A 72,089-nucleotide genomic window follows, 5' to 3' on the forward strand; every position below is an offset into this window, starting at 1 on the left:
CGTGAACCAGGAACCAGATACCATCCCTTAATGTCCTTGAAAGGGACCTGTATGGAGGTCGTGGTTTGATGGTATGGGTTGTGGTTATGATTTGTGAACGTACACCCCTGCATGTCTTTGACAGAGGAACTGTAACAGGTAAGGTGTATCGGGACGTCATTTTGCACCAGTATGTCCGCCTTTTCAGCGCTTCAGTGGGTCCCACCTTCCTCCTGATGGATGGTAACGCACAGCCCCACCGGGCTGCCACCGTGGAGGAGGATCTTGAAATAGAAGATATCAGGCGAATGGAGTGGCCTACCCGTTCTCCAGACCTAAACCCCACCGAGCACGTCTGGAATGCTCTCGGTCGACGTATCGCTGCACGTCTTCACACCCCTAGGACACCTCAGGAGCTCCGACAGGCACTGGTGCAAGAATGAGAGGCTATACCCCAGCAGCTGCTCGACCACCAGATCCAGAGTATGCCAACCAGTTGTGCGGCCTCTGTACGTGTTCTCGGTGATCATATCCCATATTGATGTCGGGGTACATGAGCAGGAAACAGTGGCGTTTTGTAGCACATTTGTGTCGGGACGGTTTTCTCACCTTATCACCAATACTGTGGACTTACAGATACAGGGTGTTTCAAAAATGACCGGTATATTTGAAACGGCAATAAAAACTAAACGAGCAGCGATAGAAATACACCGTTTGTTGCAATATGTTTGGGACAACAGTACATTTTCAGGCGGACAAACTTTCGAAATTACAGTAGTTACAATTTTCAACAACAGATGGCGCTGCAAGTGATGTGGAAGATATAGAAGACAACGCAGTCTGTGGGTGCGCCATTCTGTACGTCGTCTTTCTGCTGTAAGCGTGTGCTGTTCACAACGTGCAAGTGTGCTGTAGACAACATGGTTTATTCCTTAGAACAGAGGATTTTTCTGGTGTTGGAATTCCACCGCCTAGAACACAGTGTTGTTGCAACAAGACGAAGTTTTCAACGGAGGTTTAATGTAACCAAAGGACCGAAAAGCGATACAATAAAGGATCTGTTTGAAAAATTTCAACGGACTGGGAACGTGACGGATGAACGTGCTGGAAAGGTAGGGCGACCGCGTACGGCAACCACAGAGGGCAACGCGCAGCTAGTGCAGCAGGTGATCCAACAGCGGCCTCGGGTTTCCGTTCGCCGTGTTGCAGCTGCGGTCCAAATGACGCCAACGTCCACGTATCGTCTCATGCGCCAGTGTTTACGCCTCTATCCATACAATATTCAAACGCGGCAACCCCTCAGCGCCGCTACCATTGCTGCACGAGAGACATTCGCTAACGATATAGTGCACAGGATTGATGACGGCGATATGCATGTGGGCAGCATTTCGTTTACTGACGAAGCTTATTTTTACCTGGACGGCTTCGTCAATAAACAGAACTGGCGCATATGGGGAACCGAAAAGCCCCATGTTGCAGTCCCATCGTCCCTGCATCCTCAAAAAGTACTGGTCTGGGCCGCCATTTCTCCCAAAGGAATCATTGGCCCATTTTTCAGATCCGAAACGATTACTGCATCACGCTATCTGGACATTCTTCGTGAATTTGTGGCGGCACAAACTGCCTTGGACGACACTGCGAACACCTCGTGGTTTATGCAAGATGGTGCCCGGCCACATCGCACGGCCGACGTCTTTAATTTCCTGAATGAATATTTCGATGATCGTGTGATTGCTTTGGGCTATCCGAAACATACAGGAGGCGGCGTGGATTGGCCTCCCTATTCGCCAGACATGAACCCGTGTGACTTCTTTCTGTGGGGACACTTGAAAGACCAGGTGTACCGCCAGAATCCAGAAACAATTGAACAGCTGAAGCAGTACATCTCATCTGCATGTGAAGCCATTCCGCCAGACACGTTGTCAAAGGTTTCGGGTAATTTCATTCAGAGACTACGCCATATTATTGCTACGCATGGTGGATATGTGGAAAATATCGTACTATAGAGTTTCCCAGACCGCAGCGCCATCTGTTGTTGAAAATTGTAACTACTGTAATTTCGAAAGTTTGTCTGCCTGAAAATGTACTGTTGTCCCAAGCATATTGCAACAAACGGTGTATTTCTATCGCTGCTCGTTTAGGTTTTATTGCCATTTCAAATATACCGGTCATTTTTGAAACACCCTGTATGTGTCGTGTGTGTTCCCTATGTGCCTATGCAATTAGCGACAGTTTTGTGTAGTGCCACGCTGTGTGGCACCACATTCAGCAATTATCCTTAATTTTCGAGCATGGGTGTATAAACTACTTCAGAGGCAGAGTACTTGGGTTAGGTGGACACGTGAGTCACTGTGAATCACTGCCTGTGATGTGCGCGCATGTAAACGGTGTGCTTTCTGCTTTGCACTCGCAGGCCGGAAACACGCTGATCATCGCGGCCGTGGTGACGACGCGCCGGCTGCGCACCGTCACCAACTGCTTCGTCATGTCGCTGGCCGTCGCTGACTGGCTCGTCGGCCTCTTCGTCATGCCGCTCGCCGTCGCTTACCACGTCATGGGTAAGCGCAGCCTCCAGCGTTCCCAGCGTAGTATTTATTTTTGTTGGCGTGTGCAGCTTACATGTATGAATTTCGTAACAGTACAAAATAAATGTAACTAAACGACAAAATCTACAAACTATTGCACATATATTTAATCCGTTCAAGGGCTGCCTCTGTCACTTCAAAGAATTAATCTAGATTTCCAAATGAGTGAGAGAGACATTAAACACTACAAAAATGCATCACTTTTTCGAAACCCCGTAATTGTCTCGATTGTGACGTAAGGGTCTGAAATTTGGATAAACACTACCTACCACCCTTCCTCTGTAACGTCGCAAAAGCATCGCTGCATGCGACGTCACCCTCTGGCGCGAACATGCTTCAGACACCAAGGCGTCGACACAATCGAAAAAGTAGGCCACAACTCAGAACCTCATGTGAGGTTTAGGGTGGGTTAACGATGTCAAATTGACACCAAATTTCACCACAATTCTAACCGACGTCATCGTGAATATTTCGCACAGTGGGACAATGGGAAGATCGTCTCACACCTTTTTACCCACATTTCACCCCTTCTTCACACGCCTTTGCGATAGAAGTCAGAACTGTGACACACAGCGTAGAAATTACGCTGTTATCTTATAGGTGGCCGAGGAAATCACCTCAGACACACCGACGCTCAGAATCGACTCGAAAAGGCTCCAGGAAGTAGCATTAATGGCGGGGCGTCAATGGAACCAGATGTTTATGCCCATCCATTTCACGGCCGGAAAAGACAGTCCGCAGTGCGATTTGTAGTCTGATACGCAAGGTGGAACCACTACGGACCATTCAAAACCACTCAATGGAAATTAAAGGTTATCCAAAGCAGCAAAGAGTGTTTTTACTTTTTCAGCCTTTCTGCTACCCACCCTCCTACGACGTGGCCACGCTGGGATGCAATACTGACATGTGAGTGAGTAGAACAGCAAAGGGTCGCTCTACGACATCCCAGTTTGGCAACACCCTCGGTGCCACCCAAGCACCTTTGTTGAAGTCATTAAACATGTGCCTGTCAGAGACTTCGATACCCTTTCAGCTGCGAGGTGTGCCTTGCTGCTGCTCTAGCACCTGAAGGTAGGCAACCTCACCTAAGGAGTGAAGAAGGGCTTGCACTAAAGCAGCTCTGACGCACGTCTTATCTGAATGGGTACCCGAAGGCATTTCTCCCCTTCGTCATCACTACTGAAGTTTTTGATAGGTACATTTTAACGCATACAAGAAAGATGCTTGGGTAGCACCGATGTGTTGCCGGACGCCACAGGAGGGTGCGAAACAGGAGTGTTGAAAAAGCACAAACACCGTTTGCTGATTCGGATCACATTCAGATTTCGCTTAACTCTTTTCATCGGTCCCCAGTGGTACCACGCTGTGTACCAGAGCAATAATTGAGGTTGTACTACACTCCAAATGAATCTGATCCCATCCAGTGGGCCAGTGGGGTTCCAGCCCCACCATGTCGGAAGAGTAGGGACATATCATCCGGGATCCGCGGCTAGGACGGGGGGGGGGGGGGGGGATGTCAGCATTGTCTAACGTTGTCAAGAACCTCGTCCTGTTGCTCATCACACAGCGAACTGTCGTTTTCGACAGCAAAATTTATGGACGTCAACGCGACGAGGGAATGCCTGGTTTCGTTTACGCCCTTTTTGGCATCTCCTGAGAGCTTTTTGAATTGATTCTGAGCGGTAGTTGTGTCTGAAATGTTTCCTTCGACACCCATAAGGAAACCGTGTGATCTCAAGGCGGGGTGTCGTTGTTCTAACATCCATCGTAGAGCTGTCACATGAAACAAACCTCCCATGTCCACCAAGGCGAGGGACACAAGTGTGGTTAAATTTGGTGCCAACGTGGCACCATTAACCCATCTTACACCACACACGCACTTCCAAGCTCTGATCATTTTTTTGCGTGTGTCGACACCTTCCTGCCTGAAACGTCACCGAACCTGAGGGCGACATCGTAGGGCGCCTCACTTTTGCACCATTACGGTGGAAGACTGCTGGCACATTTCAGGCTTATGGGTAGCAATGGGACACAATTGCGTGGTTTGGAGGAAGTGATACTTATGCATATATATATATATATATATATATATATATATATATATATACACTCCTGGAAATTGAAATAAGAACACCGTGAATTCATTGTCCCAGGAAGGGGAAACTTTATTGACACATTCCTGGGGTCAGATACATCACATGATCACACTGACAGAACCACAGGCACATAGACACAGGCAACAGAGCATGCACAATGTCGGCACTAGTACAGTGTATATCCACCTTTCGCAGCAATGCAGGCTGCTATTCTCCCATGGAGACGATCGTAGACATGCTGGATGTAGTCCTGTGGAACGGCTTGCCATGCCATTTCCACCTGGCGCCTCAGTTGGACCAGCGTTCGTGCTGGACGTGCAGACCGCGTGAGACGACGCTTCATCCAGTCCCAAACATGCTCAATGGGGGCAGATCCGGAGATCTTGCTGGCCAGGGTAGTTGACTTACACCTTCTAGAGCACGTTGGGTGGCACGGGATACATGTGGACGTACATTGTCCTGTTGGAACAGCAAGTTCCCTTGCCGGTCTAGGAATGGTAGAACGATGGGTTCGATGACGGTTTGGATGTACCGTGCACTATTCAGTGTCCCCTCGACGATCACCAGTGGTGTACGGCCAGTGTAGGAGATCGCTCCCCACACCATGATGCCGGGTGTTGGCCCTGTGTGCCTCGGTCGTATGCAGTCCTGATTGTGGCGCTCACCTGCACGGCGCAAAACACGCATACGACCATCATTGGCACCAAGGCAGAAGCGACTCTCATCGCTGAAGACGACACGTCTCCATTCGTCCCTCCATTCACGCCTGTCGCGACACCACTGGAGGCGGGCTGCACGATGTTGGGGCGTGAGCGGAAGACGGCCTAACGGTGTGCGGGACCGTAGCCCAGCTTCATGGAGACGGTTGCGAATGGTTCTCGCCGATACCCCAGGAGCAACAGTGTCCCTAATTTGCTGGGAAGTGGCGGTGCGGTCCCCTACGGCACTGCGTAGGATCCTACGGTATTGGCGTGCATCCGTGCGTCGCTGCGGTCCGGTCCCAGGTCGACGGGCACGTGCACCTTCCGCCGACCACTGGCGACAACATCGATGTACTGTGGAGACCTCACGCCCCACGTGTTGAGCAATTCGGCGGTACGTCCACCCGGCCTCCCGCATGCCCACTATACGCCCTCGCTCAAAGTCCGTCAACTGCACATACGGTTCACGTCCACGCTGTCGCGGCATGCTACCAGTGTTAAAGACTGCGATGGAGCTCCGTATGCCACGGCAAACTGGCTGACACTGACGGCGGCGGTGCACAAATGCTGCGCAGCTAGCGCCATTCGACGGCCAACACCGCGGTTCCTGGTGTGTCCGCTGTGCCGTGCGTGTGATCATTGCTTGTACAGCCCTCTCGCAGTGTCCGGAGCAAGTATGGTGGGTCTGACACACCGGTGTCAATGTGTTCTTTTTCCATTTCCAGGAGTGTATATATATATATATATATATATATATATATATATATATATATATATATATATATTTTATAAGAAGAAGAAGAGGAAAGGGTACATAATAAACAGATTAATAGAAATCAATTCTTTTCAATTGATGCCCAAATTCTAGATTCGTATATTTTGCCTCCTTTGACGCCATTTTAATGTGAACTTACTTCCTTGTAGTAGACATCCACACACTCCATTGAGGTGCTTCTTCTTCCGACACCGCAAAACGTATTCTTCGTGACCGTGTCTGTTATGGTAATGTAATTTTCATTTATCTGACTTCTTCACCTTTTTTGCAGGCAGCAGGTGGTGACATGTCCTTTTCGTGGTGCGCGGAAGAAAATAAAAAGGGCACAAATTTTACCACTGAGAAAAATTATTATTCAGATATCGTGAAAGGTACTACACGCATCTCATATCTAAATACGTCCTCTCTCCCCGAAAACTCAAGACATAGGGCGACAAAAAATTGAATAAGGTCTTTATCATTTGTTCTCGCCTTCCGGCGTAGCAAAATACATCTTTTGCGGGCGCTTACAGCGGTTATCCTTGGCTTTTCCTACGTACCAATACAAATGTATAAGGGTTTTATTAGGTAATTCGGTATATAAAGGAAGATGAATTTCTAATAGTGATGAGTGATCGGACCTGTATGAGAAGGAACAACGAGCAGAGTAACAAAGGTATGTTAACTCGACATTACGAATGAGAAAAAAATAAGATCCTGGAAATTATTAGTGAATATCTTCTAGTAACAGCAAATACATCAAAATCCAGAAGAGGTCCGGATATAATTACAAAAGACGAGTAAATACAGGAAGAAATAATGGTCAGACAAAGATTCCGAAATCAAATAAGACGAAATAGTTGAAGGTGCACCTAGTATATGTAGACACAGACAATGCTTAGAAAATGATGAAAAGTTTAAGGAAACGTCACGAAAATCTACATACGTCGAAGTGAGATGAGTATTGGGGGATGAGGTGCTTTCTAATGTCTCTAAGGTTCCGAATTTTTCAGTAGTGAATACCACAATGGGTACACTTCGCTCGAAACTTTAATCGTAGTATATGGACAGTTAAATCAACTAAAATGAAAACATCGTAACAGAATAAGTGCTTAAATTATCGACAAGGAAAGGAAACAGAAAATATCTTCAGGGCTAGAAAGCAATATACGACATTTAGAAACGAAATCAATAAAACGTGCAGGGGAACTGAGGTGAATTGTCTACATCAAAAATGTGAAGAAATCGAAAAAGAAATGGACATCGCAAGGACAGATTCAGCATATTGAACAGTCAAAATAAGCTTAAGTGAAATGGAAACCAAAGGTGTCAACATAAAAAGTCGATGAGGAATTCTATAATTAAAAGAAGAGGAGAAAGCGCATAGATTGAAGATGCCACTGAGCACTTCTACAAGGAGGGCGAGCTGCTTGGTGCAGTGACAAAAGAAGAAATGGTTGTCGATTCAGAAGATATATTGACGTCACCTGGTAATCAGAGTTGGTCAGTTGTGGTAATGTTTTATTTAAATGAGACGGGAAACATAGATAATACTCGTGTGGAATTTCTAAAAATTGTTGTAGTAATTGGCAACCAAACAATTGAAATTAGTTTATAGAATCTATGAGTCCCGACACATACCATTCGATGTTTGCAAGACTGTCTTCCACACAATCTTAAAGTGGCAAATGTATATAAGGGCCAGAATTATTGCAAAAGGACCTTGATATCTTCTTCATCTTAGCTGTAGAATAAAGTGCTAAAGAACGGAAGGGTAATTTGAGGATCTTTAGATAATCAATTAGGTCCTAATGTTACCCTTTATAATGGAAGCGAGACTTTAAAAATCTTGGATTTATTTATCTAAACTTAGTACACAGTACGCACATACATGCCAGAAAAGAGAGTTAGGAATGGGAGAACAGGGTGGTGGGGGAAGGACTTACGACAGGAAAGCAGTATTTCTCCTTTACTTTGGAATCTGCGTATCTATGGGGCAGTGATGGAAATAAAAGTAAGCTTCAGAAGTGGGATTATATTTCAGAGTGAATGGATGTTAGTGATAAGATCCGCTGATGACATTGTTATTCTGTGTTGCGTTGCTTTTGATGCTACCTACATTCGTCTGAACAATTATCTTTATCTTATTTCCTTTTCAGTTTACTTCCCTCTACTAATTTTAGTTTCAGCCTTTGCCTTTTCCTTCATAGATTTTCTAGCTTATGTATCTCACTCTTATTTGTAGTATTCCACGCTCCGTGTCGTACACTGTTTAACCTTAGTTGGTTTTCATTCATTTGATCACCATTCTGTTGGTAGACCATTCCCGGATCTGCGATCGAAGGACTAAAATATATATGTAGCTTTAACTAAATGTGAAAATGAGACATAACTGTGAGAAAAAGCGTACTAAATATATGTACTGGTGGTAGACTCGTTTCATTGTAGTCTTCCGAAGGAGTGCGCAGTAGATATTATACCAATTTCTGCGGCGGTAATGAAGTTGCTTCCTCTACAAGAGGACAGTGTAGAAATGTATCAGGAATGTTAGGCGCCAGCGTGGCCCCCTTCCTCAGCTATTTGGCGCTGATGTCCTGCGAAGCTATTGGAACAACGCGGATAGGGCGTCAGCTGCTATTGATCGCAATGGCATCTCACACCTCATAGTGTGGGCAGACACCCCATTACCTGCCGAGATGGGTCCAATACGGAAGGACCTCATTTACAAACAGCAGCTGCGCATGGAAACGAGGTCAGGCGGGTAAAGTGAGGCAACAGACGTAGACTGTTGTCTCTTAAGCTCATTGACTGTACAAAAAGGTGGCCAGTATGTCTGAATAGAAGACGATTATCAAAGGACATTCAGTGAACAAAATGCGAACTCAGCCAGTATCGGTTCCAATTAGCGACTGGATTCAGAACCTCCTTATAGACAGAAATCAAAACGTCCTTCTTAACGCAACAAAATTAGTGGAAGAAGGGGGTGTACTGGGCCGTTCCTGTTTACAGTTTATATCGGTGATGTAGTGGATAACGTTGGAAGCTCCATGGCGACATTCGCACACGATGTAGTTGTCTATAGGATGGTTGCAGCGTCAGACATACGTAGAGAAATCAAGAAAGAGCTGTAGAAATTCGACAATTTGTGCAGGGACTACAGTTTTCGCTAGACGTAGATAATGTAATGTATTGGGTATAAACAGACGAAGAGAGCTATTACCAAATGGTTCAAATGGCTCTGAGCACTATGGGACTTAACATTTATGGTCATCAGTCCCCTAGAACTTAGAACTACTTAAACCTAACTAACCTAAGGACAGCACACAACACCCAGCCATCACGAGGCAGAGAAAATCCCTGACCCCGCCGGGAATCGAACCCGGGAACCCGGGCGTGGGAAGCGAGAACGCTACCGCACGACCACGAGATGCGGGCGAGCTATTACCGTTCAGGGCAGTTATAATTAAACTTCCGCTATATGAGCCCATGTAAGTAGATGCAAAACAATTTACCGTACGGGTATTCAACTTGATGGGGATGTTGTCCGGACTGTGTGCTGCAAGATTTGAGTTATTAGTAATGTTAGTGTCATGATTTGCCGTTAGGCGGAGACGTAGGATTCAGACACAAACGTAAGTGTGCATTACAGTTGCAGACATTCATCATGGGTCTGGGACAGGACAGAACAGCTAAACTCGAAAGCTGTTTTATCAAAACAGCAGGAGGAGTGCTGCTGCTCTTCGCAAGTATCGACGAATTGCAGGATTACGGAGCGGTGCTCTTTCCACAACGGTGTTCAACATGATTCGGTGGCTAAGTAGTGCTATACTGCTGACGGCCAAATAAAATTTAAAAAAAAGAAAAAAAAACTGATTCCGAAGTTCGAAGTAAATGGCGATTTTGGGATTACTCCTGAGACAGGCAAAAGTCAATTGCGCCACAAATTGTTGAAGAAGTTACCGCTCCTAGGGCTGAGAAAGGTATGCCTCAATGTGCGGTCTTGAAGCAGTCCACGAAATGCGTCATGACAGCTGAATATTCCGTGACCCACCGTTGTATTACGCAACAGTACAACAATCTGCACTGCGGTTTCAGGCCGTCGTGGATGCAGATGTTCGTCACATTGAACAACGCCTGTAACCTGGGTAGGAAACATGGTAAGTGTGGGGTCCTGCCCACTCCTCCCTTATAGGGTACCTAAATGATGCTGCTTCCTCGCATAGCTATACAATAATTCAAGCAGATCACATTACTGGTTTTTGTTACTATAAAGTACAGGGTGTTTCAAAAATGACCGGTATATTTGAAACGGCAGTAAAAACTAAACGAGCAGCGATAGAAATACACCGTTTCTTGCAATATGCTTGGGACAACAGTACATTTTCAGGCGGACAAACTTTCGAAATTACAGTAGTTACAATTTTCAACAACAGATGGCGCTGCAAGTGATGTGAAAGATATAGAAGACAACGCAGTCTGTGGGTGCGCCATTCTGTACGTCGTCTTTCTGCTAAGCGTGTGCTGTTCACAACGTGCAAGTGTGCTGTAGACAACATGGTTTATTCCTTAGAACAGAGGATTTTTCTGGTGTTCGAATTCCACCGCCTAGAACACAGTGTTGTTGCAACAAGACGAAGTTTTCAACGGAGGTTCAATGTAATCAAAGCCCCGAAAAGCGATACAATAAAGGATCTGTTTGAAAAATTTCAACGGACTGGGAACGTGAACGGATGAACGTGCTGGAAAGGTAGGGCGACCGCGTACGGCAACCACAGAGGGCAACGCGCAGCTAGTGCAGCAGGTGATCCAACAGCGGCCTCGGGTTTCCGTTCGCCGTGTTTCAGCTGCGGTCCAAATGACGCCAACGTCCACGTATCGTCTCATGCGCCAGAGTTTACACCTCTATCCATACAAAATTCAAACGCGGCAACCCCTCAGCGCCGCTACCATTGCTGCACGAGAGACATTCGCTAACGATATAGTGCACAGGATTGATGACTGCGATATGCATGTGGGCAGCATTTGGTTTACTGACGAAGCTTATTTTTACCTGGACGGCTTCGTCAATAAACAGAACTGGCGCATATGGGGAACCGAAAAGCCCCATGTTGCAGTCCCATCGTCCCTGCATCCTCAAAAAGTACTGGTCTGGGCCGCCATTTCTTCCAAAGGAATCACTGGCCCATTTTTCAGATCCGAAACGATTACTGCATCACGCTGTCTGGACATTCTTCGTGAATTTGTGGCGGTACAAACTGCCTTAGACGACACTGCGAACACCTCGTGGTTTATGCAAGATGGTGCCCGGCCACATCGCACGGCCGACGTCCTTAATTTCCTGAATGAATATTTCGATGATCGTGTGATTGCTTTTGGGCTATCCGAAACATACAGGAGGCGGCGTGGATTGGCCTCCCTATTCGCCAGACATGAACCCGTGTGACTTCTTTCTGTGGGGACACTTGAAAGACCAGGTGTACCGCCAGAATCCAGAAACAATTGAACAGCTGAAGCAGTACGTCTCATCTGCATGTGAAGCCATTCCGCCAGACACGTTGTCAAAGGTTTCGGGTAATTTCATTCAGATACTACGCCATATTATTGCTAAGGGCGGTGGATATGTGGAAAATATCGTACTATAGAGTTTCCCAGACCGCAGCGCCATCTGTTGTTGAAAATTGTAACTACTGTAATTTCGAAAGTTTGTCTGCCTGAAAATGTACTGTTGTCCCAAGCATATTGCAACAAACGGTTTATTTCTATCGCTGCTCGTTTAGTTTTTATTGCCGTTTCAAATATACTGGTCATTTTTGAAACACCCTGTAGATAGACAGTACTTAACTTTGGTTTACAAGAACGTGTCGCAAACGATTGGCGACATGCAAACAGTCAGTGTCCTCTATATACAATGTCCATACAAGCAATGTATAAGGTTCACTAATAACAGCTCCACTAGTGTCCGTCTTCCACTGTCATGACTACTACTGTCCGGCCGAGCTGGCAGGAGCGAGGCTTACGTTCTCTTCGGCTAGAGGCCGCTCATGTCTTGTTGCGGTTCTAGTCAGTGGGCTATTGGCTGACGTCGTCTCTCAGCCTCCTCTGCTCTTGCGTTGTTCATCTTCGTGCCGGCGCTTAGTTTGTTTGGTTTGTGGGGCGCTTAACTGCGCGGTCATCAGCGGCTTTTCGTTAGTCCGGAGCCGTAAGCAACTAATAATTGTTAACTTCCTATGTGGGAATTAAAATGTGTTTCAATGAATTACTCGTTATTTCTCTTCCTCGAGTCCTTACAAACGTTTCTACAATATTTTATCGTCGTAACCGGCCCTCTAAAGTTGCGTGCGCTTAAAATCATCCTGCATATTAGGAAAGTCAGATGCCAGTCTGGGAGTAATTGGCAGAATCTTAAAGAAACATAACTCATCCACAAGAGAAGCGATTTACAGATCACTGCTTTGACTCAATCGATAGAGTATTTTATCAGCATTGGAAATTTACCAAGTAGATTTCTAGGAAACATACGAAATTATACCCTGTGCTCTACGGATAGCGTCTTTGGCAACTAATCAAAAAATCGTGTGTCCTATGTTCGATCACACCCACCGCTTAACTTCTGATCGAAACCATCGGCAGTGGTGCCAGAAGACTTGCCGTACACGTAGTCACTGTCGTTCTGCAAATGGCCTTTTCAAAGAAGGCGAACGAGAGGAAAGAGCTCGGGGGAACCTTCCTGCCCTTGGGATGGAAAAATCAGCAACGATCAACGGCATGAGTTTGCAGCAGGCAGTGGAAACCACAGCATTAAGCACACAAAATATGTGTGTTGTAACTGAAAAAATTTCATGACGCCCTCTCTATTGCCTTCTTCCTGATCTTCGAGAAAAGTCTGCCATGGGGGAAGTAGCAACAAGACAAAGACTGAATATCCGGGGAAATGATAATATACTACGAGTGGGATGTCTGAAATCTGAAAGTGACAGAGAAACTACAACATCTCAAAAAGGGAAATTCAGAGGCTTAACACGGATACTGGAAGTCAGTGATGCCAAATGGAAAGAAGATGAAGATTTCTGGTCAGACTAAAGCAGGTCCATTTCAGTACCAGTAGAAAAGGATGTCATGGAACGGAAAGTTAGTCACCGTAAACTGTTCAGGATGACGATTTTCATCATCTGAATTTACAGCATACTAATGGCAACAACAATTATTCAGGCACGTATGCCGATGTCACAGTCAGATGAAGAAAAAGAGAAAGTATATGAGCACTTTCCATGGGTTATATAGAATGTAAATGGGCTTGAAAATATTTTGATGATCGCGGACTGTAGAGGGGAAGGGAATACGAGACAGGGTTCCTAGAGACTATGAGCTCTGTCGTTGGAATGAAAGAGAAGAAAGATTAATTGAGATCTGTAATAAATTTCAGCTCCTAATAGAACCATCTCGATAGAAATAAGTATACAGCCTAAGGCCAAGAGAAGATTCCGAATGAATTACATTGTCGCGATATAGCGGTTCTGGAATTAAACAGTGGATTTTAAAGTCTACTCAATTACTGACACAAATTCAGATCACTTCAGATCACAATTTGTGTGTGTTTGTGTGCGTGTGTGTGTGTGTGTGTGTGTGTGTGTGTGTGTGTGTGTGTATGTGTGAGTGTGAATTCCTAAGGGACCAAACTGACGAGGTCATCGGTCCCTAGACTTACACACTTCTTAAACTAACTTATGCTAAGAACATACAGACACACACACCCACGCCCGAGAGAGGACTCGAAACTCCGGCGTTAGAGGCCGCACAGTCAGTGACATGGCGCCTCTAACCGCGGGGCAGATCACAATTTAGTGATGATGAAGAGCGGACTGAAGCTTAAGAAAATCATCCGAAGCATCAGTGTAAAGAAGTGAAACACAGAAGTACTTTACGGCCATAGGTGCTGCGTTAATTAATACAACAGTAGTTGGTACAGTTAAAGAAGAATGGACATCTCTCAAAAATGGCTCTGAGCACTATGGGACTTAACTTCTGAGGTCATGAGTCCCCTAGAACTTAGAACTACTTAAACCTAACTAACCTAAGGACATTACAAACACCCATGCCCGAGGCAGGATTCGAACCTGCGATCGTAGCAGTCGTGCGGTTCCAGACTGTAGCGTCTAGAACCGCTCGGCCATTCCGGCCAGCGGACATCTCTCTCTAAAGGACAATAATATGAGCTGAACAGACAAACGCAAAGGTAATTGTGAAGAAACCCGGATAACGAAAGAAATACTTCAATCAATGGACGAAAGAAGAAAGTGTGGTTTTCAGCATAAGACAGCCACTTTTCAAGAAAGGTAGATATACGATTCAGCAATGTAAGGCAATCGGGAATGAAATAAATAGGAAATTTGGGGGGGGGGGGGCGGGAAGGGGGAGATAAAAATGAGTGGTTTTGCCGATAGGAGACATTTATGCATTATTGCCAGGTCTATACCCCTGCCCCAACCCCACAGGCATCCTGCCCACCCCCCACCCTTAAGGCCAGTTGGCTTATATGGGAAATATTGCTTGTGTTGTGTTATTGGTTGGGGACACAAGGCCAGCCTGCATGGTTGCCACATCCACCTCCCCCACTCCACATACAAATGAAATAACTAAAATGTTTAACACTTTCAATACTTTATAGCATTAATTCAGTTTTAGTCACTGTATTTCCACTTTAATGATTTACCGTTTTATGCCTTTCAAAGTTGTACATATTCATTGGCCCATACTTTTAATATTCTTTTGGAAATCTTTTACGTAATTGATTTTCCGAAATTTTACTGCAAGATCCTCTTTCCCTAATCCCATAAAACCCTTACCAATTTCCCTCCTACACACGTCCATGCCTTCTTCCCCCCTGTCAAAGTCTGTCATTCCAGATATAATTCTATTATTTTGTGCAGTTTACGGTTTACACACCCATTGTTTTACACTATTAATATTTTAACAAGAAATTTTATTTAATTATCACTTTTATAATTTTAGCGTAACACCCCTCTTGTTAGACTCATGACAGACGTACCACTCTCACTCCTTGCTTCCTTTCCCCACCCCCAATAAACGTCGCTCCATTTTGTCCCTTCCCCCACCCCCTTCCCTTTTCCTCCTTCGCTCTTCTCTGTCTCCACCAGATACCAATTTGAAACACTAACTACACTTGCGAAACACATTACTCAGAGTACAGATTCTGACACAGACCAGACGGGTTGCTGACGCAACGACTTACGTAAATTCTACTTTTATGTAAAATTCTTATCTACGTATTGTAAAATATTAGCTGGTACTCATGTAGTTTACTTTCTTTTAGATACGAAGAAGATCGATAGAGAACGAACCCTGCCATGCAATTAAAATTGTGCAACTGAGCCTGAGGAATAAATAAGAATTATTTTAGAAGTGTGAGCTCCCATATTTCTGGCCAGACCTATGACGCCAAAATCCAAAATGATTGCCTTTATGACGTTAGGGTGCACACAAAACACATGAGGGCGCTCCCTCACCATTTGATGGTGATACAAGAGATATTCGTAGGTCCACCCAGCGAAATTAATGGTTGACAATTACGTTTGCACCGTACTGGGGAATTTTTATTACAAACATTGCATGATGCACCGCACCGCTTCGCCTTGCCACATGCGCTATTCAGCTTTCTCACTAAGGGATGTGGATGCGGTCGCGACAGGCCTGATAGATTTTTCAGCTGGCAACCACCGGCCGCAAAGCATCGCCGAACACGGTGACAAGTTTGCGTACCTGCAGCTCTGGATCGCTCCAACGGAATTCCTGTGGAGACATATGAAGCTGTGAGTGTACACATGTTCACTGTATATTTTTCGAATCATCAAAGTACGAATATAGAAATTTACTTCTCTCAGAGTCAATTCATTACATATACTGCCATCCTGTAACTAACGATTACTAACAAGGGAACCTCCCCATCGCACCCCCCTCAGATTTAGTTATAAGCTGGCACAGTGTATAGGCCTTGAAAACCTGAACACAGATCAATCGAGAAAACGGGAAGAAGTTGTGTGGAACTATGAAAAAAATAAGCAAAATATACAAACTGAGTAGTCCATGTGCAACATAGGCAACATCGAGGAGTGTGTAACCTCAGGAGTGCCGTGGTCCCGTGGTTAACGTGAGCACCTGCAGAACGAGAGGTCCTTGGTTTAAGTCTTCACTCGAGTGAAAATTTTACTTTCTTCATTTTCGCAGAGTTATGATCTGTCCGTTCGTTCATTGACGTCTCTGTTCACTGTAATAAGTCTAGTGTCTGTGTTTTGCGACGGCACCGAAAAACTGTGCGATTAGTAGACGAAAGGACGTGCCACTCCAATGGGATTATCACATTCACAAGAAAACCTAAATCGGGCAAGGTAGAAGAATCTTTTTACCCATTCGCCAAGTGTACAAGTTAGGTGTGTCGCCAACATATTCCTGTCATGTGACGCACATGCCGTCACCAGTGTCGTATAGAACATATCAGGCGTGTTTTCCTGTGGAGGGATCGGTTGACCTATAACCTTCCGATCAAATGTTTTCGGTTCCCATTGCAGAAGCACGTCCTTTCGACTACTAATCGCACGGTTTTGCGGTGCGGTCGCAAAACACAGACACTAAACTTATTATAGTGAACAGAGATGTCAATGAATGAACGGACAGATCATAACTCTGCGAAAATAAAGAAAGTAAATTTTTCATTCGAGGGAAGACTTGAACCAAGGAACTCTCATTCGACAGCTCCTCACGCTAACCACGGGACCACGGCGCTCCTTAACTGATAGCATCCTTGATGTTGCTAATCTTCCACATGGACTATTCAGTTTGTATATTTTGCTTATTTTTTTCATAGTTGCACAGAACTTCTTCCTGTTTTCTCGACTAATCTGTGTTCAGTTTCTCAAGGCCTATCCACTGTGCCAACTTATAACTAAATCTGAGGGGGGTGCGATGGGGAGGTTCCCTTGTAATGGAGATATTTTGGTACATGCAGAAATAAGTTTTGTTTTGAAATCAGTAAGTTTTGTGTGGAAATCATTCAACTTTTGTGCCAAAATCACTGATTTTTGTCCTGTTGGACACACGAATGCATTAAGAGAACATTAGTGTCAGTTATATACTTATTAATCACAAGAGCAGAGTTGTTTTACTAGGATGCCGGCAGCCTTAGCGCGTTGATGGAGCACATGCCAGACCAACGGTTGCTGACGCGTGCTCGCTTTGCAGTCTCGGAGTGGCAACGATCTCTCGTAGTAGACTGCTACGTTATCGGAAGACGACGACCACGGTAGCGCCAGCAACACAGCCAGCGCACTACGGTTGTTGACAACTCTGCTAACTGGTCTCCAGGGAGTTCTGATTGGCGTCGAAAATTAACGCCCTGGAGAGGCGCCTTCCCGTCTTGCTTGGAGTGCGTGCAGCTATATAGAGGAAGGCCTTGGCCTCCAGTTAGTGGCTGGTAGCCCCGGTGTCTGCTGCAGGAACCAGGGTGAGACGCAACAGTGGCTCATCCTCAAGATGATGGATGATGGTCTCTCATAGATACTCCTGGTCAGGCCATAGTACCCCATCAGTGTTAACTTGATAGCAGTGTTGCAGTTCACAGCAGCCAAGCCTCTCAAACAGGATTTAGTGCTCCAGGGGAATTTGATGGCGAATAGGCGAGTAAAGGGTCGTCTGACATAAGCCTCCCCTTTTGAAATGAAGCTGCAGCTGAGCAGAAATCCACCTGGGCAGGAGTAGTATTTATGCCGGGCACGCACTTTTGTTCTGGTAATATGAGGTAGCAATAACACCAAGCATCCTGGTTTTCCCGTTTGTCAGCTATCTTGGTAACCTCAAGGTTTCTCAATATTGCTTTTCAGACGGTCTTTTCTGCTGCGGCGGGAACTGAATATTTACTCTTACGATAGATCTGGCTTGACACTCTGCTCAATCTCCTTTGAAACGTTATCCATCTGATATATATATATATATATATATATATATATATATATATATATATATATGATCAATAATTACATGGCCGGTTGGGGTGGCCGAGCGATTCTAGGCGGTACAGTCTGGAACCGCGCGACCGTTACGGTCGCAGGTTCGAATCCTGCCTCGGGCATGGATGTGTGTGATGTCCTTAGGTTAGTTAAGTAGTTCTAGGTTCTAGGGGACTGATGACCTCAGAAGTTAAGTCCCATAGTGCTCAGAGCCATTTTTTTAAATAATTACATACTTTACAATGTAATCATCCTTCCACAATGACAGAGATGAATCACTTGACTATGGTTAATATTACAACATTGCAATCTGTATTCATTGCATGAGATTAATCCTCTTGAATTTCATTGAAGTGATTACTTACACGCTATCACAATCTTACATTTACCAGTTTGATTGTTAGTTGAAGAGAAGATCACCTATTAATCATTAGCTCCATTAACAAACCAGTCAACGGGTATTTTAAGGTGACTGTGAGCTGTATACAGATCTTGGTGTAAAGAAAAGCAGGTTTCATATATCGCCCTCACAACCTCTAAGGCACTGAAAGATGTAACATTTACAGTCGATGAGCTGTGACGTTGTCTATTACGATATTCCTGCACGTTATGGAGCATTTGCTCTGCTGTAATTCATCCTCCTTGTGTCGCTAAAAGTTCATCTAGCGAATATAATATCATCGCACTTAAGTTTTTATTCAGGAAGATTAGGTTTTGTGTTGGCAGCACCTCTAGCGGTTTCTCCGGTCAATGCTTGCGTCCATGTAACTGTAGTTGTAGTGGAGACCGTAGCTGGGAGAAGAAACGCCATGCTTGCCATGTCACCAGTTATAATATTTATCAATACTCCGCTGTTCTGCAATACCATTCTAATCATACCCTTAGGTTCCCTGTTTACGTAGAAAGTTATGACAACAATTACTGGTGAAGAATCGGAAATGAGGATGCGGGGTTAACTCTTCCAAAGACATTGGGCTGCTTCGGATTTTCCCAAAACAATAATTGTATTGCGGATGCCAGCACCCCAGTTTGAATCATTCTAGTCGGGCATATCGAAATAAATTCCCTCTGACATCCCTACAAGTCTTCCAGTGACATCTTAACGTAAGCATTCCCCAGATCCTAAATAAACAATTATTCCCTGTGTAGTGCCCCTATCCATTTCAATACAGTTTCGTATTTCACCGGGTAGGAGTGTTCTGTAAAGCACTGATATTGGGGGTTCATGCCCACTATTGGGAATCGAATTCGTACATGAAACATTGCTCCATCAGTACTCATTTGGGGTTGACACATGGTGGAACAATGGAAAGCTTCTCTCTGTAGGTTCAGCTACCTGTGGTAACTGAGTTGAGAATTATTTCCATGCTCTACGTAGCCTGTGGAGGCAACAAAGTAGAGCTTAATTGCCCGTGGACTGCATGAGATATTGCTTCTTGTAATGTAGCTAATCCCATTCTTGCCACCTTCAAAGTGTCTGTCAATGCTCGGAGTAATCTAGTACAGCCATCTTCCATTTAGTACATTCAGCCGATTTTGTATTACCTCTAAGTCGCTCTTTATAGTTCGCATCATATCTCCCGTACATTGTTATAGTTCGACGGTTAATTCCCGTACATCCTTGGTTTATTCAGCTCATTTCGATCTAACTTCGTCAACTGAATGGTATGCTACCCGACTGTGGTTCTGGTACCATCTGCTAGTATTGGGACAACACCAGTTCTAGGCCATTCTGCATTTTTTCCAGATGTATCCAAGATGGCAGCGACGATGTCATCCAAGATGGCGTCGTGTTGACTTGGCAACAGCGCATGACGTCATCCTAGATGGTGGCGATGTTGTCATTCAAAATGGAGGATTTTGGACCCCATCCCCCAGAAAAAATGATGGGAATTTCAAATTCCAACAGGATAATGCATCACACCCCAGTTATCTCTAGTAAGCAAAGAAAATCTCGGAAAGATGCCTCACCTGGCCCACCTCTACTAACTTAAGTCACCTGACAGCCACCTCTTCCTATGAACTGGTGCCAAGTTTGAAATTTGGCGATAAAGAAAGTTCACTTGCCTTTTCGCTACCACCCTATGAAAATTGATGCAAAGAAAACATGCTTCGACTAACCTCAGTCACCCAACCGTGACCTCTCCCAAGGGATTCGTGGGAAATTGAATCAGGCTGCACACGCTCTGACATGCCACACAGCATACAGACTACTCCTAAATAACCCATGTGTAATGCTCTACACACACGCCTGCTAATTGCAAACAGTCAAAATACCGCATTGCACAGCAAACAGACATGCAAACCACTCCTAAATAGTGCAATACATTTACATCCAGAGAGCCAAACAACTCCAAAATTGTGAAAATAATAATCCATCTGAAAAACTCTGCAAACATGCTTGCTAATTGTCAACTGCCGAAATCATGCACCAGTCTTTATTTAAACAATTAGAGACAGCACCACCATCCAGTATGTTCGCCAGGAGGTAAGCACTCCAACTAACCTAGTACACAGTACAGGCACCAGAGGGCGCTGTCGTCCAAGATGGCACCCATGACATCTGCTGATGATGCAGGTACGGTTATCCAAGATGGCTTCAAACAGTGTGTTCACCACGAGGTCTAGTACTCAGTACCACCAGCAGAGGGCGCTGTCGTCCTTTTCGTGACGTAATTCTGTACTGGAAATGAGCCTTTATTTTGCATGCAGTGTCTCCGCCACCAGATCTACTCCAACTGACCTGGTACACATAGCTGCCACCAGAAGGTGCAGTCATCCCATGTGTGATGTAATCCAAGATAGTAGTGGGGGGGGAGGGGATGGTGGGGAAAACCACTCTGCACACGAGCCTTTATTTTACAGATTCAGCACATCGGTAACTGAGAGGGTATGATAAGAGATTTTTTACGTGGAAAATTATGGGCGCTATAGATACTTAGTTTCGTTCCAGAAGCACATTCGTCAAGAGGAGACATTACCTGTACATCGATCGGTGTCAGACTGTAGCAGCAGTCGTAGCATTTAATTGTAGTTACACTGGTAAATATCTTTCAGGCTTCCAATATTCTTGTAAGTCTCGCATGTATATTGCTTTGCTAGAAGGTAATGCAATTGTTGTCTCCCACATTGTATTGTCTTTGATTGTATCCTTGATTGTTTGGCCTCAAAACATATGCCAGTGTGCTACTAGCTGTGGATGTGGACTTGCTACTTGACGAAAATTATTGTACACAGTCATTACTGTGATAAATTTTTACGTGCTATGGTGGGCGTAAGAGAGCAAATTGCTTTTGTTCAAATTATAGTACAACTTTCCTGCTGTCTATGCTAGTAAGTGATACACTATTTAACCTTATATTTCCCTTTAAACTGTGTAATCCCTAGTGATTTGAATTATTTATTTTAGACTAATCTTTATAATGGTCATTGACCAAAACTAGTAGATAATTGTGCTAAGTATCTTCAAACTGCTAAATTTCATTTTGTCGACCTTACTACCAATCATTAGGCTCCACTGATGAGCTGATAATACATGCAGACGACAGGTAAACAATGTGACACTTGTTAGAGGACGTACCTGGAGGGTTTCTGCCATCCAACAAGAGCATCTTTTTATGTTCCTTTTAGTCGTCTGTGTTCTGATTGATTTGATGCGACCCTCCACGAAAGTCTCTTCAGCACTCGCATGTTCATTTCAGACTAGCACTTGCAACCTACGTCCTTAGTTATTTGCTGGATGTATACAGATTTCTGTCTCCCCCCATAGTTTTTATTCTCTACACCTCTTTCTAGTACCTTACATGTTATACCCTTATGTCTTAACACATTTTCTATCATTCTGCCCCTGCTTTTAGTCAATGTTTTCCATATATACTTCTCTTCACCGATTCTGCAGATAACCTTCTCATTCTTTATGTTGTCAGTCCAACTAATTTTTCACAGCTCAAACAATTCTGTTTTCTTTTGTTCTTGTTTTCCCACTGCCCGTTATTCACTACCGTACAATTCTGTGCTGCTAGCGTACATTTTCAAAAATTTCATCCTCAAATTACAGCCGAAGTTTGATACCAGTAGACCTCTTTTTTCCAAGAATGCTATCTTTGTTTGTGCTTCTCTGCTTTTTATGAACTTCTTGCTTCATTCGTCATGGGTAAATTTTGCTTCCATGGCAACAGACTTACGATGTAGAGTTTCTCGCTAATCACATTTCTACTACTCACATCTCATTACCTTTGTCTTTCTCCGGTTTACTCCGTCCATATTCTGCACTCATTAGAATATTCATTCCATCCAAAAATCTTGTAATTCTTCTTCATATTCACTGACGATAGCAATCTAATCAGCGAACCCGAATTTCAACCTCTCTCTTCTTTCTTTTACTTCCGTCACTGCTCCTTCGATGTACAGACTGAACAGTAGTGGCGAAAGACTGCGTCCCACTCTTGCACCCTTTCTAATCTGGGCGCATCGTTCTTGGTCTTCTAGTCTTATTCTTTCCTCTTGTTTCCTGTACATACCATACACTACCCGTCTTTTCCTGTAGCTTGCCATATTTTTCTCAGAAGTACGAACATTTTTCAAGAGCATAGCAGGCTTATTATATTGAGGGTTCTCGAGGTTTCATCTTGCACTCGACTTCCGGTGCTCGAACCGCTCCCTCCCGCCGAGAGGTGGAAACGCACAGTGCCCTAAAAGAGGAGGAAATCCTGTAGTTATTTTAATATTCTTGTTCGTGGCGTAAGTGCACAGCGACGTGTCGGAATAACTGTAGGACTGTCCTGTTTATCTTGCTTAACTTTAGCCTTATGGGCCTTTTTCCCGTGCACTTCTCTCTGCCATCCCCTTCTGATGATGCTGCCAGAAGTGGAGGTAGTTCCTCTGGGATTCCTTTCAGAAAGGTTGGGCACGACTTAAACAACCGTGATGCGAGATGAAAGCTGTAACTTTACGATTACACGTGAAGTCCTTTCGATCATTTGAAAAGGTGACCATTTTGTTTTGTCACCGCGTTCATAATATGTGTTGTTTCTTCCGCTTTAAAGCTTTTGTGCGCATCTTTCTTATCTGGAAAATGTAATCTGACGATATATGCTCCAATGGTGAGGGTGAAGAGAAGCGGAGGGGGCAGATCAAAAGAAGAATGTAACTAGAGTCCTTTAAGCTTGCTTAAGCTTTCGGATTAGGTGCGTCTTCCGTTAATTAATTTCTTGAACAAATCACAGAGAGAGGGACGGTTTCCTCAGGAGTCAAACGCCTGTAGAATGAAAATGAATCAGAATATCACACATCTGGCCAATTAACGTACGAAACATGAAACATTTTAGCATAAACCACACTGAAGACACAAAGAAACTGGTGCACCTGTTTAATGTCGTTTAGAGCCGCCGCGTGCACGCAGAAGTGCCGCAATATGACGAGGCATTGAAACGATTAACGGCTGAAGTAGTGCTGGAGGGAACTAACACCACGAATCCTGCAGGCCTATCCATAAATCCGTAAGAGTACGAGGGGATGGAGATTTCTTCTGAACAGCTCGTTAGAAGGCATCCCAGATATGCTCAATAATGTTCATGTTGGGGGAGTCTGGTGGGCAGGAGAAGTGTTTAAACTCAGAAGAGTGTTCCTGGAGCCACTCTGTAGCAATTCTGGACGTGTCGGGTGTCGCATTGTAAAGCTAGAATTGCCCAAGTCCGTCGAAATGCACAATGGACATGAATGGACGCAGGTGATCTGACAGGATGCTTACGAACACTCAGTAGAACGAGCCGGGTGTATAACACAAGCAAATATTTAGGAATGCATAGCCTCGTACGTGTATGCTGCCGAACTCTTGCAACACCTGATCAAAGACTGACCGCAACTTTCTTCTGAGAATTCTTTGGACGACCGGTGGGAGCACACACTCTTTTAATTGTGTCCTGAAACGTAGATATTGACGTTGACTCAAATATGTTGTAGTGCAATAGTAGCCTGATTGTGACAAAATAACTATGTAAAGAGAACCTGTTGGATGCAACCTGTAATTTCGAACGTCACAGTATTTTACTTGAAACTTTTGCCACAATTACATTTTATAGAAAATTCTTCACAAAATAGGCACCTTTATTCACGCTAGCACAAAATATTTATGACCAGAATATAGTTTTCAGAAAAATGCAACATCCTTCAAGAACAAAAGTATCAATCACCGCGGAAAGCCAATTGTGTGATAAACTGAAATTAAGAATTATTTTGTCTCTGACTGAAATTTTAACTTAGTATTTATAACGCTTCTAGACTCATCTTCAAATATGCAGCAGTTACAGCAGATGCTGGATTAGTTTAATTCTCAACTGCACGAAGGTAAACGCTCCGAACATTCAACTAGGAAGAAATGTGTTATTATTATATATATCTGTTTGTAGTACATCACAGGAAGTGATAGTTTATGTTAACTCCGTTTATTTCCATTATCATTGCATATTAAATTAATAATACGGCTGTTTTCAACCTCGCCTTCAGAAAACTACAGCAGCTATATTTTCGTATAGCTATTTCTTTGTCTTCGATGATATCTTACGGTATATAAGTCATTTTTCACCGTAATTTACACTATGTGATCAAAAGTATCCTAACACCTCCAAAATAAAAGGTTTTTCGTAATAGGCGCATTGTGCTGCCACCTACTGCCAGGTAGTCCATATCAGCGACCTCAATAGTCGTTAGACATCGTGAAAGAGCAGAAGGGCGCTCTGCGGGCCTCACGGACTTCGAACGTGGTCAGGTGACTGGGTGTCACTTGTGTCGTACGTCTGTACGAGAGATTTCCACACTCCTAAACTTCCCTAGGTCCACTGTTTCCGATGTGATAGTGAACTGGAAACTTGAAGAGACGCTTACACGGCAAAAGCTTACTGGCCGACTTCGTCTGTTGACTGGTAGAGACCGCCGACAGTTGAAGACAGTCGTAATGTGTAATAGGCAGACATCTTTCCAGACCATTACACAGGAATTCGAAACTGCGTGAGGATCCACTGCAAGAACTATGACAGTTAGGCGGAAGGTGAGAAAACTTGGATTTCATGGACGAGCGGCTGCTTATAAGCACATCACGCCGGTAAATACTAAACGACGCCTTGCTTGGTGCACGGAGCGTAAATATTGGACTATTGAACAGTGGGAAAATGTTGTGTGGAGTAACGAATCACGGTACACAATGTGGAGATCCGATGGCAGGGTGTGATATGGCGAATGCCGGTGAAAGTCGTGTGCTAATGTGTTTAGTGTCAACAGTAAATTTCGGAGGCGGTCATGTAATGTTGTGGTCGTGTTTTTCATGGAGAGGTCTTACACATCTTGTTGTTTTTTCGTGGTATTATCACAACCCAGGAATACATTGATGTTTTAAGCACGTTCTTGCTTCCCACTGTTGAACAGCAATTCGGGGATGGCGATTGCATCTTTCAACACAATTGAGCACCTGTTCATAATGCACGGCCTGTGGCGGAGTGTATATACGACAATAACATCCCTGTAATGGACTGGCCAGCACAGAGTCCTGACTTGAATCCTACAGAACACCTTTGGGATGTTTTGGAACTCCGACTTCGTGCCAGGCCTCACCGACTGTCATCGATACCTCTCCTCAGTGCAGCACGCCATGAAGAATGGGCTGCCATTCTCCAAGGAACCTTCCAGCACCTGACTGAACTTATGCCTGCGTTAGTGGAAGCTGCTTTCAGCCTAAGGGTGAGCCAACACTATACCAGTATTGCCGATGGAGGTCGCCACGAACTTGTAGGTCATTTTCAGCCAGGTGTCCGGATACTTTTGATCATAGAGTGTGTCTGTCTTGGCTTTTCTTGACTGTCGGGACCTTCACCGATTTAACGAATCCCGTCAAGAGTTCACTTACACCTTCAATTTCAGTATTGTACTGGCCAACACCGTGGTTTGGTAGTAGGTGATGCTTCTATAGATTTCGCTGGCTCCATTAACTTTTTCTTGCGTGGGGAGGCACAATAAGGTGGCACTTTACTTTCTTGGAGACATCTGAGAAACTGCTTTAATGAATATGGAGGGGCGTGTATAGGCAGACTCGTTGAAGTACGAGTATCTCCAAGGCGCAGCGCAGCGGCCGGACCCACATGCTGCCAACTTGTTTCGACTACGCTGCAGAAGTTTTCACCTCCTCTACACAGCACCGATCTTTCGGCATGCGATTTCCATATCTTTGAAGTCCTGTCAAAGGGCATTCGTGGCTATTTGCTTCGAACGAAGAGGTACATGCCTTACAACAATGACGCTTCTGTAGGCAACCGCAAACATTTTTCCGTGAAGCCATTGACCATCTCGTCATTCAGTGGGATAATTGTATTAATAGTTGTGGAGATTACTTTTAAATAAGAAAGTGTTTATTTACTTTTAAGGGTTCCTCACATCAGTCAGTAAAAACGGAACCCTTACAGAACCAGTTTGCTGTCAGTTAGTCTCTCTGTCTGTCTGACTATTAAAAACCCATTTTCTCGATAACTGATAGACCTAACAAGTTTAAATTTAGGTCACATGCAAGAATCTATGGTCCCTTGGCGGCGTAAAAAATGAAGCTTCTGATACAGTGCAATTAATAGATATGGCCATTTATGTCACACATTCCACAACCTCATTCATCGAAAACATATAGAATACTTCCCGTTGGTAAAGAATCATGAAATTTGACAAGAAGAATGTTATCACAGTACAACTAAAGGTAAACTCAAAAAACTGTTAATTTGTAATTATATCACACGAAAAAAATTTTCTGTCACTTTTTATCTGACTGTCTGTCCGTTCGTCTGTTAAGACCTATTTTTTCTCAGGAACGGGTAGACATATCATGTTAAAAGTTATGTCGTATGCTAAGGCTTGTAGTCCTTTGGAGGTGTATGAAACTGAAGCTTCTAAGTCAATGCAGTCAAAATATACGGCAATTTATACCATATATTCTGATAATCGCAATACCCCGAATCATAAAATTAGACAAGAAGCATGATTTCACTGTACAAGCAAAGACAAATATCCGAAAATTGTTAATTTGTAATTATATCACACAAAAAATACTTTTTGTCATTCTCGAAGTTCTAGGATTTCCCTGAGCGCTATCTTGGCAGTATCGTTATCGATCACAGGCAAAAATCATAGGCTTTGTCGATTTCCTATATAAATAATTAATATTATTATTAAAGAATCAAGTCTTCCAAGATCGATAGTGATTCCACATCTAATAGTGTGTGAGTCCGCCGCTCGTGGTCTCGTGGTAGCGTTCTCGTTCCCGAGCACGCGGTCCCGGGTTCGATTCCCTGCGGGGTCGGGGATTTTCACCTGCCTCGAGATGACTGGGTGTTTGTGTTGTCCTCATCATTTCATCATCAACCAGAAAAGTGGCGAATTTGGACTGAGCAAAGATTGGGTAATTGTACGGGCGCTGATAACCACGCAGTTGAGCGCCCCACAAACCAAACATCATCATCATCATCTAATAGTGTTACAAGATCCGATGATCACAGCTCAGATCTGTCGTAACCGGTAATAGTAATAAAAATAAATATATGGAATAAAAACACCCACCAGCTGCCGAAGGTAATAGTCAAAAGCTCTTGACCTAGGTTTGAACCCATGTAATTGGACCCTCTTCAGAAGACTTGTTACGTTTTACTTTCTGTGCCAATAAGCGTAGTCATGATTAAAATTGACAATCGTAAAAGCAGCCGTCTGGCTTCATCAGCATGTATAACGTATTAACACTTCTGAAGGAGGCCTGCCGGCCGCTGTCGCAGAGCGTTTCTAGGCTCTTCAGTCTGTAACCGCGCGACCGCTACGGTCGCAGGTTCGAATCCTGCCTCGGTCATGGATGTGTGTGATGTCCTTAGGTTAGTTAGGGTTAAGTAGTTCTAAGTTCTAGGTGACTGACGACCTAAGATGTTAAGTCCCATAGAGCTCAGAGCCATTTGCACCATTTGAAGGAGGCCCGTTTGCATGAGTTGAATTATAGGTAAAGAACTTTTGACTGCTACCTTCCGCAGCTAGTGGCTGGTTTTATTCGATATATCACATCCACATACTTGCTGCTACAGCATGCTAAAGATCGCAATAAGAAGAATTTCTGGTGACCTCGGCAAACTTGATTATTCGAGGATAATATAACTTTCAGATCACCCTCGACGACTGACTCAATGTCAAATAGAATACATAATTAACTTGGTTAAGTGTGTATTTCACGTTACCTTAGAGTCAGCAGAAGGGCTATTGGTTGCTGCTTGACACAACTTGTTCTCGTTAATACTACATTATTCCGAATCTAGTTATATGGACTTTCATCCCCTTCGTGATGGGAAAAGTTTCGATTTGCTTTTCGCTCACGTACTTGCGTGTTGTTCTGATTTTTTACTATCTTAGGATAAACAGTACATAAGCATAATGATGAATATTTTCTCTGTCCTAAGTCTCCCATGATATGTTTTGTGCTTCCGCTCATATACTTAATACTAAAATTTTCCTATGCAGATTTACATCGTCACTTCTGTGCTCAGGTCTCAGATTGGCGGAATAGGGAGTGTGATTATGATGTAGAGAACAAACAAAGGAAAGTAGTAGTCACAGTTAAACGCTAGATCCTGTGTAACAGAATGATAGTGTCTGGTAAGCAGCTAGAAGTGACTGTTCAAGTCTGTTATGAAAAAAACTGTTTTATACGGAGCAGAAGAGTGAATAAAAACAAAGAAAATAAAAGACTCTTTGAAAATGAAAATTATTAAGTGGGGAAGATATCGAAGAACCACAGCAATGGCGAGATTAATGGAAGTTAATTGAAGAGGGTATCTAGCAAACGAGGAAATAAATACAACATAGTACAGTGAACAGGAAGGAAATAAGTGGAATGTTATTGCTATTTAAAACGTTCGAAGGCAACAGAAAACCTCAGAAAGGTTGGGAGTTGAGAGTTATAGGGCAGCTAAAATCAGGTTGTCTTAGGAAGAATTGATATGCTGGAATTACAGGCGCCTTGCATAAAAGACAACACCTGGTATCTGTAGAGATAAAGAGTCAAGAAGACTTGGTGGTTGTAGGCGGCCAATAATGATGTAAAACACCACTGCGTATACAGGTTGTCCCAGAAGGAATGTTTGGTATCCAGGAATATTACAGTAATGCTCACTCGAAGCAAAAATTTCTCGAAAACATGGGCTCTAAAATGCATACCGTAAGAGCTGCGAGAACTTCTTCATCTTCGATACTGTCGAAACAAATCTCTTCCACTGCAAGCTACTTTGCTTTCCGTATATTGAGAGTTGGTAAGGACCAAAACAAGAAAAATATGTCGAGTAAACATGGGCTCTAAATACACACTTTAAGAGCAATGAGCACTTGTCCGTCTTCGCTACTGCGAAACACATCTCTTCTCCTGAAAAGCAGCTCATAGCTCTTAAGATATGCATTTACAGCCAATGTTTACTAAACTCTTTTCTGTTAGGATGAGCGTTCCTTTCACATTCCTGAATATTGACCATTCCTCCTGGGACACCATTTATAAATAGTACGGTTGTTCACTTTCCATACATGTTTCTGACTTACTTCCTTATATTTTGCACTAAGTAACATGCAAGCTCAAGATGGCGTGAACGTCTACATTTTTATCCGCAGATCGAAATTAGGATAACTTTCAGCTGTAACTATTAAGTATACTGCACGCAGTGCTCGCGGAAATTGTTTAATGGCTGTACTTGATACTAGAATTTTCCTATTCAGATGTACGTCCTCACTTACGTACTCAGCTGTCATATTGGCGGATCGGGGAGTGTGGTCAAGATGTAGAGAACAAACAAAGGAAAGCAGACGTTATAAGCCCACAAATGCTTTTTGGCTGAGTCAGAGAATGCTAGGATTAATTGTTTCCATGAAGTTTCTATTAGAGAAAAGACAGTTATACTTAATAGTCTGATCATGCAAGAGTGACACACCTCGCGCAGCTACACTATTCGAACTTCCGCTCAGTCTTTTGTTTGGGCTTTCCCTCAGTAATTCCAAAATCGTCATGGAGGGGGAACTTTTTCTTTTTGGGACGACGTCTGCGTTATGTGCTTTTAAGCTGAGAAAATAGCAAAGTCTGCACGTCGTTCACGACAGTCCCAGGATTGTTTACTGAAGAGAGTGGCATCCTCTCATATGAATTTTCTCCCAGAACTACAGCAGGAACCAGAAGATTGGCGCAGTTACTTATGTGTGGACATAGAAACGTACTATAAACTGTTAACTCTTTCAACCCCAGAAAGGGGAAAGAAGATAGTGAAATGAGGGCCGCTATAAGACCACACGACAGACTCAACGCTACGTTAAGATTTTTAGCGACTCGCAGGAGCCATAAGGATCTTAAATTTACAATTATTAATTCGAAACAACGTTTGAGCCACATCATACGCAAAACCTGTGAGGCTATATACAACGTTCTGAAAAAGTAATATTTAAAGGAGTGTAAACAGAACCTACAAATTTTTCACGTTTTAAAAGAAAAGGGTATAATTAAAATTCGCGATTAGACAAAAATATTATCATACATCTTGCAATTTTAAGTAAAAGTTTTAAGTGAACATTAATTGCTTGAAAAATTAAACCAACTAAGGTAATAAAATATGCAGAAAATATTTTGTAGATAGATTAGTGTCTACATAATTTCAGGTATTATTCCAGAAATTGACAATGCACTTAGAAATCTCTTGTAAGCTCGATGAATTATCTAGATTTATTATATTGGTATTTGAAATAGCAATATGCTTATCTGAAGGACTGCGTTGTGTATAACCCACTGTTCTGATGGGAAGATTTGCCTGATTATTACAAGGAAGCTCTGTTACATTAAACTGTGTCACCCAGAAGAAGTAGCTTAGTTAAAAATTGCAAAGTATTTTGTTAAAGGTTCCAGATGAGCTTCGAAAATTCCATCATTGATGGGCAAACATATTTATATTGCCTTAAGATCATGTAATTTTGCGAGGTGCCGGGGTGGAGAAGAGTTTGTACCTCTTTAATTCAGACGAATTTTCGATGAGAACGAGACATACACTCGACCCCCTCCTTATCTACCACCTAATTATTATGCGCTCAACGGTAACGGAAGAAAATGATGGTGGATCCTGCTAGTAGGTAAAAAAGGAGTGCACACTCACAATAATTTAATAAAATCGTAATCTGCTCAGAAAAAAAGAGAACTTTATCATAATAAACAACAGAAAATAGGATTCTGCATATATCTACGAAATGATATGCGGATTAAATATTACAATTAGATTTATTATACATCAGAACATAAATGCACATGATTGTCGACACATACAGTAGGTTAAAGGATAGGGTACACTGAACTATTATGAGAACAAGAGTTGGGTCGAGAACAAGGGGTCCTACTGGCTGTGATGCAATAGATTGACGATCATGATTGGAAGTTCTAATGAATCAAATATTACTCTCCTAACTATATACACTCCTGGAAATTGAAATAAGAACACCGTGAATTCATTGTCCCAGGAAGGGGAAACTTTATTGACACATTCCTGGGGTCAGATACATCACATGATCACACTGACAGAACCACAGGCACATAGACACAGGCAAAAGAGCATGCACAATGTCGGCACTAGTACAGTGTATATCCACCTTTCGCAGCAATGCAGGCTGCTATTCTCCCATGGAGACGATCGTAGAGATGCTGGATGTAGTCCTGTGGAACGGCTTGCCATGCCATTTCCACCTGGCGCCTCAGTTGGAGCAGCGTTCGTGCTGGACGTGCAGACCGCGTGTGACGACGCTTCATCCAGTCCCAAACATGCTCAATGGGAGACAGATCCGGAGATCTTGCTGGCCAGGGTAGTTGACTTACACCTTCTAGAGCACGATGGGTGGCACGGGATACATGCGGACGTGCATTGTCCTGTTGGAACAGCAAGTTCCCTTGCCGGTCCAGGAATGGTAGAACGATGGGTTCGATGACGGTTTGGATGTACCGTGCACTATTCAGTGTCCCCTCGACGATCACCAGTGGTGTACGGCCAGTGTAGGAGATCGCTCCCCACACCATGACGCCGAGTGTTGGCCCTGTGTGCCTCGGTCGTATGCAGTCCTGATTGTGGCGCTCACCTGCACGGCGCCAAACACGCATACGACCATCATTGGCACCAAGGCAGAAGCGACTCTCATCGCTGAAGACGACACGTCTCCATTCGTCCCTCCATTCACGCCTGTCGCGACACCACTGGAGGCGGGCAGCACGATGTTGGGGCGTGAGCGGAAGACGGCCTAACGGTGTGCGGGACCGTAGCCCAGCTTCATGGAGACGGTTGCGAATGGTCCTCGCCGATACCCCAGGAGCAACAGTGTCCCTAATTTGCTGGGAAGTGGCGGTGCGGTCCCCTACGGCACTGCGTAGGATCCTACGGTCTTGGCGTGCATCCGTGCGTCGCTGCGGTCCGGTCCCAGGTCGACGGGCACGTGCACCTTCCGCCGACCACTGGCGACAACATCGATGTACTGTGGAGACCTCACGCCCCACGTGTTGAGCAATTCGGCGGTACGTCCACCCGGCCTCCCGCATGCCCACTATACGCCCTCGCTCAAAGTCCGTCAACTGCACATACGGTTCACGTCCACGCTGTCGCGGCATGCTACCAGTGTTAAAGACTGCGATGGAGCTCCGTATGCCACGGCAAACTGGCTGACACTGACGGCGGCGGTGCACAAATGCTGCGCAGCTAGCGCCATTCGACGGACAACACCGCGGTTCCTGGTGTGTCCGCTGTGCCGTGCGTGTGATCATTGCTTGTACAGCCCTCTCGCAGTGTCCGGAGCAAGTATGGTGGGTCTGACACACCGGTGTCAATGTGTTCTTTTTTCCATTTCCAGGAGTGTAGCAGTATCGCAATTAGTAGTGAGAGCTCAAATGGGATCACACGAAAAAACAAGCAAGGTGGACTTCTAGCAAAGCGAGCGCGCGTGCTGCTGTGGGATTCAGTATAAAATTAATAAGGTTCTACAATGCCGGAGCAGCAAAATACTGTACCAGTACTGATATCTGCAGCATGTCGTCGGTAGGCAGCGTCTTGATGATGTAGGCGCCGACTTCTGCCGTGCAGCAACTCTGTGTCAACCCCTGGCCTCGAAGGCTGTCCGAGGATTCTAAGTTCTTCCGAAAAAGAGTGACCAAGTCGCAAGACTGTCCGACTCTGACAAAGATCAGATTCCGAATTCCCTGTAGGCGCAACGCAAGAGCGAAGCCACCATTTCTCTCCTCCCTACCCTCCTCGAAAACTGCGAATCAGCATTCTGTTCTGATTCCAAAATTCCCCCACACTGTCTCAAAACATCATTCGCGCCAGTATCGATCGTTCCTCCTAATTTCGAGCAGGGCTTTATGACGTCAACTAGCCTCAGTTTAAGTTGACCGATCATGCCTCTGCTATTCAGCTGATGGCACTGAACTTGCCGTTTGACTGGCTACGAAAACAACCTGCCCAGACCACCGGCCATCCGGCACCAGACAGTCGCACCCAGCAGGGCACAGTCCACAAGTTTTCTCTGAATCAAGAGAACAATGTAGTCAGTCGGCGCCAGGAATCTTCATTTCGGACGCGCCGGAACGGTAGACACATAAACTACGTCGACACTCAGACGTCTCGCAAGTCGTTTCGCCCTGCATACAACAGGCGAAAATCGACCGACGTCAGTCGTTCCGCCAGGCGCTTAAGCATTTTGTTCGAACCCCTCAGAATTCAGGGAATTGCAGCCCCTCATCGGAAACGCAGTGTGCCACGTCCTCCGATGCTCGCCTCTCACAGGCCACCCAGGGAAGTAAAACACTTTTTTTTGCTCTCAGTACAAATACTCTCATTACAATAACCTTATTCGGTCTGTTACTACCGTGAAATGACACAGAACATTAATAAAATTGATGAAAATGGGAGGAGACATGCAAAACAGGGCATGGAACCTCTTAATTTATGCGCTTTATGTTTTGTGTAGGCATCAAATTCATTGTCAACTAGTGTAAGTACCTCTGTAGCTATATTATTAAACTGTAGCTATAATATTAATCTGGTGTCTCTTCCTTTTGATCAAACACTGGACACTGGACGGTGGAGTGTCACTGCATGATACTGAAGTGCGTCCTCATGTAAAGACTTGTCGGCAGTCTTGCACGTACACAAAGTCTTATTCCATCAGTCTTTTGCTGCTTTGTCCAACTTCATTCAGGTCATGCTTTAGATACTACTTTACTGCAATGTTAATGCGAATGCTTTTTTTTAACTTAATTTATTGTTCCCATTTATCATTTTGTTTTATGGTAAGGAAAGTGGTCATTTTTCTGGAATGGTGCATTAGTTTCTCATGTTCAGTTGTTCTAGATGACACACTTTTCTGGCATTTTGATTTCTTTGATGGTTCTATGTAGGTGTGTGCATTGACTGTGGCTCCTTGACTTTGTGTACTTTCTCATTTGCATCTGATATTGCCATTTAGTTTATATCGTATGACGAGCACAGTAATACACTGACGGAAAGAGTCCCAACACTAAAAGTAATTAATGTACAGTAATGAAATTTCTGGGATACATTTGTTTAGAGAACATATTTAAGTCATCAATATAGCAGGGTCACGGGTTAAAGCGCAAGATACATAATAGCAAATCTAAAGTGCTACTACATTAACAATCAGTTTAAGCACTAGAATGTTGACTTCAAGCATGCAAACGTGCATGTATTGTATTTTACAGGTCTCGGGTGTTAGTTTGTGGGATAGAGTTCAATGACTACCGCACTAGTTCGGTCAATACAGGATTCTTAGTGCAGGTGGTAGACCACGCTGGAAATGTCCGATGATGTCCCATATGTTCTCGATTGGAGACAAGTCTGATGATCGAGCAGGTCAAGGCAACATGTCGACTCTTTGTACAGCGTGCTAGGTTACAACAGCAACGGTGTGGCCGAGCTTTATCCTGGTGGTGGGAAACGCTCCCTGGAATGCTGGTCATGAACAGCAGCGCAACAGGTCGAATGACCAGATTGACGTATAGATTGGCAGCCAAGGTGCGTGGGACAATTTGCCTTCCGTATCCACCTTCCTTCCCCCACACAGCTCCTGTACGACCTCATCCCGTTCCCCCCACCTCCTCCTTTACCTCCAACATCTCTGCATCCTTTACAATGTCCGGAGGCTTGATCCCCCCCACGTCCTGGTTTCCTCCTTCCTCTATCGCTATATCCCTCCCTCTCACCACCTCTACACCCTCCATCTCCTTCATCAGGGCAATTTCCAGCACCTCCCCCTACCGGACGTTGAACTTCGCCTTGACATCTACCTTTCCTTCCAACTGTAACCTGTCTTCTTCCCTCCCCAGGTCCCCCCCTTTTCCTGTCCCCTCCTTCTCTCAGAGCGACTTTCCTCCTTCCCCTCCCCCTCTGAGTCCTTGCACCGCTTTCTCAACGGTGTCCATCCCACATCCTTCCCTCCCCAGCCCTCTTCGTCGCGCCCCTGCCCGTCACCCCCACCCCCTCTAAGCCGCCACCCACTCTTCTTCCCTTCTCCCTCATCTCCATGCCCCTGGCAGACACTGTGTGTTGCTCATCATCATCAGCGTGCTACGTCAGTGTTGTGTTTGGTGCTATTCTCCTGTGTGTCGAGAGCTGTGCTTTTAATTGTGTACTGGACTTGTACATAGTCCTATTGTCAGTGATAATTATATGCTACGCCATCCATCGATACTTTTAGGCTGCAGCCATAGTTCACCTCATGTTCTTTTACTTGTCCCAGTGTGTGTGTGGTTCTTTGTGCTCAATAAATTTTAAGGTTTTTGTCTCCATTTTACAGTCGCCTCCTTTTTGTCTGTTCTCATCCATTATGTTCCCATTCTTTATATTTTTTCCGTCATATTTTCTCCCTTGTAATTTTAAATGTCTTCTATTGTATCATTATTGTCTTTTGGCTGAAGAGCAGCGCTTATGATGCTGCCAGCCCATCCCTTATTGGGAACTGAAATTCAATAAAGAAAAAATAGTGTGAGATAACCATGAGAGTACTGCAACTTTCATAAGAAATCGCATCCCATACGATAGCTCCAAGTGTAGGTTCAGTGTGTCTAACACCCAGGCAGGTTGGTTGCAGTCCCTCAACTGGCCTCCTTTTAGAAACACTCTGCCAACACTGGTAGTGAGGCAGAACCTGCTTCCATCAGAAAACACAACATACCTCCACCTTACCCTCCACTGAGCTACAGCTTGACACAATTGAAACCGGAAATGGCGGTGGTTTTTGGAAAGCGGAATACACGCTACAGGGCGTCTGGCTCGGAGCTGTCCAAGAAGTAAACGAATTTCAACAGCTGGCTGTGTCACTGTGGTGCCAGAGCCATACGCCCAGCACTGTGGTCTTCGCTCCCGGTGTTGCCACGTGGCCGTCCGGAGCCCGGTCTTCTTGCGACTGTACATTCTCATGACCACCGCTGCCATCACTCATGTACACTGGCTGCATACCTACCAAGTCTTTCTGCAGCATAGCAGAAGGAACATCCAGTTTCTTATAGCCCTACCACACGAACTCGTTCAAATTCAATGAGGTGTCGATAATGGTGTGTTTGTCGCCTTACAGACATTCTTGACTAATACAAACTCACCACGTCCAAACGCAAAGGCAAGTAACACTCACGACAGTTGTAGCGTGTATATAAAGAAACCTTCTAAAAGTACCATCACTTACAAAGTAGTTTAGAAAGCAGATTAATAATGTTGCTCACGCAGCATATGTTCGCTTTATCGGGCAAAAACAAAATTATTGACTGTGGATGGTATCGTCAGAATGGAAATAATGAAGTCACTGTAAAAAAAGTCATTAATGTTGGCACTTATCTTGAATGGATTCCCACGTAGATTTCGTCGAAGTTGTTATGGCTCATCTTGTTGTTTCTAGGGTGATTCCACTGTGACTGCTAGAAGGTCCAGATCTGATTTTAGCAATATTTGAAGACCTAACAAATGCGTTTTTCAGGAAGTTCTTAATGATCAAACAATCCCAGATCAGAACAATAGTATGGTAGAAATAATTTTTTACTTGGTGTTCACGATACACATTTTTATTAAACTTCTTGTAAATTCACATATACTTCTTCTTAATTGTCACATCATCAAGAAAACAGTTTTGTATCAATCTTCATATATTTAATTTCCACTTTAACCAAACACATGACTTGACTGTTTTTTAAAAAGCGAAATAACAACTTAACTTCTGCAAAGTGACACAAAGACTGTTCTGTGCGCATTCGCGCCAAAACGGTTAGAAGTGAGTTAAAGATTATGACAGTCTCACAGAAATGAATACACACAAGAACCATATCACTGTAATACATCTAAATCTACAAACATAATCCGCAATCTACCATACGGGGCGTGGCGGAGGGTACCTCGTACCACAATTAGCATCTTCTCTCTCTGTTCCACTCCCAAACAGAAGGAGGGAAAAATGGCTGCCTATATGCCTCTGTACGAGCCCTAATCTCTCTTATCTTATCTTTGTGGTCTTTCCGTGAAATGTAAGTTGGCGGCAGTAAAATTGTACTGCAGTCAGCCGCAAATGCTGGTTTTCTAAATTTCCTCAGTAGCGATTCACGAAAAGAACGCCTCCTTTCCTCTAGAGACTCCCACCCGAGTTCCTGAAGCACTTCTGTAACCATTCGCGTGATGATCAAACCTACCAGTAACAAATCTGGCAGCCCGCCTCTGAATTGCTTCTATGTCTTCCCTCAATCCGACCTGATAGGGATCCCAAACGCTCGAGCAGTACTCAAAAATAGGTGGCACCAGCGTTCTACAAGCGGTCTCCTTTCCAGATGAACCACATCTTCCCAAAATTCTACCAATGAACCGAAGACGACCATCCGCCTTCCCCACAACTGCCATTACATGCCTGTCCCACTTCATATCGCTCTGCAGTGTTACGCCCAAATATTTAATCGACGTGACTGTGTCAAGCGCTACACTACTAATGGAGTATTCAAACATTACAGGATTCCTTTTCCTGTTCATCTGCATTAATTTACATTTGTCTATACTTAGAGTTAGCTGCCATACATCGATACATCGGAGTACCTATACTTTAATAAAACCAAATGTGAAAAGTAGTACGATATTACTGGTTTCTAGAACTGGGGGCGGAATGCCGTAATGGTCACGTAAATGAGGAACCATTACAACCTGATTAGCATTCTCATAGTGGTGCTGCTAGCGCCATTATGTTACGCGACTGACGCGAAATTTAAATAGAGAGCAGATGTAGAAACAAGCCAAACAACTTTCGTTTATGTCGCACAACTCCTTCTTGGTGTTGCAAATTTTTCCCGTCAGTGTATTATAGTAAAATGTACGAGGGCAGTTCAATAAGTAATGCAACACATTTTTTTTCTCGGACAATTTTGGTTGAAAAAACCGGAAATTTCTTGTGGAGTATTTTCAAACATTCCCGCTTCGTCTCGTATAGTTTCATTGACTTCCGACAGGTGGCAGAGCTGTACGGAGCTGTTAAAATGGCGTCTGTAACGGATGTGCGTTGCAAACAACGGGCAGTGATCGAGTTTCTTTTGGCGGAAAACCAGAGCATCTCAGATATTCATAGGCGCTTGCAGAATGTCTACGGTGATCTGGCAGTGGAAAAAAGCACGGTGAGTCGTTGGGCAAAGCGTGTGTCATCATCGCCGCAAGGTCAAGCAAGACTGTCTGATCTCCCGCGTGCGGGCCGGCCGTGCACAGCTGTGACTCCTGCAATGGCGGAGCGTGCGAACACACTCGTTCGAGATGATCGACGGATAACCATCAAACAACTCAGTGCTCAACTTGACATCTCTGTTGGTAGTGCTGTCACAATTGTTCACCAGTTGGGATATTCAAAGGTTTGTTCCCGCTGGGTCCCTCGTTGTCCAACCGAACACTATAAAGAGCAAAGGAGAACCATCTGTGCGGAATTGCTTGCTCGTCATGTGGCTGAGGGTGACAATTTCTTGTCAAAGATTGTTACAGGCGATGAAACATGGGTTCATCACTTCGAACCTGAAACAAAACGGCAATCAATGGAGTGGCGCCACACCCACTCCCCTACCAAGAAAAAGTTTAAAGCCATACCCTCAGCCGGTAAAGTCATGGTTACAGTCTTCTGGGACGCTGAAGGGGTTATTCTGTTCGATGTCCTTCCCCATGGTCAAACGATCTACTCTGAAGTGTATTGTGCTACTCTTCAGAAATTGAAGAAACGACTTCAGCGTGTTCGTAGGCACAAAAATCTGAACGAACTTCTCCTTCTTCATGACAACGGAAGACCTCATACAAGTCTTCGCACCCGAGAGGAGCTCACAAAACTTCAGTGGACTGTTCTTCCTCATGCACCCTACAGCCCCGATCTCGCACCGTCGGATTTCCATATGTTTGGCCCAACGAAGGACGCAATCCGTGGGAGGCACTACGTGGATGATGAAGAAGTTATTGATGCAGTACGACGTTGGCTCCGACATCGACCAGTGGAATGGTACCGTGCAGGCATACAGGCCCTCATTTCAAGGTGGCGTAAGGCCGTAGCATTGAATGGAGATTACGTTGAAAAATAGTGTTGTGTAGCTAAAAGATTGAGGAATAACCTGGTGTATTTCAAAGCTGAATAAAACAACCCCTGTTTCAGAAAAAAAAAGTGTTGCATTACTTATTGAACTGCCCTCGTACTAAAGTGTGACGTGACAGTGATTTCGCTTCTCTGGGACGTGCGCGCTCTGTGTATGACGAGTGCTTACGCGTGTGTGCGCAGGCAAGTGGCACTTCGGCTGGCAGATCTGCCAGGTGTGGATCTCGCTGGACGTGCTGCTCTGCACGGCATCCATCCTGTCGCTGTGCGCCATCAGCGTGGACCGCTACCTGGCCGTCACGCAGCCGCTCAACTACTCGCGGCGGCGCCGCTCCAAGAAGCTGGCGCTGCTCATGATCCTCGTCGTCTGGGTGCTGGCCGTCGCCATCACGTGCCCGCCCATCCTCGGCTGGTCAGTATCGCAGCCTCCGCCCGCTGCCCGCTGCTCGCCTCACTACGCCAAGACACCACTCGTACCTGTCAACCGACTATCTATTCGCTATGCCTTCACGCCATCTCATATCATTAAGCTACATAGCTTGAACAGAGATACGGAGACTCCGCGAGAAACGCATACTTGAACATAAATGCAGATGCACACAAGTCTGTAAGTTATGCTGTTGTACAACGTAGTTATGATTACTGTAATCCTCCGCTGTTTGGGATGTCCACGTTGAAAACAAGTAATCGTATGACAGTGACAAATTGTGGACACATTTGTAACGATGTGCTGAAGACAACTAACGAATCGACCAGTGAAAGAAACAAATTTTAATATTAAAAAGGGGTAGTTATGCGGTTTGGAATGGTCGGCCAATGGAGAGGCCAACGTCCTATTGCGCCACAAATTGTTGAAGAAGTTTGCGAGGTGCCAGGGTGGAGAGGAGTTTGTACCTCTTTAATTCAGACGAATTTTGCATAAGAACTGGACATGCACTCCATCCCCTCCTTCATGTTGTTATTGTGGTCTTCAGTACTGAGACTGGTTTGATACAGCTCTCCATGCCACTCTATCCTGTGCAAGCCTCTTCATCTCCCAGTACTTACTGCAACCTACATCCCTCTGAATATGCTTACTGTATTCATTTCTTGGTCTCCCTCTACGGTTTTTACCCTCCACACTGCCCTCCAATATTAAATTTGTGATCCCCTGATGCCTCAGAACCGATCCCTTCTTCAAGTGAAGTTGTGCCACAAACTCCTCTTCTCCCCAATTCTATTCAATACCTCCCCATTAGTTATGTGATCTACCCATCTAATCTTCAGCATTATTCTGTAGCACCACATTTCGAAAGCTCCTATTATCTTCTTGTCCAATCTATTTATCGTCCATCTTTCACTTCCATACATGGCTACACTCCTTACATACCACATAATTGATTATGTTCGCAACGGTAACGGAAGAAAATGATGGTGGACCCTTCCAGTTGGTAAACTAAGGAGTGGACACTCACAATAATTTAACAAAAATAGTAATCTACTCAGAAAAAAGAGAACTTTATCATAATAAACAACAGGAAATGGGATTCTGCATATATCTACGAAATCATATGCGGATTAAATATTAAAATGAGATTCATTATACATCAGAACATATATGTACATGATTATCGACTCAAACAGTGGGTTAAAGGACAGGGTATACTGAAATATTATGAGAATAAGAGTTGGCTCGAGAACAAGGCGTCCTACTCTCTGTGATGCAAATGATTAACGATAGTGACTAGAGGTCCTAATGAATCAAATATTAATCTTCCGACAGTATCGCAATTAGTAGTGAGGGCTCCAATGAGATCACATGGAGAAACAAGCAAGGTGGACTTTTAGCAAAGCGAGCGTACTGAAATCTGGATCACGTCGTCGGTAGGTAGCGTCTTGATGATGCAGGCGCCGACTTCTGCCGTGCAGCAACTCTGTGTCAACCCCTGGCCTCGAAGTCTGTCCGAGGATTCTAAGTTCATCCGAAAAAGAGTGACCAAGTCGCAAGACTGTCCGACTCCGACGAAGATCAGATCCCGAATCCACCTCTGTGATGCGATGCAAGCAGCGAAGTCAGAATTGCTCAACTCCCTACTCTCCTCAAAAACCGCGAATCAGCATTCAGTGCTGATTCCAAAATTCCCCCACACTGTCTCGGAACGTCATTCGCGCCAATAGCGACCGTTCCCTCCAATTTCGAGCAGGGTCTTATGACGTCAACTAGCCTCCGTTTAAGTTGACCGATCATGCCTCTGCTATTCAGCTGAGGGCACTGAACTTGCCGTTTGACAGGCTACAAAAACAACCTGCCTAGACCACCGTCCATCTGGCGCCAGACAGTCACACCCAGCAGGGCACAGTGCACAAGTATTCTCAGAGTCAAGAGGACAGTGCAGTCAGTCGGTGCCAGGAATCTTCGTTCCAGACGCGCTGGAACGGTAAACAAATGTACTACGGCGACACTAAGACGTCTCGCAGGTCGGTTCGCCCTGCATACAACAGGCGAAAATCGACCGCCGTCAGTCGTTCCGCCAGGCGCTTAAGCCTATTGTGCGAACCCCTCAGAATTCAGGGAAGTGGAGCCCCCAACCGGAAATGCCGTGTGCCGCGTCCTCCGATGCTCGCCTCGCACAGGCCAACCAGGTAAGTAAAACAACATGTTTAGGAATCAAGTGATAAGTATTTTTGGAGCTCTCAGTACAAATACTCTCATTACAATAACCTTATTCGGTCTGTAACTACTGTGCAATGACATAGAACATTAATAAAATTGATGGAAATGAGAGGCGACATGCAAAAGAGGGCATGCAACCTCTCAAGTTACTATTGGCCATGGCTGCGAACCCTGGACGCAATGTGACATCTTGAAGCAGGGCGTGAGTTGTGTCACGATAACTGAACATTCCATGGTCCACCATTCGGAAAACGCTGCAAACAATTGTCAAATGGTATCCGTACAAACTTCACATTGCTCAGCAAGTTTTGCTACCTGCAGCAGACACTGGGGTAGAATTTTCTCTTCTCTTAAATTTCTTGTAAGGGTGAAATTGACGACATGTGGCATTGGATCGTTTTGCGGAGTGTTGAAGCACATTTTACACGCACTGGGGCAGTGTTGTTTTTCAGGAAATCGTTGCTAACAAACGTTCATGACGTTTCCCTCCCACAGTCAACACATCATTGTGTGTTGTGGTTTCACGGTACAGTTTACGAATGGTCCATTTTTCTTGTATGAACTCGAGCCCCAAGGACGAAGTACATGCAGCATGAACGGCACACGTCACTGATCTGCTTCGCCAACATGTGATCCCTGCCCTACAGGAGAGAGGTGCTTGGGACTTAACTGTTTTGATGCACTATGCAGCTCCCCGTCACTTTGCGCAATAGGTCACTGGGTCACTTCTTAACACATTTCGAGAAAAGTGACGACGCTTGTGGGGAAATTAAAATGTATTTCTTTCAATTGCTTATTCGTTATTTCTCTTCCGGAAGTTCTTACAAACGTATCCACAAAGTTTCATTATCCTACGATCACTCGTTTTTGATGGGGACCCCTCTCAAGCAGCGAGAGTTTAATTATCACCACCCCGTATTTGAACGTCGGCACTTGTGCACTGTTCTCATTGCACTGCAAGTGTCAGTCGTGATCGGAATAGTGCACTTTGTCGGAGTTAACTGAATTCGAACGTGGGAAAATCGTTGGCGCTCGGGTGGTGTGTGCCTTCGTAACCTAGGGAGTTGAAATGTTTGGTGTTTCAAGAGGCACCATATCGAAGATTTATACTGCGTACACGATGAGCGAAAAAACATCATCCGCTCAGTGACAAGGCAGGTGAAGGTGTGTTGAGTTATCGTGGCAGACGGTCGTTGAAGACGACTGCAACGAAATGGAAGCGGGCATCAGTTTCACACAAGCGAACACTATCAACAACGAAACATCGTGAAGGGAGTTCCAGAACCAGGGAATAGCGGGGCGAGATGTATTATCAGAAGCACAAATGCCCATAACAGGAAGTCGTCGTGACGAAGGCACACAACTTGAACTATGGGGCACTGAAAGAAAGCCGTTTGGTTGAAGGATCCTTGTTTCACACTACTGTCAACTTGTGGCCGAGGTTGCGCCCCAAGAGTGACACAACACGGGGTTTCGGTGATGATTTGGGCAGCATCATAGTCGCATTCCATTGACCCCAGGCCGCTTTGGCAAGGTAGCATTATTGCCAATGTTTATGTGACCCTTTTGGCTCGTTAGGTTAATTCAGTGGTACATGATTTGTTCCCCCGTAGTGATGCTTTCTTCTACGACTGCAGATTCCCTATTCACACAGCTCACTTGGCTGATTTGTTGTGTTTCCCAAGGCTACCAGTGCGTCCAGTTCTCATTATTATTGAGTCTTTGTCCACTACTTCGAAGAGAAGGGTGCATCATCGCTGTGCACCTCCAGCATCTTTACCTGAACTTGACACTACTTACCAGGACTAATGGCATAACGGTCCCTTCAAAGCTACACAGTGCCTTTATTTATCCATTCCAAGACAACTGGAAGCTTTTTCGAATGCTAATGAATTTCTAAAGCGTATCAGGTATGATAATTTGCTGTGATATTGTGGTTTTTCCAATTTTCTAAAGTACTGTATCTTCATTACTGTAGTGGTCTGTGGAGCTAGCATCTGGGCGCATCTCCTTTGACTGAAGCGCTTTAAACCTAACCGTTGCCAAATTGAAATTAGAACCAACTTTTAAACTGATTTATCACCATTGTTGAGGCTAGACTCTTTGATAACGCTGTCTGAATCGATATATTCAATTACAAGAGGTAAACTTTCGCAAACGCAACTTAAACTTCTTTTATTTGATTCTGGAGAAAACATTAGTCAGCAAGAATACTACAAAGCTAATGACCCTTTCGCGTACTGAGTTCCATCTCATAGATGAACACTCGTCTGACGTAAATTTATTTACCATCTGCACAAAATGTAGAGAAGTATCCAAGACAACAAACTTTCGAAGTCTAATTAATATTGACGAAATTACGTATAAGACGGATCTGAAGACGTTTCTGCCTGTGCAAGACTCCATTATCTCACAAACTGCATCTCCAGTACTTATCGTGGAACCGAAAATATTGTATCTCCAGGAAAATGTAATTACATCAAATGATAAGCACTAGTGGGGAATGGGTATAACCAAATGGTTTCATAAATAGATAAAGAGAGATTTTAATACGCGCTAAGACACAAACAAGAAAAAAATAACAAATCACGATGGAATTATCCGAATTGCATGGAAATAGGTAGATGTGATGTACGTGTACAGACATACAAATCATTACAATTTCAGAAAAACTGGACAACTGAATCACGGGAAAGCTTTTCACCAATGCATCAAGCTAGTAATACATTGATCCACTGTTGCCCCCTATGCAAGCAGTTACTCGGTTTGGCATTGACTGATAGTCACTGGATGTCCTTCTGAAGGATATCATACCAAGTTATGTCCACCTGACGCCGTAGATAGTGAAAATCCCAAAATGATTGGAGGGCCCTGCCCACAAATCTCCAAACGTTCTCATTTGTATAGAAATTCAGCGACTTTGCTGGCCAGGGCTGTGTTTGGCAATCACGAAGACAAGCAGTACAAACTAACACTGGGCGGTCATTACCATGCTGAAGTGTAAGCCCAAGGTGCTTGGCCACGAGGGTCAACACAATCGGGCATAGAAAATCTTCGACGTACCGTTGTGCTGGAAGGGTGCCGCGGATGACTAAGGAGTCCTGCTATGGAATGAAATGGCACCCCACACCATCGCTCCTGCTTGTTGGGCTGCCTGGTGTCTGACAGGTTGGCATCCCACCTCTGCCCGGGACGTCTACAGACAAGTCTTCGACGGTCATCGTCTTCACTGGTCATCGGGGCTCAGTTCGAAGCTTGATTCATCAATGAAGACAATTACACTGCAGTCAATGAGACTCCAGGCCGAAGACGTATCTGCAGACGCCCTGGACAGCAGTGTGATGTCGATGTGGCTGTCGCTCACCGTACTGCCCGACAACGGCCTGACAGTCAGGAATGATGGTCGGCAGTGCCATTTCTTATCACAGCAGGGACCGTTTGGTTGACTTTCTTGGCACCCCTACTGCTTGTCCTCGTTCTAGCCAAACGCTACCGCGGCAAGCAAGACTGCCGGATTTCTCCCCAATTGAGAACGTTCGGAGCACTACGGGTAGGGCCCTCCAACCACTTAAGGATTTTCACTATCTAAAGCGCCAATTGGACATTATTTGGTATGATATCCCTCAGGAGGACATCCAACAACCGTGTCAATCAATGCCATCCCTAAGAATTGCTTCCTTAATTGCCACAGGTCAGAGTAGGCAGCTTTATCGTCTGATCAATATTTTTGTGGTTTATCCTGGATGATTTCGACATTCTGGAAGCACAATAGCTCAACACAAGTACGTATCTATCCTTGGCGACTATATCCATGCCTACATGCAGTTTGTTTCACCTCGGCACTATCACAGCTATCAAACGGATAATGTAACGTGTCAGACAGCTTGCAGTGTACGTGCGTAGTTCGAAGACAACTCCCCTGTCCACCAAATCCTCTATATTAATCCTAATACACTACTGGCCATTAAAATTGCTACTGCACGAAGATGACGTGCTACAGACGCGAAATTTAACCGACAAGAAGAAGATGCTGTGATATGCAAATGATTAGCTTTTCAGAGCATTCACACAAGGTTGGCGCCGATTTCTCACACACAAACAGCAGTTGACAGGCGTTGCCTGGTGTAACGTTATTGTGATGCCCCGTGTAAGGAGGAGAAATGCATACCATCACGTTTCCGACTTTGATAAAGGTCGGACTGTAGCCTATCGCGATTCCGGTTTATCGTATCGCGACATTGCTGCTCGCGTTGATCGAGATCCAATGGCTCTTAGCAGAATATGGAATCTGTGGGTTCAGGAGGGTAATACGGAACGCCGAGCTGGAACTCAACGGCCTCGTATCACTAGCAGTCGAGATGATAGACATTTCATCAATCCGCATGGCTGTAACGGATCGTGCAACCACGTCTCGATCCCTGAGTCAACAGATGGGAACGTTTGCAAGACAACAACCATCTGGGCGAACAGTTCAACGACGTTTGCAGCAGCATGGACTATCAGCTCGGAGACCATGGCTGCGGATACCCTCGACGCTGCATCAAAGGCAGGAGCGCCTGCGGTGGTGTACTCAACGACGAACCCGGGTGCACGAATGGCAAAACGACATTTTTTCGGATGAATCCAGGTTCTGTTTACAGCATCATGATGGTCGCATCCGTGTTTGGCGACATCGAGGTGAACGCACGTTGGAAGGCGTGTATTCGTCATCGCCATACTGGCGTATCACCCGGCGTAATGGTATGGTGTGCCATTGGTTACACGTCTCGGTCACCTCTTGTTCGCATTGACGGCACTTTGAACAGTGGACGTTACATCTTAGATGTGTTACGACCCATGGCTCTACCCATCATTAGATCCCTGCGAAACCCTACATTTCAGGAGGATAATGCACGACCGCATGTTGCAGGTCCTGCACGGGCCTTTCTGGATACAGAAAATGTTCGACTGCTGCCCTGTCCAGCACATTCTCCAGATCTCTCACCAATTGAAAACGTCTGGTCAATGGTGGCCGAGCAACTGGCTCGTCACAATACGCCAGTCACTACTCTTGATGAACTGTGGTATCGTGTTGAAGCTGCATGGGCAGCTGTACCTGTACACGCCACCCAAGTTCTGTTTGACTCAATGTCCAGGCGTATCAAGGCCGTTATTACGGCCAGAGGTGGTTATTCTGGGTACTGATTTGTCATGATCCATGCACCCAAATTGCGTGAAAATGTAATCACATGTCAGTTCTAGTATAATATATTTGTCCAATGAATACCCGTTTATCACCTGCATTTTTTCTTGGTGTAGCAATTTTAATGGCCAGTAGTGTAGATAATCTGTGGGACCACCTGGATCTGTCTGTCCGCGCCATGGATTTTCAACCGAGAACCCTAACAGAGCTGGCCATGGCACTGGAGCGGGTATAGCTGCATGGATCCATATCGGTACTGTCCAGAACCTTACTGACTTTCTTCCTGCACGTCATGCAGTTGTCCGTACGGAATAAGGTTGTTACTCAGGGTTTGGACAGGAGGACAAGTTAATGTGACTGGACAACGTATTAAGTATTTACGAAACGGCATTTTCAAGTAGACCTGAAAATTGAGGTTTAGAAAATCAACACAAGCTATACTTGAAAATCATCTAATACAGAGCCCGGAAGCGGTCGTCGAATTAATGAAGTTGCTGTTACCAACTGGAGCGATATTTTACTAACTGCACTATAATCTTGTAATAATTTACCGTGGACGAAAGTACGGACTGTTTCGCCCACTCAGCTTACTGACGGCGTGTACGCAGTAAATCATCTCACAAGTTTTCAGGAATTAACACCATGCGTGACACGACCAACGAATATATCGACTTCTGTACGAGCTATCCGTCAATATGCCTCAACACATGACCTCGCCGCCTTCAAACTGGTCTCTTCTCGCTATGAAACTATCCAGTCATATGTATGACGATTGTGGTCGTGCAAAACTGAAACAAAATACATGGGGGCAGATAAAATTTCATCATTTCTCTTGGTACATTCCGATATTCCAACCAGCAGAAGACCCGACATGTACTGTAACACCGGAAGTGGCATTAATATTTTCAGCTTCATACCAATCGCTCCACTTCACAATGATCGTAAAACTGCGTCGCTAACGCGGCCTGTTGTTGCTGTATGAACGCCATCACAAAAATTTTGTTGCAAAGAGTTTACTGTTCTTTCAACTGCTAGGTGTTACTATTGACAGAACCTAACCCCAAACTGGTAAAACGAAGAGAATGTTGATGATAAAATGTCCTTAGTCTTTGGGCCGCATCACATTCTTCTTTAAACTTCTTCAAAGCTCTACGATTCGATGCATATGCTGAGACCCTCTAGCTGGACGGACGCTGTCGAAAGACGGTGTCGTGTTCACTTATAAAAGGCAGTTTTCAAAAAAAAAAAAAAAAAAAGTTCAAATATGTGAGAAATCTTATGGGACTTATCTGCTAAGGTCATCAGTCCCTAAGCTTACACACTACTTAATCTAAATTATCCTGAGGACAAACACACACACACCCATGCCCGAGGGAGGACTCGAACCTCCGCCGGGACCAGCCGCACAGTCAATGACTGCAGCGCCCCAGACCGCGCGGCGAAGGCTGTTTTCTCGCTCATTTTCCGGAATGTGTACCTTAACCGATTTAGGGAAGCCATGAAATAGATTAATGTCGGTGGCTCAATCCCAACTAATGTCTAGTCCCTTGAACATTTTACTTTAAGTCTTTTTAGTTCTCTGAAGACAGCAACGCGCAACTGCAGTAGATAACCGAGAAAAAAGAGTAAAGTTTAATGTATACAGTTTACTTAAAACTGAATAAGCTTAACAGATAACTAGTTCACTTTCTCTCGACAAAAGTCGACCTATCTCAAAATGTCATTCACTAAAACGTGACTTCAGCAATTCTGTAAATGCATCTGCGGTTACACAAATTGACTACCTACTACAAGACGATACACGCCTAAAAAGAATCTGGAGGTAGTCTTGTAGCACCTCGTTTCCAAAACGAGTGCAAAAGTCTGAAGCTGCTTTCCGCTCTTTAAAAATCATAAAATAAATACACTAATCAGTAACTAAATGCCAACTGCAGGATTTGATTGCGTGTCGTGTAACAAAGCCGTTCGTGTATAGTCAATTACAAATCGTTTATTCTTGGGGTACGAAACTGGACAATGCAGTAATTGTAAACTGCCAGAACAGCTAGTCATCTTATTAAACTGTTCCCCACTTCTAATTTTGACCCATTTAGTGCGACACCGAGGGCACACACTTTTTTAAATTAACAGTAATGTTGTAGATACGGGAAGGAAAGCTTCTTCGAAAATCTTGATGAGACGAAAAGGTCGTCACTTGTGTGCATTATAAATGGGGATACTAGGTTCCTCAATAGCCCCGCGTCACAGCACATAAGGCGCATCTGCTCTTTTCGGCACTATATGACCACGTCTTGGCAACTCTGGGAGATGCTTGCAGTTGGACGGTTCAAAGCAGGAGCCAGGGATGGACCCTCCAGGTCACCCCCGACCGAGTTGGTATTCGGAGTAAGGTGGTGGGAGAGCCTCTCAGCGGACAAATTTGAACGGCCTAGCTGTAAAGCCTCCAGGGTCTCGTTAAAAGTTCAGCTAACCAGTCGCTCTCACTCCTTCTCGATCGACGCTGCCGCGCCATATGGGAAGAGTTTTTCCAAGAGGTAGGCCCGTCTCATCGCAGCTTTATTTTCAACCTACTATATCCTCCAAATTCTGATTAGTTACTTGTCAGATTACACTTTGGTGTGAATAACTGTATATCAGCAGTTGGTACTTTATTTGTTTTCAATAAAATGTGTGTCCACGTGTGTGCTCCATGGTACTGTTCCATTTAAATTCAAGGCACCCTTTCCCCAAAGATAAGTGCTGACTTCAATATAATGAACAACTTGTAGCATGGTCCTAATGTTAACGGTATCAATAAGCTATTTCTGTCTCTTAGTCTGTTGTAAATGCAAGTTGTTTAGAAGAAAGTGTCATAGTCTTACGCGAGACAGAATTGGTCAAAACCAGAAGAAAATTTATACTGCTATGTAAAGACAAGTGGTAGTTTAACGTTGTTACCAAAAACCTGGAAAATTAGTGGAAGGTTGTTAGCAAGTATCACGAAAAGTTCTTCACCAATTACTTCATATTTTACAGAATAAAGTAATAAATATTCGGACGGACAGAGACTACAGTTTTTAATATATATGGTATATAGTTCTGTACTTCACATGGAGGGGAAGCACTGTCACCAAAAATCTCGAAAAGTTCGTGACCGATGTATTTAAAATGTTTACACCATACTTCAGGTTCGTACAGAAAGAGATACATATTTTTATATACAGACTGAGTAAATATGTATGTAACATATAAGGAGAAACGTTGTTGGCGTAAATGTCGAGAAGTTCTCTACCTATTAACTTCAAATTTTCATACGATACGCTAATAAAAGTTGGACAACCATGAAGACTATTTATTTTTAGATATATATAGTATATAAATTTATACAACATACAATAGAAAACATAATTGGCACAGTTCTCAGAAGTTTGTTGGTCGATTTATTTCAAATATTTGCACAATACTCTAATTAACATTCAGCCCGAAATATGCTATATATTTTGTAAACAACACTGTGCAGTTTTTCAGTTAAAAAAGACTATGCCAAAAAAAACGCTGTGTTGGGAAAATGTGCTGTTTACTTTTCTTTCTCGGGAACAGTTTTAAGTACGATACCAGGCCATTTAATCCATTAGACTAGCTGTTTTTGTCTATATATATTCTTTCTCCTAATAAAGAATTTTTTTTAAAAATCTGCTTACACAACAATATGCTGTTTCGTTTTATTCATCGCAGTCGGGTTTAACAGAAAACCCGAACGTTTTTGGAATCGCCATGGTACCGCATTCCTAGAGAGGCATGTAAACCAAAATATACAACGTCCAATAGTAATTAACACCTCACCAGGAACCAGCAATGGTTTTGGCTGAGAAGTAGGATTCAAGGAAGGATTGGCCAAGATGGTTTAATTGAACATCATTTACCATAACATTTTGTTAAAACGATTCTTCTAAACTGATATAACTAGTACAATTCTTGTTTTAACAATTGCAAGTATTAAAGAGAAAAAGAAAATTAGGCATCAGTTTGAATTAAAACAGTAAAACAATTCCATACTAGGACCAAGAACCAGATAACCGTTTCCTGTTGATCGGAGCCACTTTTACCTTCGGGACAAGGTCGTAGATCAAAGTGAAAACATAAAATGTGACACCCGCCGGACATCAAAACAACAAAACTACTGTAGCTAAAGTAGTAAATACTCAAGCAAAACCTTAAGACTACAGTAAGACAGCAATACAAGTGAATAACATAATTGTGGTGCTTAACTGTGCGTCCACAAGCGTTCATTTAACGGACAACCCGCATGGTTGAGGGCCAAACCGTCCGGTGTAACCACCAGACCACACCCACGCAACGGAGGTGCCGGCGTGGGACAACGGACAGCCCAACTAGGACCCCCAAACAAATTCCAAGGCAGAACAGCCACAAACCAAATTACAGTTGAATTCTATAACGTATACACATCACCAGTTAGTTTCTATACGGCTGATAATAAGGATGATTCACCACCTAGATGAATGCATAATCAAGTGACACACCATAACCTGCATGTGCATAAGGGGTAGCCTATAAGAATTCACTAGCAACAAAGGAGGAGGAGGAGGAGGAGATTGGTGTTTAACGTCCCGTCGACAACGAGGTCATTAGAGACGGAGCGCAAGCTCGGGTGAGGGAAGGATGGGGAAGGAAATCGGCCGTGCCCTTTCAAAGGAACCATCCCGGCATTTGCCAGAAGCGATTTAGGGAAATCACGGAAAACCTAAATCAGGATGGCCGGAGACGGGATTGAACCGTCGTCCTCCCGAATGCGAGTCCAGTGTGCTAACCACTGCGCCACCTCGCTCGGTTAGCAACAAAGCAGCCTGCAAATATATACATACGTATATGTATAGATCTCCGCAAATAAGGAGAAAACGGTTCTGAATTTCTTTGCTTGTAAGTAAATAATAAATTGCTGACACTTATTTTAAAACTACTAGTGAGAATAGCAACAAATACACAGAAGTAACTTTGAGATAGTAGAGACAATTTAAAGCTTCTTGGAACAAATGAGGAAAAGCAGCTGTTATGCTCAATTATTAAAAGAAATTTCTTATCACAAAATAGTTCAAATGGCTCTGAGCACTATGGGACTTACATCTATGGTCATCAGTCCCCAATAACTTAGAACTACTTAAACCTAACTAACCTAAGGACATCACACAACACCCAGTCATCACGAGGCAGAGAAAATCCCTGACCCCGCCGGGAATCGAACCCGGGAACCCGGGCGTGGGAAGCGAGAACGCTACCGCACGACCACGAGCTGCGGACTTTCTTTTCACATCTCAACTAAAAATAGACTAGCCTTTAATATAAAAATATTCCCCTTGAGTAAGACAGGTTACAGGCCACGGTTTGATAACCGATAACAACTTGGAACTCGAGCTTTTGGAAAGTGACTTAGCATTAAGAACGAGAGGTTCAGCCAGTGCCAGATCACTAAAGCGGCAAGTCTGACGCAAAACAGATAACTAGCAAGCTTATTTGCTAATTGATTACGAACGGTGAGAACTGCCAAAGACGGCCGCGAGCAGCGATGCAATATCAGCGAGCTGTTGTGGCCGGAAACATTTAGTCAATATCCCGAGTTACAACTTTGCGTCCGCGGCGCCAGCCAGTGTGGCCGAGCGGTTGGGCGCTTCAGTCTGGAACGGCGCGACCGCTACGGTCGCAGGTTCGAATCCTGCCTCGGGCATGGATGTGTGTGATGTCTTTAGGTTAGTTAGGTTTAAGTAGTTCTAAGTTCTAGGGGACTTATGACCACAGCAGTTGAGTCCCATAGTGCTCAGAGCCATTTGAACCATTTGAAACGCTGTAGTTGTTTTCCTGGGACGGTAAAGCACCTATTAATCCGCTTGGGGCGTATGGCCCTATGAGTGTGTCACCGAACCTCTTGCCCATACACTGATAGTGGAGTGATCCTGACGCCTCACTCCATGATTGCTCGAAGATTTGAATATCCCAGCACGTGCATATTGTGGTAAATTAATGTGTCATCTCTTGTGAATCCCGCTTCAGATGCAAATAAAATACACAATACTCGTCACAGTTAAAAATACCAACATCTTAACAGACATGGGTTTCCGGATGTATAACTGCACCAACGTTTTCTCTAGCTCTGACCAGTACTAACTACTGTAGCAATATGTGACACATTGTTGAAATGTCCTGTATGACAGTTGAGTAGCGGAGGCCGGAAAGAACTGTCCTGCAAGTCAATGCAGGTTACATCTCTGTCTACATCACTGCTCTGTAATTCACACTTAAGTGCCTGACAGTGGTTCTTCGAACCACCTTCAGACTGTTTCCCCACTGTTCCTATCTCTAACAGCGCGTGGGAAAATAAAAACTTAAAAATTTCTGTGCGAGCCCTTATTTCTCGTATTTTATTACGATGATAATTTCTTCCTATCCAGGTTGGCGACAATAAGGTATTTTCACATACAACGGAGAAAGTTGGTGACTGAAATTTCGTGAATAGTTCTCGCCGCAACGAAAAACGTCCTTGTTTTAATAATTGCCACACAATCACGCTTGTCATATTCATGACACTCTCTCTCTTATTTTGCGGTAATACAGAACGATCTGCCCTTCTGTTCTCCGTCAGCCCTTTTTGGTAGGGACCCCTTACCACGCCGCAATACTCTAGCAATGGACGAAGAAGCCAGGTATATGCAATCTCTCTAGTAGCGTTTTTGCATCTTTTAAGTGTTCTGTCAATAAAGCGACGTCTTTGTTTTCACTCCCGCACAATATTATCCATGTGATCATTCCAGTTTAAGTTACTCGACGTTGTAATTTCTATGTATTAAGTTGAAATGGTAGCATAAAACTTGTGTCATTTATCGTGTAACCGTAATTTGACGGATTTCTTTCCCACTCGATTGAAAGATGCCACATTTTTCCTTTTTGCACCATGCAGATATCGTGGCTAAGGTATTTTGCAGTTGGGTTTGATCTTCTGATGACCTTACTAGAAGGTAGATAGCAGCATTATCTGCAAAAAGCCTAAAAGTACTGCCCAGATTGTGTCATGAATCGTTTATACAGATTAAAAACGGGAGAGAGCTTATAACACTATCTTGGGGAACGCCGGAAACACTTCTGTTGATGATTTTCTACCGATTACTAGGTACTGTGACTTTCTGAAAGGAAATCATGAACCCAGTCGCATAACTCAAGCGATATTCCCCAGGTACGAAATATTAGTACAAGTCTCTTGTCAGGGATGGTGTCAAAAGCTTTCTGGAAATCTAGAAATATGGACCTAATCTCTACTTGCTGCGAATAAAGAGATTTTTATGCTTCACAACCACGTTTTTTTCTAAGTGCGTGCTGGTTATTTGTCAATAAATAGTTTTCTATGAGGTAAACTCATAGTATTCCAACACAGTATATGCTCCAAAATCATTCTGCAAATTGACGTCAGGGATATGGGTGTGTAATTCATAGAATTATTCGTATTTCCTTTCTTGAGTATGGCACTAATCATCAAAATTACAGTTTACGAAAGTCTTCTGCAGATAGGCAAACAAGTCCGATTTGGTTGTGAAAAAAAAAAAAAAAGCAAGTGATATTGATTGTTGTGTGAGGAATAACTTCACAACACATCAACACCGCCCCAGAAACTACTCGTACTCTCAGGATCCATCCTCTCATTAGTTAGGTTTAAGTAGTTCTAAGTTCTAAGGGACTGATGACCATAGATGTTAAGTCCCACAGTGCTCAGAGCCATTTGAACCATTTTGAGCCATCCTCTCACCACACCACTGTCTATGGTGTTGTTACTGAGTGTATTTCTCAATCGTTATGACTTTTTAATAAATGTTGGGCTAAATCGGTCCAGTGGACGTGCCCATCTTTAGCGTCTCACAGCAAATTTTATAACTGGAGTAGTCAATTTTAGATCGGTAAGTAAATTTTCTCGCGAGACAACAATAAATCAAGATACAAACACAACCCGCAACCGAAAGATGTCCAATGGTGATTGCGTCGTACCGGTATTTATTTAAGTAGAACATAATGAATGTGGCTAAAAATGTGTGCCTCACACCTAACCTGTCATGACCACACACATTTTTTAATTCCTTTTTGTGGGGGGGCAGGGGGCGGGGTGGTAGGAGTGATGGTCACCGGTTTGTAGAGGGTCGAATGATTAGAGCGATTAAGTTAGTCAAAGACAGCAGTTTTACTGTAATGAAGTTAGTTAAAATGTGAAGGAATATTGGGAGCCAAAAGCCGTATGTGTGTTACATTTGGTGGAGCGCCGAGTTAAGCAGCACAACGGAGAATATTGTGTTCAAATGGTCAAATGGCTCTGAGCACTATGGGACTTAACATCTGTGGTCATCAGTCCCCTAGAACTTAGAACTACACTCCTGGAAATGGAAAAAAGAACACATTGACACCGGTGTGTCAGACCCACCATACTTGCTCCGGACACTGCGAGAGGGCTGTACAAGCAATGATCACACGCACAGCACAGCGGACACACCAGGAACCGCGGTGTTGCTCGTCGAATGGCGCTAGCTGCGCAGCATTTGTGCACCGCCGCCGTCAGTGTCAGCCAGTTTGCCGTGGCATACGGAGCTCCATCGCAGTCTTTAACACTGGTAGCATGCCGCGCCAGCGTGGACGTGAACCGTATGTGCAGTTGACGGACTTTGAGCGCGGGCGTATAGTGGGCATGCGGGAGGCCGGGTGGACGTACCGCCGAATTGCTCAACACGAGGGGCGTGAGGTCTCCACAGTACATCGATGTTGTCGCCAGTGGTCGGCGGAAGGTGCACGTGCCCGTCGACCTGGGACCGGACCGCAGCGACGCACGGATGCACGCCAAGACCGTAGGATCCTACGCAGTGCCGTAGGGGACCGCACCGCCACTTCCCAGCAAATTAGGGACACTGTTGCTCCTGGGGTATCGGCGAGGACCATTCGCAACCGTCTCCATGAAGCTGGGCTACGGTCCCGCGCACCGTTAGGCCGTCTTCCGCTCACGCCCCAACATCGTGCAGCCCGCCTCCAGTGGTGTCGCGACAGGCGTGAATGGAGGGACGAATGGAGACGTTTCGTCTTCAGCGATGAGAGTCGCTTCTGCCTTGGTGCCAATGATGGTTGTATGCGTGTTTGGCGCCGTGCAGGTGAGCGCCACAATCAGGACTGCATACGACCGAGGCACACAGGGCCAACACCCGGCATCATGGTGAGGGGAGCGATCTCCTACACTGGCCGTACACCACTGGTGATCGTCGAGGGGACACTGAATAGTGCACGGTACATCCAAACCGTCATCGAACCCATCGTTCTACCATTCCTAGACCGGCAAGGGAACTTGCTGTTCCAACAGGACAATGCACGTCCGCATGTATCCCGTGCCACCCAACGTGCTCTAGAAGGTGTAAGTCAACTACCCTGGCCAGCAAGATCTCCGGATCTGTCCCCCATTGAGCATGTTTGGGACTGGATGATGCGTCGTCTCACGCGGTCTGCACGTCCAGCACGAACGCTGGTCCAACTGAGGCGCCAGGTGGAAATGGCATGGCAAGCCGTTCCACAGGACTACATCCAGCATCTCTACGATCGTCTCCATGGGAGAATAGCAGCCTGCATTGCTGCGAAAGGTGGATATACACTGTACTAGTGCCGACATTGTGCATGCTCTGTTGCCTGTGTCTATGTGCCTGTGGTTCTGTCAGTGTGATCATGTGATGTATCTGACCCCAGGAATGTGTCAATAAAGTTTCCCCTTCCTGGGACAATGAATTCACGGTGTTCTTATTTCAATTTCCAGGAGTGTAACATTCGCTGTGAGAGGGCGGCGTACTACCTGGCCAGTGGGATCACTGCAAACAGCAGCCGCAGTTTTCATTCACACTGCGCACTAAGCCCGCTTAATGCCGTTCGCTGCCGTGGCAGCTGCCTGTGCAGATCCATCTTCATCAGCACAGCGCGAAGGCAGCCACGCCCAGAGGCTCGCCGTGGGCGTACGCGCTGAGGCGCGGCGCGGCGGGTGGGGGCGGACCGGTAAACATCCGATGGCGGTCTCCTCACAACTCCGGCAAACAGCCCGCTCACCGCTGAGTGTCTGCAGCCGTTACCGTCGCTTCAACGGGACGCTGAGGCTCGCTTAACGCGCTTGTCCTCTAACCTCTGCTAACTCTGTACGTTCACTTAGGAATTTCTCGAGTATTCCAACAGGAGTACGTATTCAGTGATCAATCAAAAAGCGTATTCTAAACGAAGTCATTTGCAGCTCCTGAGGAGACTGTTTACCCTTGAATCGGATTAGATTACACACGGTGGAGTGAGAGTAACGTGACCACCACCTGTGTTCGACGTCAACGTGCAGCAACCACTCACAGACGACGGGTAGCAGCACTAGTAGTGCTGAACTTAAAAGAACGCAAAATCTTTATGTAAGAACAAGCTTTATAAGGATTGGGTATCTGAATGAAGAAGCAAAGTTGGAAGCCATGAAGAAATGTCTCATAAGGAGGAAACAGCTATGAGTTGCATCTTCATCTGGTAAACAGCAATAGAAAACTCCAACAGACTACTTTAACATCTTCAACTTTTGTGGTCCTGTCCTCCTCAGTTGCGCGTAATACTACGGTATAGTGATAATTTTCACTTATGGACCGTCAAACAATTCCACATTTGCAGAGCATTTAAAACACTACAACCATCATCCTACAAACATGGAACAAGAAATGAAAATAATGAGAATAAGCAACCATGACAAACATCTTATACAAATGCAAGAAAACTTCCACATCCAGAAAGCCATAGCAGAAAACAAACATGTGATAAATGAACAAACACACATCAGCACAGGCTCCCTACTACACTTAATAAAGGAAATGATAACATTATATATATATATATATATATATATATATATATATATATATATATATATACAGCACAAAAAAATACATATCACACCAAAACACACACACACACACACACACACACACACACACACACACACACACACATACACACATACACAAACGCACATACAAATCCATACACGAACAGACCACAGATACTTCAATAGTTACACTCATAAGTTTGGCAGTAATACTCGATCTTTGGCAAAAACATTTGACAGTCGCAACAGAAACCAAAACATTGCATTAAAACAAGCGTTCAGTGCATAGTGCTGTGGAATGTGGAAAAAACAGCAAATTGGCGCTCATAGAAAGAAGAACAACACCAAAAATGCAACAGGAGTGTAATATTTAAGAAACTGTCTACGCAACCTGTAAGTACAGTCCAAAACAATACTACTTAACAGGAAATACCAACCACCAGAACTGTTTATAACCTATAGGCACAGTGACAAAAATGTAAATAAAATAGCTAACATATGTACATATTCCAGGCCACTGATGATGCCTTGCAGAAAATAAAGGCGAAACGCGTATGGCACTAAAATTGTGTTTTATTCAGTTGCTGTCAGACGGTCCATAAGTGAAAACTATCAATATACCGTAGACTAATTTAAATTCTGATTCTTCATCAGACGAATGAGTTATTCCTTAGTTATCATTTATTTTGTACTAACGTGCAATACATCTGCCATGCTGCTTGATTTCATTTGCCCAACCGTGTACTGAAACAAACCGAAAGTAAAATGGACGAATAACACATCACAACGTCTGTGCTGTGGCGCATTTGCCGTATAGTCACACTTCTGCGCCGCACTGCGCGTCAGGGGGCTCCAGCCAACAGCAAGTGTTTATACCGGAATGGACCCCGCCCCATCCCCTGGACGACGTCCTTCATTTAACGACCGGGAGTGGCGTTTCCGTAGAGTTGTCAGTGCTAACAGACAACCAACGCTGCGTGAAATAACCGTAGAAATCAACGTGGGACGTACGTCGAACGTTCCGTCAGGACAGTGCGGCGAAACTCGGCGTTAATGTACTATGGCAGCAGAAGACCGATGCTTTTGCGTTTGCTAAGAGAACAACATTACCTGCCCTAGACTACTGAAAAACCGTTGCCTATCTGGCCAGATGAGCCCAGACTTCAGTTGGTAAGGGCTGATGGTAGGATTCGAATGTGGCACAGACCCCATGATGCTATGGACCCAAGTTGTCAACAAGGCACTGTAAACTGATGGTGGCTCCATAACGGTGTGGGCTGTGTTTACGTGGAATTAACTAGACCCCCTGGCCCAATTGAACCCATAACTGACCGGAAATGGTTATGTTCGGTAGCGTGAAGACCATTTGCAGCCATTTCCAAACAATGATTGAATTCTAATGGATAACAATGAGTCATGGCGCCTTGCCACAATTGTTCGCGATTCGTTTGAAGAACGTTCTGGAGAATTAGAGCTACAGATTTGGCCACCCAGGTCGACCAACATAAATTCTATCGTACATTTATCGGACATAAACGAGAGGTCGGTTCGTGCACAAGATCCTGCACGTGGTACACTTTCGCTATTGCAGATGGCAGCAGGGCTCAATATTTCTGCAGGGGGACTTACAATTACTTCCTGAGTCGCTGACACGTCGAGTTGCTGCACTAGAACCGCAAAAGGATGTCCGACACGATGTTAGGAGTAAACCCCATGACTTTGGTCACCGCAGTATGTAAAACATGTTTGGAAGATGCGGAAAACAGTGTAGTCGTTGTTGTAATGCCAAAAGGGCATGATCATTGGCTTTCGGGCCAAGAGAGGAACGATCTCTGAAACGGCTGTCTGTAAACTGTTCGTGTGCCGCTGTGGTTAAAGCGTACCGAGAATGGCAAAATGACTCAATCCAAAACCGCCGCTGAGGCAACAGTGGTGCACCAAGGATCATATATAACAGGGGTCCACAACGCCTGCTTAGATTTTTACGGCCGAATAAACGTGGATCCCGCCAACGTGAACTAAAGAACTACCAACAGCGTTTCCTCAACGACAGTTCCGCGAATGTTGCTGCGTATGGGTCTCCACAGCTGGTAATTGCTGCATGAACCTACGCTGGCGACGAAGGCTCGAATTTGCACCCCAGTACAGAAATTGGACTTGCACTGAGTAGCGACAGGTGGCCTGTTCAGACGAATCTCGTTTTCTGGTCCATCAGCATGAAACGTCTGACAGAAAAAGACACTGAAACAACCGACGGATAGGTCAAGGACGAAGGAGAGCGCGTTATGATGTGTAAATTGTTTTCGTGGCATACCCTGGGTGATTCTTTAAAGCACAATGGATCACCTCAACAATACTTCTATCCAGGTGCACCAGATCGACCCCTACATTCAGTACGTTTTTCCTCGGCACAATGTCAGCTTCCAGCAGGATAATGCAAACTGACATACAGCTCGCAATATACATGCGTGGTCCCAAAAGCACCAGGATGAATGATGAGTGTACCTCACTCTACTGGACACCACACTCCCCGGATTTACGCACAATCGAGAATCTGTGGAACCACCTCGATCGAGCTGTTCGCGACATGCATCCTCAGCCAAGAAACACAGCACCGCTTGCCATGGCACCGGGCTCATCATGGCCCCGAAACCTCATTGACTCTCTTCCTGTACATCGCTGAGCGGTTTACGCTGCAAAGACGGTTATTCAGGCATTTGACAGGTCGTCCATTAATGTGACAGGACAGTGTAAAAGTCAATATCTAGGTCACATAATATTTGATTAAAACTGTTCATCATAGCATGATAAAACTATCACGCTTACTGTTTTGAACCGTTCAGCAAGACGAGAGTTTAATTGTCAATTTTGAAGTTAAACGTCTCAGTCATCACAACTACCCTTAAATATCAAAGAGTCACACTGGATAGTACGCTCTATTACAAGCTATACGTGACAAATACTGCTCCTAAAATGAGGACAAGCGCTAACATCAACTATAAACTGTACGGCACCTCCTACTACCCCAGCGTACGTTTCGTAAATCTGCAGTTGCGCGCGTCCATTCAGTGACGAAAAGCTGTGCCCCTGTAGGGATTAAACAGCTTGCACATGAACTACATTGATGTGGTACTGAATGACACTATGCCCGCTACCAACGGCACAATAAAAGCCATCCCTATTGCATTGCTACTCTCCTTGAACCATATACCAGCAGTGGAGATAAAGCGTAGAAGTTCCGTTTTTAGAGAGAATCACTAGATTAACAATAATTCTCAACTATCCACATGTAATGTCTTACCTGCCATTCTGAGACTAACATCAAGAAAAGCAGCGCTAGTCGCTACCAAAGATGTGATAAACTTTGACGTTCACAATACCTGGAACTTTCCACCAAAACGTTAAAGTTTCACTGTCACACAGGACCCTCCTGGTTTCAACCAATCACACAAAGTGTTGATTACGTTGAACCGAATACGCAATGGCCATGGCAGGAAGACCGACGCCCTCCATAAATGGGAGTAGGTACCATACCATAAATGTGACTTCGGAACCGAGTTGTAAACAAATTGACACTTAGTGGAGGATTTGTCCAAATCGAGCCTAGAGGGACCCTCCAGCAGTTTCCTTTCGGAAACAGAATAGGCGATTGAATATGCCTATTGCATGGATTTTAATTTGTAACTTAGTTTGGCACGTATGAACTACATTAGCTTTATTGTTGAGTGAATATTTCTCCATCGCGGTGGCGCCGAATGATGTGGAAATAATGAAAATGTTTCGGCTTTGTATACACTCCTGGAAATGGAAAAAAGGACACATTGACACCGGTCTGTCAGACCCACCATACTTGCTCCGGACACTGCGAGAGGGCTGTACAAGCAATGATCACACGCACGGCACAGCGGACACACCAGGAACCGCGGTGTTGGCCGTCGAATGGCGCTAGCTGCGCAGCATTTGTGCACCGCCGCCGTCAGTGTCAGCCAGTTTGCCGTGGCATACGGAGCTCCATCGCAGTCTTTAACACTGGTAGCATGCCGCGACAGCGTGGACGTGAACCGTATGTGCAGTTGACGGACTTTGACCGAGGGCGTATAGTGGGCATGCGGGAGGCCGGGTGGACGTACCGCCGAATTGCTCAACACGTGGGGCGTGAGGTCTCCACAGTACATCGATGTTGTCGCCAGTGGTCGGCGGAAGGTGCACGTGCCCGTCGACCTGGGACCGGACCGCAGCGACGCACGGATGCACGCCAAGACCGTAGGATCCTACGCAGTGCCATAGGGGACCGCACCGCCACTTCCCAGCAAATTAGGGACACTGTTGCTCCTGGGGTATCGGCGAGGACCATTCGCAACCGTCTCCATGAAGCTGGGCTACGGTCCCGCACACCGTTAGGCCGTCTTCCGCTCACGCCCCAACATCGTGCAGCCCGCCTCCAGTGGTGTCGCGACAGGCGTGAATGGAGGGACGAATGGAGACGTGTCGTCTTCAGCGATGAGAGTCGCTTCTGCCTTGGTGCCAATGATGGTCGTATGCGTGTTTGGCGCCGTGCAGGTGAGCGCCACAATCAGGACTGCATACGACCGAGGCACACAGGGCCAACACCCGGCATCATGGTGTGGGGAGCGATCTCCTACACTGGCCGTACACCACTGGTGATCGTCGAGGGGACACTGAATAGTGCACGGTACATCCAAACCGTCATCGAACCCATCGTTCTACCATTCCTAGACCGGCAAGGGAACTTGCTGTTCCAACAGGACAATGCACGTCCGCATGTATCCCGTGCCACCCAACGTGCTCTAGAAGGTGTAAGTCAACTACCATGGCCAGCAAGATCTCCGGATCTGTCCCCCATTGAGCATGTATGGGACTGGATGAAGCGTCGTCTCACGCGGTCTGCACGTCCAGCACGAACGCTGGTCCAACTGAGGCGCCAGGTGGAAATGGCATGGCAAGCCGTTCCACAGGACTACATCCAGCATCTCTACGATCGTCTCCATGGGAGAATAGCAGCCTGCATTGCTGCGAAAGGTGGATATACACTGTACTATTGCCGACATTGTGCATGCTCTGTTGCCTGTGTCTATGTGCCTGTGGTTCTGTCAGTGTGATCATGTGATGTATCAGACCCCAGGAATGTGTCAATAAAGTTTCCCCTTCCTGGGACAATGAATTCACGGTGTTCTTATTTCAATTTCCAGGAGTGTACATTATCCGATCTAAAAATGAGAAAATACGAAGAAAATCCTATCCATGGTTTTACCAAACAAAAAATAGACATTACATCTACTAATAAAGTGCAAAACTTACCCAGCTAATTGCCTCCACGTTTGTTACGAAGACTGTGCTTCAATAGCAACGTCGCGGTCCGTAAATGGAGTGCCTACGACGCCGCCTCGGCTACTGTCGCGTACAGACTACCTGGGCTAGTCCGATTCCTGACGTCACTCATACAGAGTTGTATTTCAGTTATATCTTTATACCACTACATTTTCTTAAAATTTATATTTAAATCGCATTACCTTCAAGTGTTATGGTTTTAAGATTGTTTACACCGTTTTTATCGTCATTACAACGTCCTAACACTATATGGTATCACGTACAAAGTTGTGGTAGCTGTGTTATAAAGTACCTCTTTCCATACAAAGCCCTTCTGATCCAGCTATAAAGATATATCCTTATTGGCATTTTAAACTGTTTTTATGGTTTTAGTATTTACGCTACGTATTTCAAATGGTTCAAATGGCTCTGAGCACTATGGGACTTAACATCGGTGGTCATCAGTCCCCTATAACTTAGAACTACTTAAACCTAACTAACCTAAGGACATCACACACATCCATGCCCGAGGCAGGATTCGAACCTGCGACCGTAGCGGTCGCGCGGTTCCGGACTGTAGCGCCTAGAACCGCTCGGCCACTCCGGCCGGCTTACGCTACGTATTGTATTAAGTTCTTTTATCAACTGTGAAGGGAGCTCTTCTATAGATTTTACGTAAATTAAACATAGTATAAATTTTTAATTACATTGTTTACACTATATGTTAGAAATATACATCTTCTACTACACATAATACACTCCTGGAAATGGAAAAAAGAACACATTGACACCGGTGTGTCAGACCCACCATACTTGCTCCGGACACTGCACACTGTACTAGTGCCGACATTGTGCATGCTCTGTTGCCTGTGTCAATGTGCCTGTGGTGCTGTCAGTATGATCATGTGATGTATCTGACCCCAGTAATGTGTCAATAAAGTTTCCCCTTCCTGGGACAATGAATTCACGGTGTTCTTATTTCAATTTCCAGGAGTGTATTTTTATATACATATGGTTTCAGTTGTCTGTAACTAGCATTCTACCAGCACCACTAGCGCCTAACATCGTAAACTTTATGCACATCCTGCTCTTGTTCTTTTACGTTCTGACTATACGCCTACGTGTTACTGCTGAATGTCAAGGCAAACTTACCTTCAGCTTGTAGTAGTAGCCACTAAAGCTCTCTTTTCTGTATTCTGTTAAACCTAAAGTCGATCTGTCAACATTGCTCGCTATTGTTTTACATTGTTATTTATTCTATGCGCGATGGGGTGGTGAGGCGAGGACTTTCCTTGCGTTATGACCGATGTTTAACTAACTTTTCTTCCGTACCGTTCCTCCCATCTGAGATCATTTACCTTCTTTCTTAATAATTTTTAACTGTTCGATTATTCTTTCCTTACCCTTATCGTTGGACATTAGAGGTTGGAGCTTTCTCAATAATGAAAACTACTCCTGTGAATCAAACAAGGGTTGAACACTTTTAATGATGAAACAGATTTTTATTATATTCACTAAAATAGTTTAGGCTCAGTTTTTACACAAATATGCAACACAAAACATCTTGTTAACTACCAGTACTGACTTTAATTGGCCTCCTAAACTAAATTTACTTGTGTCACACTGTTCGGATGCGATAGAAAGGAATGGCATCAAAATAACAAAAACTCTATCTTTCGTCACGTATTATCAATCACAGCACGCTCTTCACTACTCCTGTCGTTTAAACGTTTCTTAGTGAGAGGCCAAACAAATGAGACTACCATTTACTTTCACTGTAGCGTCTTATAGTATAGCGATTTACAGTTTCTTTCAAAAGATGGTCGAAGTTAATTTACGTTAATTATTTAAATGCCATACTGAGACCTACCTGATATGGCTTATGATCCTTAGTAATACCACACAACCTACCATTTTTTGTAACTCATAGCAAAACTCCAATTTTAAACCAAAAATAATCAGATATACTCAGCATTTGTATTTCTTTCCAACACTCGCTAAGGTAGCTATGAAGCAAGCTACCATAGATTTGGAATAATCTACATCTACCTGGCTACAACTGCAACCCCTAAATCAAACCATAATTTATGGAGAAAAATCGGAAATGCATTAAAATTTATCATTTTGCACCAAATATGATTGCTGTTCCCACTTATTCTGGCAAGATCACTAAGTTAGTCAGAACACACATGGCCAAGCACGTGGTATCAAAACCTATCACAAAGAAAACCTATCTAGAAACACATACAATGTTCAAAATCACTCCCATTACGCATCCATTTCCTGTTACACATTACACAATAGGTAACACGAACTACAGTGAACCGTGTCTACCGCAGTTGGTGCGAAATGTACAAATCCTCGCTCCACAAAGACATCTACCCCTAAATCCCAATAAAAGTCTTTAAAATTATGCCACATGACTCTGAGCTCACGAAAACACATAATATGGCGTTTAATTCAACTTCATCTGAAATGATGATGATGATGAGCGTTTGGCGTCATTGGCCGGGAGGCCCCTCGCGGGGCAGGTCCGGCCGCCTTGGCGCAGGTCTTATTACATTCGGCGCCACATTGGGCGACCTGCACGCCGGATGGGGATGAAATGATGATGAACACAACACAACACCCAGTCCCTGAGCGGAGAAAATCTCCGACCCAGCCGGGAATCGAACCCGGGCCCGGAGGACGGCAATCCGTCACGCTGACCACTCAGCTACTGGGGCGGACATCTGAAATAATACCTAAGCTCAATGCAGCCGTACGTTGAACAACACCTCAGCACAAAGAAACATGCAAAAATATAAAATTTTACCCTGAATCGCGACTTTGACATAGTTTCCTCACACTGAGTACACATTTGTTAAGCCAGTAACTACAATGATATCCAAAATTAAAGCAACAAACTACTGTTTCCCCGTCCTGTGCCTAATTCACGACATAATCATACAAACTGTCGACAGATGTCCGTACGATCGCGTCCTGCGTGTAGTATGGCATTCTGGTCAATCGACAACCACGCGAACGATGACGTCAGGGTACTTATCAAACGGAATAGCGTTCGCCTGGTTGCCCCCTATCCTCAATTGCTGTGTACACAGTGACAGACGGCACTGTATGGCACAGAGAAGACTCCTGCCATGATTTCTGCGTTGGAGGGCCATGGGTAGAATGGAAACAGGACAGTCGCAAACTGATGTGGCCCGATGGCTTAATGTGGATCGTTCTGCTGTTTTTCGGATGTGACGAAAGTTTATTCAGATCGAAACTGTATCCTGAAGACGAGCGCGATGCAGATCACGTGTAACATCAGAAAGAGAGAACATTTATTTGGCTGTAAGGGCACAAGGTACAGCCTTAGTACTGCACGGCAACTGACATCTTACCTCGCAGCTTCCACTGGACATGTTGTATCGAGACAAATTGTGTACAGAAGGCTTCGGCAGAGTGGCCTTTACTGTCGGAGACCTGCTGTGTGTATACGTCTGACGCGTCTTCACAGAAGGGGTCTAGAGTGGAGCAGTCAACTTGTCAACTCTGGACGGTCGAACAGTGGGCCAATGTTCTTTCCACGGATGAGCCCCGATTTAGTCTGGACAGTGATTATCGACAGATTCGCATCTGGAGGCAATGGTGTGGGCAGGGATTATATTGACCACTCGAACACCTTTCAATGAAGTTGTACGGCTAAACCTGCAAGTATTAACTGCTGTCAGGTCCTGTATCCTGACGAGATCTTGGGACCTCATGTGCGACTGTTGGTAGTTTCTTTGGGAACAGACTTCGTTTTGCTGGACGATGCACGACCTCATTCAGCACACGCTTTCTTGGAAACAGAAGGTATTGCACGCATGACGTGGTCTGCTCGCTCTCCCGATTTGAATCCCGTAGAACACGTCTGTGTTGCACTAGGGACACGGCTTGCATCACATCGGCACCCACCAACCATCCTCCCAGACTGGCGAGCAACGCTGTAAGTTAACGGACGCTTTTTCCTCAACATGAAATTGATGACATCATTCTCAGCATGCCCCGTTGTTTGCCAGACCTGTATTGGTGCGAAAGGCGGTCACATCACATACTGAGCGCATTAATCAGTTGTTGGAATGTGTGTGGAAATCTGTTGACTTGGAAAAAAACGAAGAATATTTTTGTCTACCGTTATGCATGTTGCAGCTTTTTACGTCCTGTAATCTTTATCTTCTTTCTACTTTACCATCATCTGATTACATTGTTCTGTGGCAAAATTAATGAAACCTTGCAAAATTTCGGTTTGTTGCTACACAAAGAAAAAATTGTTAATTTTGATTAAAAAAACCACATAAACATATATCACAATGAAACATTTTACTCCCGCGTTTACTTATTGAACATTCAGCTTAGCTTTGCAAACACACAAAGATCCCAGGCTGAGGGCCTGCACCACATTAAGTTACCAAGTCCTAACTAGCAGAACGAGCAAATTTAAGAAAATTAAACCATCTTCTGATGTTTCCTGTCAACATTGAATTTAATAAACACGTTTGTACCCTGATCGACGATGATGTAGCTCATTTTGCTGTAGTATTGTCTTATCAAAACGACAACCTGTGTGGAGACGACTGTACAAAAAAGTGGTTCAAATGGCTCTGAGCACTATGGGACTTAACATCTGAGGTCATCAGTACCCTAGAACTTAGAACTACTTAAACCTAACTAACCTAAGAACATCACACACATCCACGCCCGAGGCAGGATTCGAACCTGTGACCGTAGCGGTTCCAGACTGAAGTGCCTAGAACCGCTCGGCCACACAGGCCGGCTAGACGGCTGCACACACTAGCTCTCGGCGACAGAGTGACGAACAAGCCCACCTGACCGCCAACGTATTCCTTGTTCAGAAACTGAGGGTGGAGGATAGCCCTCATTGGCTTAGTGGCCTAACTCCTTGTAGGCTATCGATACAGCCCGAAGCTTTTGGTGGCCTCTTTGCTCAACATTCCCTTCTACTCGGTCTTCGTAAATCACCACCATCTACGTGTCTTTCGTTAGTCGTCTGCTAGTTGTCTGCACACATGCTTTCATTCATTCATACACCTGCCAGGAAGGAGAGGATTCAATGAAAAAAGTGCAATGAAAGAAAGAAATTAAAACGCTGTTCGCAGACTTTTCTCATTCTGTTGTCCACCGTGTAATTATGCTACCAAAATTATTATCATTCAAAACTGCTTGGAAATATTTAAATGGAGCGTACTTTCAGCACCGCTTCAACTGATTCATTTAATCTCTACATATTATGTTCACTTTTTTGTTTTGTTAACCTATTAATATGTTTTCGTTTATAGTTTCTCACTTTTAGATGTCATGATGGCTGTGAAGTCGAAATAGGTAATGAATAACTACGATAGTAAATTTTTGTATGGCCAAGACACTGACTCTTACAATCTAACCTAAATAACCATTGTTAATGTCTAAAGTAAGTCTAGGCAACAAAACTGTGATTACAACATACGATTTCTCATTTTTGTTTTTGTCAAAGCTGACAAAAACAAAAAGCTGACACGAATTATTTACAGAAGAGTGGAAAAACTAGTAGAAGTTGACTTTGTATAATATCACTCTGGAATCCAGAAAAATGTAGGAAAACGCAAGGAAAAACTGTCACTACAACTTACCTTAGAAGTCAGTTTAAAGAAAGACATACCTGCGTTTACAGTATTTGTAGAGTTAGAGAAAGCTTTTAAAAATGTTGACTGGACTACCATCCTTGAAATTTTTAATGTAGCAGGGAGTAATATGTTACTGACAACTTGTGCAGAAACTAGATTGCAGTTATAAGAATTATTCAATCTGACATTGTAGAACCTGTAAGGCAAACGAAAGAGAAATCTGGAGTGGGAATTACAGTTCTAGAAAGAGCAAAATAAATTATGTTTGCGGATTACACTGCAGTTCCGTCAGAGACAGCAAGACTTGGAAGATCAGGCGAATGAAATGGATAATACCTCGAAAAGAGATAATAAGTTAAACAAAATAAAAACAAAGTTAGTGAAACATGGCCTGATTAAATCAGGCGATGTTAATTAATAGAGCAGAAAATTGATCACTAAATGTAATAATGAGTTTTGCCATTTGGGCAAAAAAATAACTGATAAAAGCCGAAGTAGAGATGATGTAAAATACAGACTGGCAAATAGCAAGGAAAGTGTTTCTGGAAAAGCTAAATTCTTAACAGCGGATAGAAATTTAAATGTTAGGTAGGTTTTGGTGAAGGAATTTGTATCGCGTGTAGCCTTGTACAGAAGTGCAATGTGGGCGACTAACTGTGGAGACAATGAGAGGATAGAAGCGTATTAAAAGTGGTGGAATGAAAGAATGCTGAAAATTGAATGTGTAGAGAGAATAACTAATGAGTAGGTACTGAATCGAACTGAGGTAAAGTTAATTTGACTAAGAGATCGGTTGATGGGCATCAAGGAGTAGTAATTTTGGTAATGAAGTTTAGGGGATGGGTAAAAATTGCAGAAGGTGGCCGAGACTCGAGTACAGTAAGATGATTCAAACAGGTATGGGTGCAAGCAACTATACAGAGGTGAATACGCTAGCACAGAACAGACTAGCGTGGACAGTTGCATCAAACCAGTCCTCAAACTGCAGATAAAATCATCATTTCACGTTATCAGCCGTTTGACTACTGTGAAGTCATCCACCACAATTTCCTCTCTTGTGCCAATATATTTGTCTCGGGGTAGTAGTTGCACCGTAATGATTCATTGCGTGTATGAAGCGTTCTCTGATCTCCGAATCCTTTCCCAGGTCTGCGCAGGCAGAAACATGCGGCTTCGCTTTAAATATGTGGACACTCTTTGCTTATGCGTGCACAGGTGGCAACACTGCACACGAACAGAGGGACTGCAGCGAGAATGAGGAGTGACTTTGATACTCGAAATGGTGGCGTTTCCAAAACTAGGAGAGAGTGTAACCGTTCGCTTTATCCATTTGCCTAATGAGACACCCTTTGAAATACATCGCCAGTTCAGTCAAACTGATGATGATGTCATGAACATGAACGTGCGTTACTGGCGCGACAGCACAAATAAGGTCGAACTTCGGTTGTGACAATGGCTCGACACAATCTCAATCTCACTCCAGCCCGTGTGACGACTGAAAACAATCTGAGTCACACCCCAATCGGTGTGACAACATGGTCATGCGAATGGAGACCGTTTTCGAGATAAAGGTGGATATTCGCAAGGCGACGTTGACAGATATGACAGCAGGAGTGTGACATTGTTATGAACTATTGTAACAGTGGATTTAATATGGGTGACGTTTTGAAACTCGAAACAAAGCGCCATTCAGCTCAGTGGAAGTACACAGTCTTTCCGCCACCAAAAAATTTCAGTTATGGTGGTCACGTTTTGGGACAGCAATAGCGTAGCAGTGATTCCTGAAGAGCCATTCACCGCTGTCATGCAATAGTGGCGTCTGCATTGAGAAAATTATACAACTTCAGTGAGATTACATTGAGAGCTGACATAAATTAGCAGTTCCTTGTGTGAATGTTCTGTTAAAATGAATATCACAGCTGTTAGAATTTGAACATTCCTCGTTTTAAAATCTCTGTCTTCTCTTACAACGTCTCTCCTCTATCGGTCCTTACTGTATTATGGAAATTATTCGTCCTTATTTTAACACTTGTCTATAATCTTGACTCTTTTTTCTAGTTACTCATTCACACATTTCTTCCCGTTCTTACCGATCATACGAAGACATTACTTTTTCTTCTCCTAACAGTCTTCTCAAATGTCTGGATCCTTCCAGTCCGCTTGTTCCTAAGTTTGTGATTTACTTCCATAGAATGTCCTATCCACACACTTTATTTAGCTCTAATCAGTTTCGTATAGCACAGCCACGCTACGAAAATTAGCCACCACCATTACTGCACGAAAGCAACCTCATATAATGGAAATGTTAAAATGTAATATTTCTTTATGAATAATGTTCAAGTCCTCTCTTGTCGCCATTGTAGGATAAATTTATTTTGGAAGATTTCCGAAAGAACTGCTTATATTTGGTTGGTTGGTTGTTTGGGGAAGGAGACCAGACAACGTGGTCATCGGTCTAATCGGATTAGGGAAGGAAGTCGGCCGTGCCCTTTCAGAGGAACCATCCCGGCATTTGCCTGGAATGATTTAGGGAAATCACGGAAAACCTAAATCAGGATGGCCGGACGCGGGATTGAACCGTCGTCCTCCCGA

General features: G+C 44.4%; 1 protein-coding gene across 1 annotated transcript; it reads left to right on the top strand.

The window, feature by feature from the left end:
- Positions 1-2,347: 2,347 nt before the first annotated feature.
- Positions 2,348-57,728, top strand: LOC126176154 (octopamine receptor-like). Its single transcript, XM_049923296.1, has 3 exons — positions 2,348-2,537; positions 39,973-40,262; positions 57,564-57,728. The coding sequence occupies exons 1-3, from the start codon at positions 2,348-2,350 to the stop codon at positions 57,726-57,728; spliced, it is 645 nt and encodes a 214-aa protein (XP_049779253.1).
- The last annotated feature ends 14,361 nt before the right edge of the window (positions 57,729-72,089 follow it).

This window comes from Schistocerca cancellata, chromosome 3 (assembly GCF_023864275.1).
Source record: "Schistocerca cancellata isolate TAMUIC-IGC-003103 chromosome 3, iqSchCanc2.1, whole genome shotgun sequence".
Taxonomy (NCBI): domain Eukaryota; kingdom Metazoa; phylum Arthropoda; class Insecta; order Orthoptera; family Acrididae; genus Schistocerca; species Schistocerca cancellata.

Coding starts and splice junctions, on each gene's coding strand:
- LOC126176154 (XM_049923296.1), top strand. CDS start 2,348: ATGTGCGCGCATGTAAACGGTGTGCTTTCTGCTTTGCACTCGCAGGCC. Junction 2,538..39,972: donor CGTCGCTTACCACGTCATGG/GTAAGCGCAGCC, acceptor GTGTGTGCGCAG/GCAAGTGGCACTTCGGCTGG. Junction 40,263..57,563: donor ACTACGCCAAGACACCACTC/GTACCTGTCAAC, acceptor CTGCCGTGGCAG/CTGCCTGTGCAGATCCATCT.